The sequence below is a fragment of the Dendropsophus ebraccatus genome, chromosome 1 (genome assembly GCF_027789765.1).
Source record: "Dendropsophus ebraccatus isolate aDenEbr1 chromosome 1, aDenEbr1.pat, whole genome shotgun sequence".
In the NCBI taxonomy this organism is placed as follows: domain Eukaryota; kingdom Metazoa; phylum Chordata; class Amphibia; order Anura; family Hylidae; genus Dendropsophus; species Dendropsophus ebraccatus.
Window position 1 is genome coordinate 135,195,004 of NC_091454.1, and position 72,089 is coordinate 135,267,092.

The following is a 72,089-nucleotide window of genomic DNA, read 5'->3' on the forward strand; positions in this document are numbered from 1 at the left end:
TCATGATTGTGCAGGGAGGACATGTGAACAAATAAACATCTGTAGTCATGATGGCTCACATCAATTAAAAACGTAAAATTTAAATAAAAGTTTTTTTTAAAAAATTAGAAAATATGTTTAATATTTAAATTTGTAATATATAATAAGTATATATGAATGAATGTGAGTAACATAGATATATATATATAGAGAGAAATTTGTATGAATACAGTCAGGCGTCTGTTTTTCTCGACAATTTAAAAAAAATGAATAGAATGATGGCCACCCAAAGCACACGGTGTATTAACCGCATTTACTATTAAATTTAATTGACTTTTCAATTAAAAACAGGCCCAAAGGCCAATTAGTCCACCTAAACTTTGCACTGACGGGAGGCCAAACACTGAAATGACAGAAGTCATTTTTTCTTTTCAAACATGGAAAGGAAAAAACGTTGTGTGAACGTAGCCATTGCCTGCTTTCTTAACATTATTGGATGTAGAGTCCTAAAACTAGAACCAATTAAAAAGAATGTCCACATGATCACAACCTATACACTGAACCAAAGCAAATTATTGTTCTTGTAAGATTGACACCTGTCAAGGAGGGAGATATATTAGGCAACAAGTAAACATTTAGGGGGAGATGTATCAAACAATCAACCAATCAGAGCAACCAATCATTCCTCACAGACACTTTGGAAATGAAAGGTGGAATCTGATTGGTTGCTAGGGGCAACTGAGCCAGTTTCACTTTACACCATGTTTGATAAATCTCCCCCTTAGTTTTTAAATTTGATATATTAGAATCAGAAAGAATGGGCAAGAGTAAGGATCTGAGTATCTTTGACAAGGTTCCAACTGGTGGTTAAATAGTCAGAACATCTCCAAAACAGCACAACTTTTCAGGGTGTTTCAGGTGCCAAGTGACTAGTACCGACCAAAGGTGGCCAAAGGAAGGATGACAGGTCAACCAGGGATAGGGTCATAGGCACTCAAGACTTGTTGATGTAAATGAGTAGTGACGCATAGGCCATCTGGTCTGATCACAAAGAAGAGCTACTATAGCACAAATTGATGAAAAAAGTTATTAAAGTGATTATCCAGGATTTTAAAAAAAAGTACACACACATAATGATAAACAGGATAATCAGAATTGCTCAATAACAATCCTTATTAAATTTGTCAATTTCATATAACAATAATAGCAACAGGGAAAGGGAGCCTTAGTGTCCGGACGTCACTGTCTTCTAAGTAACTGTGTGAGAATCCAGTATATGGAAGACAGTGACCTATAGCCTGTTCACTAGACAATCAGACGTGAAGTCACATGATCCCACAGAGGGACTAAAACGGCCTCTGAACCGGGAAACAATACAGCGATCAGCTCAGGTGAGTATGTGTGCCACCTTGCTCTGGGGGCAATAAATAAAAAAAGGGGGGGGGGTGCTTCTTAAAGGGCCCTTGCAGCATACAAAATGACTGTTGTAGATAACCAAGAGGTGATTCCTCTAGGCTAGTGAAAACTAATAGTGCCAACAGTCCAAATAAACACTATTTTACTAAAGATGTAGAATATGCAGTGATATCAACAAATGCTGTATAGCTGCCACAGGACCATTGTGGTTAACACACAATATACAGTAGCACCTAAACTTGTTGATTTGCTGTACAGTCATTTTATTAAAAGAAACAGTAAAATGTATTTAAAAATATAGCTGCTTTCTTTGAAAAAAAACAACAACAAAAAACAGTGCCACACCAGTCCTCAGGCTGTTTGCAGTATTACAACTCAGCTCCATTCACTTCAATAGAACTGAGCTACAATACCTCACACAAACTTGGTGATTGGTGTTTCACTGTTTTTCAAAGAAAGCATTCATGTTTTGTATTCATCATATTCATGATAATTTATGATAGAAAGACATCAGAACACACACTGCGTCACAACCTGCTCCATATCGGGCGAGGTAATCACAGGTACAGACAGTCAGGATCTGCGGCCCAGTTTACTGGTAAAGCCCCAGTATTAGTGAAGTGAATGCAGTGGTCGACTCTCTAGTATCTCATCTATACAGTACAGTGTGATACTACATGTCCTGTACTGCTGTGTGTCTAGTATCTTCCCTATACAGTACAGTGTGATACTACATGTCTTGTACTGCTGTGTGTGTCTAGTATCTCCTCTCTATAGTACAGTGTGATAATACATGTCCTGTCCTGTACTGCTGTTCGTGTCTAGTATCTCCTCTATACAGTACAGTGTGATACTACATGTCCTGTACTGCTGTGTGTGTCTAGTATCTCCTCTATACAGTACAGAGTGATACTACATGTCCTGTACTGCTGTGTGTTTCTAGTATCTCCTCTCTACAGTACAGTGTGATAATACATGTCCTGTCCTGTACTGCTGTTCGTGTCTAGTATCTCCTCTATACAGTACAGTGTGATACTACATGTCCTGTACTGCTGTGTGTGTCTAGTATCTCCTCTATACAGTCCAGTGTGATAATACATGTCCTGTACTGCTGTGTGTGTCTAGTATCTCCTCTATACAGTACAGTGTGATACTACATGTCCTGTACTGCTGTGTGTGTCTAGTATCTCCTCTCTACAGTACAGTGTGATAATACATGTCCTGTACTGTACTGCTGTTCATGTCTAGTATCTCCTCTATACAGTACAGTGTGATACTACATGTCCTGTACTGCTGTGTGTGTCTAGTATCTCCTCTATACAGTACAGTGTGATACTACATGTCCTGTACTGCTGTGAGTGTCTAGTATCGCCTCTCTACAGTACAGTGTGATACTAAATGTCCTGTACTGCTGTGTGTCTAGTATCTCCTCTATACAGTACAGTGTGATACTACATGTCCTGTACTGCTGTGTGTCTAGTATCTCCTCTATACAGTACAGTGTGATACTACATGTCCTGTACTGCTGGGTGTGTCTAGTATCTCCTCTCTACAGTACAGTGTGATACTACATGTCCTGTACTGCTCTTTACCTTTGCCAGGATGAGCTGCTGCTTTGGGCACCAGGTGAGGGCGCCTTTCCAGCCTCCAGTAGCTCCTTCTGACTGTTATATGTAAGGACTTGCTTTACCCATGTTAGTTTTCTGCTTATTTTTTCATCTTAATTTTTTTTTTATCATTTTGGGGGCTTCACAACCAATTACCAGTTTTCCATAGTGTTATAGTCTCAACATTCAACTATTTCAACACACAATGATCTTCCCAGAACCAATTAATATCTTATGTTGAGGGACCACTGTATATATACACTTTTAGGCTACTGTATTTTCACAATAAACAACGGCCAATGTTGCAGATTGATCATGGTCATGGTGTGCCGGTATTCTTTAGGTATTATGTAGTGGTATCATTGGTAATATTTTTCTGTTTTGTTCAGAGCAGTTTGGAGGCAATATGTAATCACTGTATTGGTGGTAAGAATGTTATAAGATAGCTACCACATGTATTGGGGTCTTGATACTGTGTGGGGGCACTTTTAAGGGATTATACCGTGTGGGGAGCACTGATTCTCATAATGCCCAGCACTAAGGCCAGGGAGGTAAGTGTTTGGTGTTTTTTTCACCTACTTCTTCCCCGACAGTTTTAAAATAAATGTCTGTGCCTGGAATTCTCCTTTCACCAGTCTATTTGTTGTATACATTAATATATTATGGCATATTGATACAAGACCCATTCTGTTTAATGGCCTGACCATGGTCAACTAGTCACTATATTGGGACCATCACCTGCGTGGATATATTTACTTAGTAGGCGTCAAAAATATAGTCTTTTGCACATTTCAGTGCCACAAAGTTAACACATTCATGAGGGTAATGGCCTGAACAGTCACAAGTTGAAATGAAACTGAATGGGCTCACTACCAGTACGCCATGGTATATATCAGCATAGCTTCTTCGACAGGATACTGACACCACTGACTGATTGGGTAAACCCAGTGTAAGGGCCCTATTCCACGGGACGATTATCGTTTGGATAATCGTTAACGATTAACGATCTCAAACGACCGCTATTGCGAAAGACCTGAAAACGTTCACTCATTTCCATGGAACGATAATCGTTACTTATGATTGTAATTGCGATCGTTTCTCTTCGCTATTTATTCGCTATTGCGTTCGTATCTATTGAGAACGACCGAACGATGTCTTATTCAATGCGAACGATTTGCGAACGAGCAACGATAAAAATAGGTCCAGGTCTTATTAAAAGATCAACGATTTCTCGTTCGGTCGTTAATCGTTAACTGCATTTCAACCGAACGATTATCGTTCAGATTCGAACGATTTAACGATAATCTGAACGATAATCGTCCCGTGGAATAGGGCCCTAAGCCCAGCCTAACATGCTGACTGCTAAGCAGACAACTTGGTTAATGTGACAGATTGCCTATAATGTAAATCAAAAGGTTGTACATTTTAATATACCTGGTTTATGTAATAACTTGTGACTGTAGCAGGAGGATTACCACGATTGTCTCATTTAATGCATTGAGCTACTGCAGCATATCTTCCATGGTGCTCAGTGATGGCATATAGATTGGTATAGGCTTATTGCAATGTTACCAGATTGTTTGTGTCTCATATTTCAGAACAGGACTATTTTCATCCATTTAGAAGATTAAAATAAAAAATGCAGAATTCACAAAGGGTCAACAGACCCCAGAAGCGATTGTTGCAACATCAGATGCATATAACTTATTAATGGGCTTCTGGACTGCATTGCGTGCACTGAGGGAGGGGAGCCGAAGGCCTGTTTGATAAGGATGATGTAATGAGACACAAATAGCCCCTTTTGCATCCTATTGGTCAAAGCTAAGATGAACTGATCACGTGCCTAGGCTTATAATGACATGGCTGTACTAGGCTAATCCTTCTTCATATTATTAACTGTTTCAAAGCTTGGTTTTACTATTGTGCATTAGACCCTGTACCTCATTGAATTCTGCCTCCTAAGAGTCAATGCTATCATTTTCTTTTTTTGGTTCTGGTTTCTCTTTTACATCAAGGTCGATACAACAGAATTTAAAAGCGTGTAATGTCAGGCACAATGGTCTGCTACAAACACGCAGGCATTGCACCATGATCTAGAGACAGACAAGAAGCCTCATTTGTTGCAGTCATCTCATATACCAAGACACACCCTTTTGGCCCATACACTAGTTCCTCTATATGTGTCCATTACATTCATGTTTCAATTCCCATGCTGTTTAAATGTTGTCCTCTTATGCTTGGAAGCTAAGTAACCTTGAATCCATTACTGCTTCATAAAGCTGCTGCCATTACCCAGACACTGTCGTGCTTCACAATCTTCCATCTGTCTGGTATTTTCTCATGCTAATGACACATTCTACTATTATAAAGTCCTTGTATGCCGCTAATAGAAACTGTAGAAGTATTGCAGCATAATACACTACTGCTTTCCAGAGCTTTGCTTTTATATAGGGGCGGTTTCATACAGGAAAAATATTGTATTTGTTAGGCACCTTTTTTGGTAAAATGTTTGCCATTGGACAATAGGCAGTTTTAAAAAGCACTGATTTTTGTGGCATTACTTCAGACTTTTTTGAGTACATGACAAACACAGCATGTGTAAGAGGTTTTTTTTAGGTATTTTCCCATAGCTTTCTTTTGTATAAAATTCAAGAAGTTCTTTACAAACCAAAAAAGCCACAAAAAAACCCTGTGCTAAAGAAACCCTTAAATACATAACAATGGGTCTAACCTTTAGGCTGCATTCACACGTTCCGTGTTCTGCATGGAACACGGGCGTGGAATGCCTGTAATGGACTCTCCCCCCGCCCGTGCAGCATCTGTAATTAGATGCTGGGATCCGGGGAACTGTACAGATATGTGCCGTGCTGTAATGACTGATTCGTTACAGTGTGGCGCATATCTGTATAGTTCCCCCGCTCCCAGCATCGAATTACAGATAACAGAGGTATATACAATAACTGCTGCTCAAAACCCATCATCTTCCTCCCGTGTAGAATGAGCCCACAGAGCATGCTCACAAATGTGTCCCATAAAAAGCATAGGGTCTGGAAATGTTAATTGTATCTATGGCAATGAGGCTTGATATAAAGCATGTCACTAGATGCTGTTTAAACAGTTTAGGCAAAATGTTACAGCTTAGGCAAAATGTTACATAATGTACTACAACAATTACAATCAGAAAATAGAAACAGATTACAAAAAAGTGCATGTCCCAAAACTGGTTCTAATCAGTACAAAGCAAGCTAGATGATTGATTATCTTTAAATTCTCCTTGTCAGGATACGTGTATATGTGTATATGTGTAAATATGAACATGAAAATGATTTGTAAAACACCCAGTATGTTCTTAGAGGTGGGAGATTAGGGTTTATCAGTCATATAGGAATACTGCTGCTTTATGAATGAATGGGCGTGGAATTAATCCAGATCATGATGTAACATATGAATGCAATATTCTACTGTATATAATAAAACATTGAAGTTTGTAGTGTAGTTTTGATGCTTTTTTAAAATAATTTTATTAATAGGCTATTTATTAAAGGGGATCTCTACCCCTTATTAATACCCAAAGCTGGTTGGGGTATGCTATTACAAGATTGCTGGCAGGCTGTATTCCCTGGCTTTGTAGATAGTACTGTGCACTGTGTGAATAGAAGAGTAATTTGAAGCAAACAACCAAGGGATGACAGACAACACATACCTAATAACCAGTCTGTATAGATTTATCCAGGTATTCTGTTGAAAATGTACTAAAAAACATGTTTATTATATTATCAGGGACAGTGAATTCTTTCAGATAGGCCCCCACAGCATGGCAGTGATGTACTATAGTAGATAGGAACATACAATTCCATCAAAGTGTGCACCATATTACTATAAAACTTTAATTTACAATATTGCAATGCAAAGCTATATAAATATATAATGCTATAGACCTTAGCAGTAGCAGATTTCACCACTAAGCAAAAATAAAATTCTTGCACTGTATACAGAAAACATTTTTCTATTACATGTTGTATATATTGTTAGATATTTTGTGATCCTGCACTACGAATCCACACACAAGGAAAAAAAACTGCAGTACCTGAAGTCTTGCAAAAACGACTGAAATGTCAATGATTATTTTTCACTTTTCAAATGAATGTGATCAGTTCAAAGATCCGTTTTCATCCAGTGCTTGGCTGCTGCTCTGAAGGGAAACGTCACCAGATGAGTGTAAACCCGGCCTAGAATGTTTACAGAGGTAAGTAGCGTAAAAGTATTGCTCACTCATAGGTAACATAAGTTTCACCTCTAGTCGCATACATAGATCATACCATTTCCACTTGCACTATGCTCTTAGTAAAAAATACAGTTCTAGACTAGTTACATATAGTGTTCTGTACAGCAACTCAGTAATTCACCGTACACTATGGGCCACATGTATCATCCTGCGAATGGATGATTTTCGGCGGAAAGTGCCAATTTGCGTATTTTTTTTATACACAAATGCCCGATTTGCGAATAAAATATTCGCAAATCAGCACTTTCCGCCGAGTACGCCATGGGGGGCGGAAAGGGGGCATGTAGTGGGCGGAACGGAGGGCGCGGACTCAGAGTCCGCGCGATTTACCATCCGTTCCGCCCAAATATACGCCGAAAACCTACTCCAGTCCTCAGCTGGCGTAGGTTTTCGGCGGTGCGCACCGGCGCGCACGGGATTTATGTAGAGGCAGTCCGCCTCTACATAAATCTCCATAGCGCCGGAGCTGCGGGGGCATTTTTAATAAATGCCCCCCTATGTGTTTCGCATAGATGCTTCAGCAGGGAACGGCGAAAATTGCTGACATATAAGAATTAAAGTCATGGTTACGTGTCTAATATTGAACTCTACAAACCTTTATTTTCTACATACTCCACTTATTGCTAAATATATTTCTAACCCTCCTACTTTGGATCCGGTCGTATGCTGGTAGTCTGGGATAAGTAGGGAAAATAATGATCTGTATAGAGGAGTAAAAGATAGCATTGGATGGTTAAGACTGATGACTGTCATATGATGATAACAATCACGAGTCACTCCAGTGTCTCACTTCATCTATTAATCAATGGTTTCCATTAATTCAGCTGCAATTAATGGAGGGACAACAAAATGAATTTGCCTAAAAAAAAAATCACTGAATATTGTGGAAAAAGCAAATGGCTTAATCAAATTCTTAATGTTTTCACCTTCACATAGAGTAAATTGGCTGCAGTATAATGACATGAATATTTAACCCCTTTCCCTTTCCTCCTCATATTCTAAGAGCCATAACGCTTTCATTTTTTTCATCTTCAGAGTCACATTAGGGATTGTTTTACCATTATGTATACAGCAAAAATAAGAAAATAATAATTAAATAATTAAAAAAAAGCCTGCAAATTAGCAGTTTTATGCTTTAGACCTTCAACCATTGTTGTAGCCCAACCTTTGTTCCGTTCTATTTTATCAATATCTTTTTGTAGGTGAGGTCTCTAGAACTGGACACAGTATTCCAGAAGTGATGTCACCAGAGCTCGCAGGATCAGAATCTCCCTCTTCCTACTGGTTATACCTCTAGATATATATGATTTATGAGTAAAAAAATATTTTGGGACAGCTTTGGGATGGAAATGTCCCATGTTTGGGAATTAACCTTATAGTTTTTGTTGTAACCCAAAAAGACTGAACAATGGCAGACATTCTCAAAGTTCAAGATTTTTTTTTTTTTGCCTGTAAAATTTAGTTTTTATTGAAAATATTAGCTAATTTCCCCTAAGGTGACAAAAATTTGGCCTGCAAGGCTTGCATCAAATTTAGTATGTGCATTATAAACTTTTCAGATACTTTTTAGCCTCATGAGGAGTTGTTTGGCGTGAGGAAACTTTTGCTATATATAGCTAGAGTGCCTCCAATTCTAAGATGGGCCCATCTCTGCAGTGAAAGTCCGCTAAGCCAATGCCTGGTCATTGTGCTGTAACATCTCGGTCAGTGATTGGCTGAGCAGGCTGTCACTGCCAAGATGATTCCATCTTCAAAGTGTCAGGGCTTTAGTCAGCAGGGGTCACCAAAGTTTTTTTTTTAATGCTAGACAACAACTTTAACTTTTAAGACAACAGCGTCTTAAAGCTGGAACAGGGCAAGGAGCATGGTTTACTCACAACCAAAATTATGTTACACTAGTTTGGTGTAAATGAATCAAGCTAATAGTTGGTCTAAACTTAGACAAGGTGGTCTACAGATGCTCCTCATTGGCCTCATTGCTCCTCATTGGCCCAATTATAGACTTGTAGTCTATGTTTGCATGAACAGTACTCCATAGTGAACAACATTGTCATCAGTTGTATCCAGGCAGACACAACTATTATGTACAGACCCAGACAGTAGTGGGGCCCTGAACTCCTGGGGGGCCCATGGGCAGTCAAACAGACATACTTTCAGTGGTCTATTGTCTTATGGCTACAGTTTACGATTTCCAAAAATTGTGGCACTATCAGGGAAAAACTTCAACCAGGAGACAATTCAGTAACATTAGAGAACATACTGAGGGACCTTAACACATGACTACACAGGTCCTGTACAGTCTGCACTATAGAGGAGGAATACTAAACTACAGGTATGTGGGAAAGGGTACTGGTGTAAGGGTCTCCTTTGATACATTGCCCTCTAAAAAAATATGCATAAAAAAAAAAAGTGGTGGTGGTGGTGGGTTCTGTGCAGCCTTACTCATGAGTCTCAAAACACAGGAATAGCCAGATATTCCTCCTGGGAAGGAAACCTATTGCTAAGGGGTGACTGCCAATGGGGAATTCACCAAACAACCCTGATCCAGAGCGCCTTAAGTCCCACTCAGTTACTAGTATTAGGACACAAAAAGGGAAATACCAGGGTGGCCCCTTAGAAATCGAACTCATTTGCGAGTATTGCAACATGAAAAGAGAAATACCAAAGCCAGTCATCCATCCACAGACAGCTGTTCCGGGGTGGTTGTCTCTCGTCAGTGTGGAGCAGGGTTCTGGCTAATGGGGGCAATGAATAGTAGACCAGCAAAATACAACAATCATTGAGTTCAGGGGTATCAGCAAAAAAACTCAATGGAGTGCTCAATCAAGAATCTCGTTCAAGGTATTTAGGCACCAAATTCATAAAGGAAGGAATTTATAAAATAAAAAGTGAGCACATTGCTGCCTGATAATCGTTTTTCATAAAACTTTATAGGTACATGGTAAATATGACATTATCCTGTACTATGAACTGTACTAGTGCTGCCATAGTTACAATGGGGTGGGGGAGCCCAGGCTTGGTGAATAGCCAGGGGCCTATGGTAAAGTTAATCTGCCCCTGGACCCAGACTGTGGGGAGACTTTATCAATGCTTTCATCTGAAATACAGTGTAAAACAATTGTTCACCAAAGCCTACACGAAAACCACTGATAATTCCCTCCCGTGTCATTACATTTCAGAAACATTGGATGCCATAGCAGTAATACCAATAGGGGTAGGGGACCAAACACACCTTTTAGTTAACCTTTTAGTTGAACTTTTACTTATTCTTATGTAGAAAATGAATTATGAACTGCGATCACATAGGTAAAGACAACTAGAAATATCTTAATGTGCTCTAAAGTATAATTTAGTCCATGTTCTTTGGTTACAATGTCTCATGTGAGGCATGCCAACCTGAAACCATGCAACTTATTAATGTTGCAGTAAGGGCTGAACATGAGCTGGAGCCTCTGTTATACTATCCGTCTGTGATAATGCCAGTTCTCAGGTATATTGTTACTTGGTTGTCTCTGCAGATGGATAAAGGCTGAGTGTTAGGAGACTATACTGTTCTTACTGTAGAGACAACAATAAAAGACCCCTTATGGTGGCAAACAGGCTTAAGTTCTAGATACATTAAGTTTGTGTGTGTGATTGGATCTGGTTATTTCTAACAACGCTGAGCTGGTTGGGGATGTCACTGTCCGTGAACACCTGGGTAAGAGTGACCACAATATAGTGACTTTTAGCTTAAAGTGTAGAAAAGAAAAACATGTTGGGAGGGCAAAAACTCTTAATTTTAAAAGGGCCAATTTTCCTGGGTTAAGGGCTGAACTTCAGGGCATAGACTGGGGGCGGCTGCTGTCACATACTGATGCAGCTAATAAATGGGAAATCTTCAAATCCACATTAAATAACTGTACTGACAAATATATTCCTATGGGTAACAAATATAAACGGTTAAAATAAAATCCCACATGGCTTACAACCGAGGTTAGAAAGGCTATAAATGAGAAAAAAGCTTTAGCTTTTAAATACTACAAAGTGGTCAACAAAACCTGTAAAAATGTAATAAAAGCAGCAAAAATTCACAATGAAAGGCAGGTAGCCATAGATAGCAAAAGAAACCCCAAAAAATTCTTCAAATATATTAATGCAAAAAAACCAAGGTCAGAGCATGTAGGACCCCTAAATAATGGTGACGGGGAGTTAATAACTGGGGATCAGGAGAAAGCTGAGTTACTTAATGGCTTCTTCAGTTCTGTATATACAAAAGAAGAGGATGGAGCTGTGGTGGGTGGGGCCAGTACTGAGGTGGGTGGGGCCAGTGCTGCTAACACATGTAATGTACTGAACTGGTTTACTATAGATATGGTCCAAGATAAATTAAATAAACTCAATGTAACCAAAGCCCCAGGGCCTGATGGATTACCCCCCAGAGTTCTTAGGAAGCTCAGTTCTGTAATTTCTCTACCCTTGTACGAAATATTCAGTGATTCTTTGCTTACTGGTATTGTGCCGAGGGACTGGGGTAATCTTCAAAAAAAGCTCTTAAACTTCCCCAGGTAACTATAGACCTGTAAGCTTAACGTCCATTGTGGGGAAACTATTTGAGGGGCTTGTAAGGGACTACATCCAGGAATATGTAGTGGCTATTAGTATTATAAGTGATAACCAGCAGTGTTTTACTAAGGACAGAAGCTGTCAAACCAACCTAATATGTTTCTACGAAGAGGTGAGTAGAAGCCTGGATGGCGGCGCGGCTGTGGATATCGTGTACCTGGATTTTGCTAAAGCGTTTGACACAGTTCCTCATGGACGTCTGATGGGTAAGTTAAAGTCTATTGGTTTGGAAAGTTTAATGTGTAACTGGATTGAAAACTGGCTTAGTAATCGTACCCAGAGAGTGGTGGTCAATGATTCCTACTCCGAATGGTCCCCGGTAATAAGTGGTGTACCCCAAGGGTCAGTACTGGGTACTGAGTACTCTTCTGTTTAACTTGTTTATTAATGATATTGAGAATGGAATTAACAGCAATATTTTTATCTTTGCAGATGACACCAAGCTTTGTAATACAGTACAGTCTATGGAGGATGTGCAGATGTTACCGGATGAGTCTTTGGGCGTCCACTTGGCAAATGAGGTTCAATGTGGATAAATGTAAAGTTATGCACCTGGGTACTAATAACCCACATGCATCATATGTCCTGGGGGGAGTTACTCTGGGAGAGTCACTGATAGAGAAGGATCTGGGTGTACTTGTAGATAATAGACTACAGAACAGCACACAATGTCAGTCAGCTGCTTCTAAAGCCAGCAGGATATTGTCATACATTAAAACAGGCATGGAGTCACGGGACAGGGATATAATATTACCGCTTTATAAAGCTTTGGTGCGGCCTCATCTGGAGTATGCTGTCCAGTTTTGGAACCAGATTCATAAAAAGGACGGGGAATGGAGCATCTTAGTTATGAGGAGAGATTAAAAGAATTACATTTGTTTAGTCTGGAGAAGAGACGTTTAAGGGGAGATATGATTAATTTATTTAAATATATAAATGGCCCCTACAAGAAATATGGGGAAAAGATGTTCCAGGTAAAACCCCCTCAAAGGACAAGGGGGCATTGCCTCCGCCTGGAGAAAAAAAGGTTCAATCTCCGGAGGCGACAAGCCTTCTTTACCATGAGAACTGTGAATCTGTGGAACAGTCTACCACAGGATCTGGTCACAGCAAAAACAGTAGAGGGCTTCAAAACAGGCTTAGACAAGTTCTTAGAGCAAAATAATATAAATGCATATGTATAGAACCTATCACCCCTCCCCCTTCCCTGTATCCATCCCCTCCTTGGTTGAACTTGATGGACATGTGTCTTTTTTCAACCGTATTAACTATGTAACTATGTAACTATATTAGCGAATTTATTTGTTTGTATGTTGTATTAGTTACATTACTGTTCACTGAAAACAAGAGGGGCAATCTAAACCCCATGCCATTATCCCTCCTTTACCAATAGACACCATGTATTTTGGTAGCTGGTATTCTTTGTGCAACCTCCAAGTCCAGATTTTGGCTACCATACTACAAGATATTGAAATTAGAGTTATCGCTCCTGAGAACACTAAACTTGGCATAGCTCAAATTGATTTTAGGCTTGTGTGCATTATCCCAGCCATAATAGCCCATATTATGGGGGTAGTATAAGCTCCTAGTGAGCAGTTCTTGGGCTGATGTCACTTTCAGAAGCAGCTTGATACAACAGTATGTTGTGCTACTTATGTTCATTTCTTCCATGACTGTTAGGCCAAACTCCTTTAGGCTATGTTCACACTACGTATATTTCAGTCAGTATTGTGGAGCTCATATTGCAACCAAAACCAGGAGTGGATTAAAAACACAGAAAGGATCTGTTCACACAATGTTGAAATTGAGTGGATGGCCGCCATATAACAGTAAATATCTGCCATTATTTCACTACAACAGCTGTTGTTTTAAAATACCAGCAAATATTTGCCATTAAATGGCGGCCATTCACTCAATTTCAACATTGTGTGAACAGAGCCTTTCTGTGTTTTTAATCCACTCCTGGTTTTGGTTGCAATATGAGGACCACAATACTGACTGAAATGTACGTAGTGTGAACATAGCCTTATAATGGATTTGCGTAGATAATTTATGCAGTAATAGTACAAACTCACTGGGTGGATCCACAGCTAGTTTCCCGCTGCGAATTCGCTGCGAGACCCGCTGTGGATCCCTACCCTGTACAGTGTATGGGCAGACAAACTTGCAGCAGGATGTACATACTGACCATATGCCTTAATATATTTGATTGAACACTATCCCAAAGTACTATATGTCGGCCAAAGATAAGTCAAAGGACATCTTTTTAGCATTAATGTGGATAATAAAAGTCTCTAGGCATGTTATGAGTATGTGTAGTGTGATCTTTCCAGTGTAATCTACAATCTCTTACATGAACCTAATTTACACAACTTGTCTGTCCACAGAACATTACTGTAGATGGCTACTTTTTCAGCACTATGCTAGTGCAGTTGCTCTTGTATACATTGGATTTGTAGTGGTTCAGTTTTACTTTTTATATGGCATAACACACTGACATCTCATGAAGGTGCCCTAAAGTATTCTGCTTCACATCAGCTAGTCCTCCCCCCCCCCATTCCTCAAGGGGGTCACCATAGAAGAAGTGATTGGTCTCTCGAGGTAACGTTAAAGGATCTACTGCACAAATAGTGTGGTGTAATAACATGTAATAGAGCTACCAGTGATGGATGGAAATGCAATTATACAGGATGCTTCACCAGTTTTCTTAAGACAATTATATAGGCATTATGCTTACACATGATTGGGTATTTTACTACATTTCCTTAAAATCAGTCCAAGGTGTTGTTAAAAAATAAACATATTTGTAATGGTAGACAGCAAGGCTGCCCCTCACCCTCTTTTTATACTTGTTAGAGATGGAACATCTCTTGCAGGATGTTAGGCTTAATGAGAAGATTTGGGGAGTCAAACTTGGAGAGTTACATTTAAAATGTTTGCAGATGATCCGCTGCTATATAAATCCCGGAACATTACTGCCAGCTCTAATGGGAGTCCAAAAGGAATTCAGTAAAGTGAGCAACTTCAAAATTAACTTTTCCAAGAGTGTCGCTGTGAACGTGCCGCATAGATCTCCGCTCTACAGCAATGGTTTCCCTTTACTTGGTGATCTTTGTTATTTAACCTCTTAAGGACGGGGCCAATTTTCGTTTTTGCGTTTTCGGTTTTTCCTCCTTGTGTTTAAAAGGCCATAGCACTTGCATTTTTCCACCTAGAAACCCACATGAGCCCTTATTTTTTGAGTCACTAATTGTACTTTGTAATGACAGCCTGAATTTTTGCATAAAGTACTCTGCGAAACCAATAAAAAATTCAATGTGTGGTGAAATTGAACAAAAAAATGCATTTGTTTTATTTAAAGGGTATTTGTTTTTACGCCATTCGCCCTGGGGTACAACTGACTTGTAATATATGTTCCTCAAGTTGTTATGATTACAATGATGATCTGATGGCTTGTAAAAAATTCAAACCATTGTTAACAAATATATGTTCCTTAAAATCGCTCCATTCCCAGGCTTATAGCGCTTTTATCCTTTAGTCTATGGGGCTGTGGGAGGTGTAATTTTTTGTGCCATGATGTTTACTTTCTATCGGTACATTGATTGCGCATATACGACTTTTTGATTGCTTTTTATTACATTTTTTCTTAATTTGATGCAACCAAAAATGAGCAACTTTGCACTTTGTTTTTTTTTTGCGCTTACGCCGTTTACCTTGCGAGATCAGGAATGTGATTAATTAATAGTTCGGGCGATTACGCACGCGGCGATACCAAACATGTTTGTTTATTTATTTATTCATTTACTTTTATTTAAAACATGGGAAAAGGGGGGTGATTCAAACTTTTATTAGGGGAGGGGGCTTTTTACAACCCTTTTTTTTTTTTTTTTTTTTTTTTTTTTTTTTTTACACTTATACTAGAAGCCCCTCTGGGGGACTTCTAGTATATACACGCTGATCTCTCATTGCTAGCGATCCACCCCGCTAGACACCAGGGAAGTGCTGCATACAGTAATCGGATGCAGCTGTCAACAAATATTATATTGCAGCATTCCTAGATTGCTTCCATCAGGCCACAAAGTTGGTCAAATTTGAAAAACGAATGCCCTCCCCTACTCATTATGGATGAAACCTGAGTTGTGGTCAGGAACCCAAATAACCTCCCTGCCCTTGGTCTCCTGTACATATTTGCTAATATTTTGCGACTCTAAAACTGAACACACACTATGTGATGTTAATGGTCCTCTTACTTCGGTCATTAATAATACAGATTTCCTAACTAGTCCATCAGATTTTACTTTTCTTAAAGTCTTATTGGGCCAGTCTCTTCTCTTTAAACAAACCTGCAGTGTATTATCATTAACCCCATATGAAACTGTAATACAAGAAGCAGACAGATCACCTAGGCTCTAATGGCAATATATGCAATTGAAGCATCATCTGTTTAAAGCCTTAAAATAAATAGGTAGCTATTCCCCTTTGAGGAATTATGTGTTCAATCCCCACCCCCACCCATATAGCATCTTTAATATATAACATACTCATTGCTTAAACCTTCCAGATAAGGATGGGAAAAGGCGCCCTTTCTTTGCCACAAATCCTCCATATCCAGCATGGCAGAGGAAACATGTTATAAAATAACGTCTCAATGGCATAGAGTTCCGACTCTACTTTACACACTTTATTCTAAGGTACCTGATATCTGCTGGAGATGTGGATTGGTGAGGGGCAATATGACACATGTGTGGTGGTGATGTAAACAACAAGACTACTGGATAAAAAAAAGCTCCAAGACAGCCTTATTAAATGACCTGGCTACCTTCTTATTATCAATGCTACCTGGTTCCTTACCTAAACTTAAAGGGGTTATCCAGAGCTACAAGCCACTTTCTTCCAAAGACACACCCACTCTTGTCTCCAGCTTGGGCGGGGTTTTGCTGCTCAGTTCCATTGAAGTGAATGAAACTCAATTGCAAACCGCACCTGAACTGGAGACAAGAGTCATGTTGTCTCTGAAAGAAAGTGGCCATGTTTTTGTAGCACTGGATAACCCCTTTAAGAAGGGTCTTACTAAATTTCTACTTGTAACGGCTCACACAGTGATCCCTTGAAAGTGGAAGTCTGAATCTTCCCCTTCAATAACAGAGTGGTTTTCAGAGGTCTTATATATAACTTAATATAATCAGGCGTTCACCCCCCTTACCTGCACTGTCCTATTTATAAAGATGGCTGGACCATAGTAACAGCGAAGCACCTTTGCCCCTCGGCCTTTTGTCTCCATCCTCTCCTCATAGTCTGTACTGGGCCCTCATTCCTCGTGTTTGGTTTAATAATTACATCTGTATCTCTGTAATTGTTTATTTTTGTCTATGTATGTACCCCCAAAATAGTACTGTGCTGCGGAATCTGTTGGTGCTATTATTATGGTGTAGTCCTATGTTTCTGATGTTGATCTTTTATTATCTCAGGACTGAGCTATCACTCCACCCTCTAGGTCATGGGTCTCCAAACTGCGGCCCTCCAGCTGTTGCGAAACCACAACTCCCATCATGCCTTGCCAGCTAAAGCTTTGGATTTGGCTGTTCAGGCATGATGGGAAATGTAGTTTTACAACAGCTGGAGGGCAGCAGTTTGGAGACCCATGTTCTAGGTTATATCTCCCTGTTTTTGTATCTTGTAATGCTTCTGACAATCTCTTATAGCTAACAATTCTATTAGATGGATGTTGACATTGTCTATTCTGTGAAAGTATTGGAGTATTCTATCCCTCTCCTGTTTTTTTTCTGTTCCCATTTCCTATTGTTTAACTTTATATATTTCAATAAAATCTTTGAATAAGGACAAAATAAACATATTTGCATATAGAAAAGCTTGGCATTTGAACCAGATATGACTCATTGGTGCTATTCAGGGGCTGGCTGGCAAATTTTAGCCTGGGGGGCAGGTACACAGCAGTGGCCCATGAGTAGCCGGCTAGCGGCCCATCCTTCAAGGACCACTCTGGTCCTTACCTTTTATTACGCTCCCCACATCGGTGCGAGGAAGGTAGATGCCACCCACTCCAATACTTCCTCCAGCGGCAATGTTCTCACACTTCGGATAACACATTGAGCCCTTCCAGTCATTTGTAAACAAGGAATTCCTACTGTTCCCTGTGACGGGGTCGGAAGACACTTTCCTCTATAAGTCCATGGGACGGCTCAGCGCTGACACAGAACCATAGTCCCATAGACTTACATTGACAAAGAGACTTCTGGCCCCTTCACACAGAGCAGTAGGAATTCCCTGGTCACAAATGTCCAGAAGGGCTGGAGACATTATCCAAACTGTGCTGCTGGCAGAAGTACAGGCCCGGGTTATCATCCACCATCCCTGCACTGATGTTGGGAGGGTAATATTTGGTAAGAGCACAATTGTGCTGATATGGTTTTCAGCTGCACAGTATAGATTTACTGTGCATCTCCCCGAGGCTACCAACCACTGAGTATAAGATGCTGGGAAAGCTGGGTGACCTCCATTACACTGAGTACAATACAAGATGCTGGGAAACTGGGGTTTCTGTATTTTCAACATAGTCACTTTTCCCTTCACATGATCACTTTTGCTGTCAAAATTCCCCCGCCCCCTCATGTGCGCACCCCCTATTAGTAAAAATAATAATAAACATGGGATGCTGTGTGTGTGTGGAGGGGGGGGGGGGGGCTGCAGGGGATGCTGTGTGTGTGGGGATGGGGGGGGGGCTGCAGGGGATGCTGTGTGTGTGGGGATGGAGGGCTGCAGGGGATGCTGGGAGGGGGGGAGGGTAGGATGGGGGGCTGCAGGGGATGCTGGGAGGGGGGGAGGGTAGGATGGGGGGCTGCAGGGGATGCTGGGAGGGTAGGATGGGGGGCTGCAGGGGATGCTGGGAGGGTAGGATGGGGGGCTGCAGGGGATGCTGGGAGGGGGGGAGGGTAGGATGGGGGGCTGCAGGGGATGCTGGGAGGGTAGGATGGGGGGCTGCAGGGGATGCTGGGAGGGGGGGAGGGTAGGATGGGGGGCTGCAGGGGATGCTGTGTGTGTGTAGATGGGGGAGGGCTGCAGGTTATGCTGTGGGGGGGATGGGGGGGCTGCAGGGGATGCTGTGTGTGGGGATTGGGGGGCTGCAGGGGATGCTGTGTGTGGGGGGGTATGGGAGGCTGCAGGGGATGCTGTGTGTGTGGAGGGGGCTGCAGGAGATGCTGTGTGTAAGGATGGGAGGGGTGCAGGGGATGCTGTGTGTGTGGGGATGGGGGGGCTGCAGGGGATGCTGTGTTTGCGGATAGGGGGCTGCAGGGGATGCTGTGTGGGGGGGATGAAGGGGGCTGCAGGGGATGCTGTGGGTGTGGGGGGATGGAGGGGGCTGCAGGGGATGCTGTGTGTGTGTGGGGATAGGGGGGGCTGCAGGGGATGCTGTGTGTGTGTGGGGATAGGGGGGGCTGCAGGGGATGCTGTGTGTGTGTGGGGATAGGGGGGGCTGCAGGGGATGCTGTGTTTGGGGATAGGGGGGGCTGCAGGGGATGCTGTGTATGGGGATGGGGGGGCTGCAGGGGATGCTGTGTGTGTAGGGATGGGGGGGCTGAAGGGGATGCTGTGTGTGTAGGGATGGGGGGCTGCAGGAGATGCTGTGTGTAAGGATGGGAGGGGTGCAGGGGATGCTGTGTGTGTGGGGATGGGGGGGCTGCAGGGGATGCTGTGTTTGCGGATAGGGGGCTGCAGGGGATGCTGTGTTTGCGGATAGGGGGCTGCAGGGGATGCTGTGTGGGGGGGGTGGAGGGGGCTGCAGGGGATGCTGTGTGTGTGGGGGGATGGAGGGGGCTGCAGGGGATGCTGTGTGTGTGTGGGGATAGGGGGGCTGCAGGGGATGCTGTGTGTGTGTGGGGATAGGGGGAGCTGCAGGGGATGCTGTGTTTGGGGATAAGGGGGGCTGCAGGGGATGCTGTGTGTGGGGATGGGGGGGCTGCAGGGGATGCTGTGTGTGTGTGGGGATAGGGGGGGCTGCAGGGGATGCTGTGTTTGGGGATAAGGGGGGCTGCAGGGGATGCTGTGTGTGGGGATGGGGGGGGCTGCAGGGGATGCTGTGTGGGGGGGGGGGGAATGGGGGCTGCAGGGGATGCTGTGTGGGGATGGGGGTCTGCAGGGGATGCTGTGTGTGTGGGGATGCTGTGTGTGGGGAGGGATAGGGGGGCTGCAGGGATTGCTCTGTAGGCTCCAGTAATTACCTGGCTCCCTGCAGACCACCATCTTCTCTATTTTCCGGCTCCTCTATCCAGGCTGTATTAGTGGCAGCTGGGGGGAGAGAGCAGCCTCTAGTGGCCGGAGGGAGAAGGTGCAGCAGTTTACTTTTAACTATAAGCCTCATAGGCTTTAGTTAAAAGTATAGGAGTCTGCTGAGGGGGCGGGGTTTGACGGCGTGGAGGGGGCGGAGCTTCAGCGGCGGCCCGCAATACAGCCTGGCCTCTCAGCGCTCTTAGGTGACAGAGAAAAGAGCGCTGGGGAGGCAAGAAGCTGCAGGGCGGCCCTGACACCATCAACCAGCTGTCAGTGAGTGACAGCTGTGCGGCCCTTTAATGAAGTGGGGAAGAACGGCCCGGGGGGCAGATGCCACCCTGCCCCCCGGCCCAGCCCGCCCCTGGTGCTATTCCTGATAAAGATGCCTTTTACAGGGCATTTGGTGGTGTAATCCATGCCATTACCAGCCCTAGGCTAGGTTCAGACTATGTAACTGTGCGGCTGTATTTACGGCTGTAATTGTGCGGCGGTATTTTTGGTGGTTCATGTGTACGCTGGAAAGTATGCGATATACGGCTGCACAGTGCACACTATGTATGAATCTACGGCCTTATCGTAAACGGACCCGTAAAAAATGAACAAGACCATTGTTTGCGGCTGAAAATGCGGCCGTGGATTGACAGGCGGTCCGTACGGAGTACTTCAAAAATAGCCGGCAATGATGCCGAATGCCGATGCCTCTAATAGTTAATATATTAAATTAATAAAACACATTTTCTTTGTAATAAAGTCCCTTTCGTTGTGCAATAAATTAATTCTAACGAATCCATCATTGTGCAATTAAATATACTGTTAAAATAAATATATATATATAAATAAATGTATATTTATATATATATTAATTTTTTGACAGTATATTTAATTGCACAATAATGGATTCGTTAGAATTAAATTATTGAACAACGAAACTGATTTTATTTCAATGAAAATGTGTTTTATTAATTAAATATTAATTAGTACAGGAAGCTCCAGTAAGCCGTTAATTCATATTGCCGGCAATAGAGCATTCTGTACTAATCATCACTTTACTTTAAAACATCAAATGTTTCTTCTAATTATGTTATCACATAAGCATTATTAGAAGAAACATTTAGAATTATATGTGCGCTCAGCTGATTGGCTGATCGGCTGAGCGCACATATAATTAGCGGGTCCGCAGCACAGTGACTTCATTGTGCTGCAGACCAGCGAAGAGGACACATCGGGGTGAGTATAGAGCTCTCCCCACCCCCTCCTCAGCACTGCACCCATCCCAGCAAGGAAGCGGGGTCACTTAACCCCTTCCTTGCTGGGATGGGTGCAGTCTGACATCAGTCTGGCCCCCAAGGGGTTAAAGGGGATGCAATACATCCTCCCTTAACCCCTTGGGGGCCAGACTGTAAGCAGCGATCTGTAAAGATGCTGCATACTGTAAGGAGCACTACACCGCTCACAATGATGGGTGTTGTGCTCCTGTTTGTGTGTTTTTGTGTGTTTCTCCTTTTTTGTTTTCCAGATATTGGTATCCTGGGGATTACGTCGGATTCCGTGGACTACGTTGATGACCAGCGGTTGTTTGTTGTTTTTTTTTTAATAAAATGGTCAATGAGGGGTGTGGGGGTGTTTTTATTTGAATAAAAAAATTTTTTAACTTGTGTCTTGTCTTTATTTCTTTACTTTATAGACTTAGTAGTTGAAGCCGTCTAATAGACGGAATCCATTACTAAGTTGGGGCCTAGTGTTAGCCGGTATAAAATGGCTAACACTAACCCCCTATTATTACCCCAGTACCCAATGCCACCAGGGGTACTGGGAAGAGCCGGGTGCCAGTGGTCCCGGAGCGTCAAAATTGGCGCTCCTGGACCGGGCAGTAGCAGGCTGGTAAGATTTAGGCTGGGGAGGGCCTAAAACAATGGCTCTTCCCACCCTGGTGTTACCAGGCTGCTGTCGTTTGGTTTTTAACCCGGCTGGTTATAAAAATAGGGGGGACCCTATGTGTTTTTTTTAAATTATTTATTTATTTTAAAAAAAAACGCATAGGGTCCCCCCTATTTTTATAACCAGCCGGGTTAAAAACCAAACGACAGCAGCCTGGTAACACCAGGGTGGGAAGAGCCATTGGTTTAGGCCCTCCCCAGCCTAAATCTTACCAGCCTGCTGCCGCCCGGTCCAGGAGTGCCAATTTTGACGCTCCGGGACCACTGGCACCCGGCTCTTCCCAGTACCCCTGGTGGCATTGGGTACTGGGGTAATAATGGGGGGTTAGTGTTAGCCATTTTATACCGGCTAACACTAGGCCCCGACTTAGTAATGGATTCCGTCTATTAGACGGCTTCCACTACTAAGTCTATAAAGTAAAGAAATAAAGACAAGACACAAGTAAAAAAAAATTTTTATTCAAATAAAAACACCCCCACACCCCTCATTGACCATTTTATAAAAAAACAAACAAACAAACAACCGCTGGTCATCTACGTAGTCCACGTAATCCGACGTAATCCACAGGATACCGATATCTGAAAAACAAAAAGGGTGAAACACACAAAAAACACACAAACAGGAGCACAACACCTATCATTGTGAGCGGTGTTGTGCTCCTTACAGTATGCAGCATCTTTACAAATCGCTGCTTACAGTCTGGCCCCCAAGGGGTTAAGGGAGGATGTATTGCATCCCCCTTAACCCCTTGGGGGCCAGACTGATGTCAGACTGCACCCATCCCAGCAAGGAAGGGGTTAAGTGACCCCGCTTCCTTGCTGGGAGGTGTGCAGTGCTGGGGAGGGGGTGGGGAGAGCTCTATACTCACCCCGATGTTGTCTCTTCGCTGGTCCGCAGCACAATGAAGTCACTGTGCTGCGGACCCGCTAATTATACGTGCACTCAGCCGATCAGCCAATCAGCTGAGCGCACATATAATTCTGAATGTTTCTTCTAATAATGCTATTGTGATAACATAATTAGAAGAAACATTTGATGTTTTAATTAAAGTAAAGTGATGATTAGTACAGAATGCTCTATTGCCGGCAATATGAATTAACGGCTTATGGAGCTTCCTGTACTAATTAATATTTAATTAATAAAACACATTTTCGTTGAAATAAAATCAGTTTCGTTGTTCAATAATTTAATTTAAACGAATCCATCATTGTGCAATTAAATATACTGTCAAAAAATAAATATATATATAAATATACATTTATTTATATATATATATTTATTTTAACAGTATATTTAATTGCAAAATGATGGAATCGTTTAAATTTAATTATTGAACAATGAAAGGGACTTTATTACAACGAAAATGTGTTTTATTAATTCAATATATTAACCATGAGAGGCATCGGCATTACTGCAGAGGATCGCAAACCCCGTTATTAGCAATTCATGTAAACTGTGTTCCCTGCTTTCCCAGATGCATCCAGAGGTGTTTGCATCACTTTCTTAAGATTTTATTTGTTATTTTTAGTTGAACCAGATTTCCAAGTAAATGACCGTATGTTTTCAGCCGCATGTCTATTTTTTCCCCGTAGTTTCATCCTCACATTTACAGCCGCATAAAAAATACAGCTGCACACATACATAGTGTGAACATAGCCTAAGGCTGTAACACCTGTAATATTGAGAGGTTTGCAGCGACGTAGGCTCTACTATCCAGTCTTGCCAGAGAGCAGATGTTGCATGAGAAGCAGCCTTTGGTTTGGGATGGTCCTTTGCATACACCTCTGAATCAGCACAACACCTGAGGGAGTTCATGCCTCCTGCACACGAGTATAAACACAGTCATGGAAATGATCTTGTTCTGAATGTATGGATGGCTGAGTTTGTAAAGATTCAAATCTACCTTGGAGCACATGTTTATGGGGGAGGGGAGACACACTCACCTGTTTTAACCCCGTGTGATGTTGCAAAATTTGCACAAATGCACTATTATACAAAATGTAAGATATTTTTTTTGTCACTAAATTATTTTCAATTATTTTTTATTGTAATTAGACTGATATATTGTTTCACCACAGAGTACAGTGGTGTCTTGGATTACGAGCATAATTCGTTCCAGGACCGTGCTTGTAATCCAAATCACTCTTAAACCAAAGTAAATTTTCCCATAAGAAATCACTGAAATGCAGAAAATTGGTTCCCCACCCCAAAAATAATGTTTTTTTTAATATTCTGAATAACATGTAAAACAAACGAAACAAACATTTAGAAACAGCTGAATATGTGATATTATAAGTTACTGTACAGTATAGCAATCAGTATGTGGAGTATAATGTATAGTAAGGGCATAAACCTGAAAAAACAGCAGCAGTTTGTAGATACAGGATGGAGCTGCAGATCCCTATAATGCAGTAGTGTAGTACAACAGGCTAGAATATAGAAGCAGGGCTGCTGTCAGAGGACTGTGTGGTCACATGACAGTGGTGGGGAAGGGGTATGTGTTCAGCATGGACCAATCAGGAAGTGAGTATCACAGAGCTGTGCAGGAGGTCAGTGAAAGAAACTTTTCTATACAGCAGTGTGAATGGCTGAGTGTAAGGGCAGGCACATTATAGCAGCAGTGTGTATAGCTGAGTGTGAGTGCAGGCACATTATAGTAGCAGTTTGTATAGCTGAGTGTAAGTGGAGGCACATTATAGCAGCAGTGTGTATAGCTGTATGTAAGAGAAGGCACATTAAAAAAGCAGTGGAAAGGATGGAAAATTGGGGCATATATGGGCACATAAATACAGCACTCTCTGTCTGGGGAGAGAGGGGTTATAGCTATGGAGAGATTACCCAAACACAGCAGCTACAGCAGCACAGGTAAAAAATAGGAAAAATAAAGATGTAGTGCACGCCTCACCAAACCGGACCCAGGTTTGTATAAATCCAAAAACTACCGCAGCAGACAGCACTTCAAGTCAGTGGAGTGTTTATTCACCGGAGTGCAATGTTTCGGCTCAACAATAGCAGCCTTTCTCAAGCTTGAGAACAGCTGCTATTGTTGAGCCGAAACGTTGCACTCCGGTGAATAAACACTCCACTGACTTGAAGTGCTGCCTGCTGCGGTATTTTATGGAAAGATTAGCTCCACAGTCCTGTCCCCTGAAGCAAGCCCCAGCCTGAAGAGGATCTGCTATGATTTCTAAGGTGAGGGAGACTTCCTGGGTCAGAGTACAGTGCTGTAGACCCCGCTAAGCAGACCTTGCCCCTCCCCCCCTCCCACCCAGTACAGGGATCTCTTAAACCAAAGCAATGCTCTTAAACCAAGTTACAATTTTGAAAAACTGTGAGCTCTTCTTGCAAAACGCTCTTAAACCAAGTTACTCTTAAACCAAGGTACCACTGTATTTCAGTCGCTGTCGAGTAGTCCACACATGGTGTAATTGCCACATCAAATACAGTAGCAGCCAGGTGGTTGAAATTTAAGGTCCATTCACATGTACAGGTTCTGCAGCAGATCTGATGTTGCAGATTTTATGCTGTGTTCCATTATTTAGTAACATTGATATCTGCAGCATTAAATCTGTAGATACATTAAGGGTGTAGTAAACAAGCGCACATCGGCCTTATTTACTGAGCCTATTGCACGGCTCTAGTATCGTGCAGCAAGGGCTGCTTGGAGATTGTTAGCCATGTCAATGCAGCCCTTGCTTTAAAAGTGTCAAAAAATCTCTTAACCAATCACTGGCCACGGTACTGACCTGTCCCGGAGGGTAATGGGCTGAGCAGCTTGTTACTTCAGAGAGTGGCTGTGGAAAGAAGACAGAAAGACACTGGGGAGTGTGGAGAGGTAATGACTTTATTATTTTCTTTACAGATTCATCAGCCACTATTACACGTAGCAATGTGTACATGGCGGCCGATGATTTTAGGTCAGGACCAAAAGACACGATCAGCTGATGATTGTTGGCATCGACTGATTATTGTCTCTATACACAAAGTGATAATCAGCCCAATCAGCCTGATTTCCATGTAATAGGGCCCCAATAGTGTTCAAACAATGGCCTATGTTCTCACACTGTGTGAACATGGCCTAAGGGAGTATTCACACATTTCATAATTACACAAAAACACGGAAAAATGCAACAGCTCACAGCAATTGTAAGATACAGACCCACTACAGACATGAAAATAGTTAAAAGCAGCCCCCCCAACGGCTAAAAAAAAATTCCCACAAAATCATTTAAAAAATAATGAGGCTCTTGGTTACCATTTGCAAACAGTGTAAACCACCCCACCACATTAAGGTGGCCTCATGCTCGGGGCCGACCCTACACTGTACTATGGCCTCTCCATGGCATGTAATACCCCTATGCTCTGGGCATGCAAGATCCATCTTATACCGGCAAAAGTAATTACACCAACTGGGTGGGATGGGTGGAGTGCAAGACCAAGTAGAGGCAGCCACTCCCCCCACCCGGGACACAGAAAAAAAGACAAATAGCAAACAAATTGCAAACACACAAAAACACATAAAAATGCAACAGCTCACCGCAATGGCAACATACAGACCCACTACAGACATGAAAATAGTTAAAAGGAGCCCCCCCAACTGCTAAAAAAAACTTCCCACAAAATCATTTCATAATTACTGTTTGTGCACGGTGATGTGCTACAGACCAGATATTAGAGCTCCCAGCATCATCATTAATTTTGATGTCAGGACCTCTAATACTGTTCAAATCTTCACCCTACTGTACTGACACGGCATGTCATAGTAAATGATGATGCCAGGAGCAGAACAGCATCCATTTAACATATATTTTCATGTTTTAGGCAAACATACATTTTACCTTTGACCAGTGACGCCATACCACTCCAAACCTGCATATCCCCCCAACCACCTCACTCCACACTGCCTTTGCATAATAGCACTGTACTGTTACTGCATAAAATCTACTATATAAAGGTCGATGTTCTCCCTCAGCATTGACAATATAGAGGTAGATCCAGCTGTATTCTGCAGACTTTTTAAGTGATACATCCAGTTTATCACAGGTGGCATCTTCTATTCTTGTGAATTTTTTGCTAATTTAATAAAGTCCGGCAACAGTTTTTTATTAAACTATTGTATTGCCCCCCAAAAGTTATACAAATCACCAATATACACTTATTACCGGAAATGCTTTTCCCTGTACTTACTTCTGCATCAAGGCTTCACTTCCTGGATAACATGGTGATGTCACTTCCTGGATAACATGGTGATGTCACGACCCGACTCCCAGAGCTGTGCGGGCTGTGGCTGCTGGAGAGGATGATGGCAGTGGGATGCTCAGTGTCCCTCCAGTGCCCTGTGTCCCTCAGTGTCCCTCTGCCATCATCCTCTCCAGCAGCCACAGCCTGCACAGCTCTGGGAGTCGGGCCGTGACATCCCCATTTTATCCAGGAAGTGAAGCCTTGATACAGTAGTAAGTGCAGGGAAAAAAGCATTTTATAGGCATTTCCCACAGTAAGTGTATATTGGTGATTTTTGTAACTTTTTGGGGGCAATACAATAGTGTATTAAAATTTTTTGCCAGACTTCTCCACTCACTCTGTGGCTGGGCAACACACTGATTGGCTGGGTGGGAGAGCTGGAAGCCGGGACCCTGTGCAGCAAGGAGACAGGTAATGTATACACACAGCAGGAGCCGAGCGGGAGCCGATTAAGGGGTTAAGGGGTCGGCGGAATTACATATTCACAGTGGTCTTTCAGACTGCTGCGAGTATGTATGCACAGCGACCTGCCCGGACCTTACCTCATAGCGGATCTCGCTGCAAAACTCGCAGAGAGATTTCCACTGCGAGTCGTCCTGTGTGAAGGTGGTGTCATTGTGGATCTCACCCCTGTACACAGTAGTTAAAGGGGATATCCAGTGCTACAAAAACATGGCCACGTTCTTCCAGAGACAGCTCCACTCTTGTCTCCAGCTGGGGGGGGGGGGGTTGCTGCTCAGTTTCATTAAAGGGGTGCTCTAGGCCAGCTGTATAATCCGTATCTGGCTAGGGAGAGGACGGAAGTAGAAGGCTCCAGGGACTTACCTCCCCGGTTCCAGCGCCGGCTCCCGGATCGCGCCACCCCGTCCCCCCGTCCCGCGGCCGCTTTCTGGACTGAGCTGCGGCTTGAGACGTAACGTCTCAGGTCAGCTCAGCCATTCAGCGGCCAAGGTGGGACTCCTTTACGACCACTGAATGGCTGAGCTGCCTTGAGACGTCACGTCTCAAGCCGCAGCTCAGTCCAGGAAGAGGCCACGGCATGGGAGTACAGGGCGACGCGATAGGGAGCCGGTGCTGGAACTGGGGAGGTAAGTCACCAGAGCCTTTTATTTCCACCCCCTCCCCGGCCAGAAACATTTTTTTTTTTTTTTTTAATAAAATGGTCAATGAGGGGTGTGGGGTGTTTTTATTTGAATAAAAAAAAATTTCACTTGTGTATTGTCTTTATTTCTTTACTTTATAGACTTAGTAGTGGAAGCTGTCTAATAGATGGAATCCATTACTAAGTCAGGGCCTAGTGTTAGCCGGTATAAAATGGCTAACACTAACCTCCCCATTATTACCCCAGTACCCAATGCCACCAGGGGTACTGGGAAGAGCCGGGTGCCAGTGGTCCCGGAGCATCAAAATTGGCGCTCCTGGACTGGGGCGGCAGCAGGCTGGTAAAATTTAGGCTGGGGAGGGCCTAATCCAATGGCTCTTCCCACCCTGGTGTTACCAGGCTGCTGTTGCTTGGTTTTTAACCTGGCTGGTTATGAAAATAGGGGGGACCCTATGCAGGTTTTTTAAAATAAATAAATAATTTAAAAAAAACGCATAGGGTCCCCCCTATTTTCATAACCAGCCAGGTTAAAAACCAAGCAACAGATCACTGCTTACAGTCTGGCCCCCAAGGGGTTAAGGGAAGATGCATTGCATCCCCCTTAACCCCTTGGGGGCCAGACTGATGTCAGACTGCACCCATACCAGCAAGGAAGGGGTTAAGTGACCCCCCTTCCTTACTGGGATGGGTGCAGTGCTGGGGAGGGGGTGGGGAGAGCTTTATACTCACCATCCGATGTCCCGATGTGTCCTCTTCGCTGGTCCGCAGCACAATGAAGTGACTGTACTGCGGACCCACTCATTATATGTGCGCTGAGCCGATCAGCCAATCAGCTGAGTGCACATATAATTCAAAATGTTTCTTCTAATAATGCTATTGTGAAAACATAATTAGAAGAAACATTTGATGTTTTAATTAAAGTAAAGTATTGATTATTACAGTTTGCTCTTTTACCGGCAATATGAATTAACGGCTTAAAGAGCTTCCTGTAATAATTAATATTTAATTAATAAAACACATTTTCGTTGTAATAAAATCAGTTTCGTTGTTCAATAATTTAATTTAAACGAATCCATCGTTGTGCAATTAAATATACTGTAAAAAAATAAATATATATTTAAATATACATTTATTTATATATATATATATTTATTTTAACAGTATATTTAATTGCACAATGATGGATTCGTTTAAATTTAATTATTGAACAACCAAAGGGACTTTATTACAACGAAAATATGTTTTATTAATTTAATATATTAACCATTAGAGGCATCGGGAATGGCATTATTGCCCATTTGCTGGCTTTTTTTTTTACACTATTTTTGCACTTTGATTTTTTCCACTTTTTTTTAATTGTAATAGCAACTGCAACTACACGAAGGTTTCCACGGCCGTGAGTTTGAGCAGTTCCAGCCGCAAACAATGGTCTTGTTCATTTGTCACGGCTCAGTATACGATGGGGCCGTAGGCTCATACATAGTGTGCACTGTGCAGCCGGAAATCCTATACTTTCCATTGTTCCCACCAACCTCAAAACTACGGGCGTATATTCGCGGTTCGCACTACGGCCGTACATATACGTAGTGCAGGGGCGTAGCTAGGGGTTCAGCCTAGGGGGGGCGAGTGAGGCTGAGTGGGCCCCCAACCAACGTTACCCATAGGGAACCCCAGCAGGTGACAAGGATTTTTTTGAATAATAAAGGGAATATTCTTCTACATTTCTTATAGTGAATAAGGATACAGAGCCGTGTAAGAGGCTTCTACATCTGGAATATAGAACCACAAAAAAAGTAAAAGGGCTTAACATTAGAAAAATATAGCTGCCTTCTTCCACAGACAGCACCACTCTTGTCCTCAGTTTGATTCTCCTGGTGGCTGCAACCTGTGGGTGACAACCATCAGCCCTGAAGTTCCAGCAATACATCTGTCTACAGCGGCAGGTATCGGAGGATTGTACTACTGTACTACAACTCCCAGCATACCCTGAGGGCTGCAGACTGTCAACCTGGAGCCCCCCTTCCTCGACCAAGTGCATGCTACTGGTATATATATATGGTATTACCAATAATACCAGTATACAAGGGGGAAATATCGCCACAACCACTACCATCACCACCATATTGTTACTGACTAAATCCTCTATACTAAATCCAATAAAACACAGTACCAGATTACAAGTAACAAATAACACCACTACTTACTGACTAATACCAGCACATACCGACTAATACCAGCACATACCGACTAATACCAGCACATACCGACTAATACCAGCACATACCGACTAATACCAGCACATACCGACTAATACCAGCACATACCGACTAATACCACCACATACCGACTAATACCAGCACATACTGACTAACACCACTGCTGCAACTGAATAATCCACTGTACACAGAGCAATATCACCTCTTCAAGTCATTTAGCAGTAGCCCCAGCTCTACACAGGTTCTATACACCATATACATTACAGTGCAGATATATTTAGTGACTCACAGGGGACGTCTTCTCTGATCAGAGTTCTTCCCTTTTCATCTTCTTCTCCATCTGCCCTGGGCCGTTATGAGAACTTCTCCGAGCCACGAATCCACAGAATCTGCCAGACATACATATTAGGCTCCACACTCTGGCACCATCCTCATCTCTCTACACACTGCACATCTGTATTGGCCCCTTTACACCCTTGTTTAGTGGGTAGGCTGACTCTTATAGATGGCTCCCCCCTGTATTGCCCCCTTATAGATGCCCCCCCTGTATTACCCCCTTATAGATGGCTACCCCTGTATCCCCCCCCCCTTATAGATGGCTCCCCTCCCCTGTATCCCCCCCTTATAGATGGCTTCCCTCCCCTGTATCCCCCCTTATAGATGGCTCCTCCTGTATTCCCCCCTTATAGATGGCTCCTCCTGTATTCCCCCCTTATAAATGGCTCCCCCCCCCTGTATCCCCCCCTTATAGATGGCTTCCCTCCCCTGTATTCCCCCCTTATAGATGGCTTCCCTCCCCTGTATTCCCCCTTATAGATGGCTCCCCCCCTGTATCCCCCCCCTTATAGATGGCTCCTCCCCTGTATCCCCCCCCTTATAGATGGCTCCCCTCCCCTGTATCCCTCCCTTATAGATGGCTCCCCCCTGTATCCCCCTTATAGATGGCTTCCCTCCCCTGTATTCCCCCTTATAGATGGCTCCCCCCCTGTATCCCCCCTTATAGATGGCTTCCCTCCCCTGTATTCCCCCCTTATAGATGGCTTCCCTCCCCTGTATTCCCCCTTATATATGGCTCCCCCCCTGTATCCCCCCCCCTTATAGATGCTCCTCCCCTGTATCCCCCCCCCTTATAGATGGCTCCCCTCCCCTGTATCCCTCCCTTATAGATGGCTCCCCCCCTGTATCCCCCCTTATAGATGGCTCCCCTCCCCTGTATCCCTCCCTTATAGATGGCTCCCCCCCTGTATCCCCCCTTATAGATGGCTTCCCTCCCCTGTATTCCCCCCTTGTAGATGGCTCCCCCCCTGTATCCCCCCTTATAGTTTGCCCCCTGCACAGCAGATTAAAAAAAACAAACACACAACTCACCTAACAAGCGCTCCCCCGTCGCTGCTGTCCTCTCTTCTGCCCCCAGCTGATGCGTCCCTCCCTGGGGGATTCCCGGGCAGCGCACACATCCGGAAGCTGAGTGTGCGCCCAGGCCGGGACTTCCGGTACAGGAAGTCCCAGCGACGTGCACTAAGGTTCCTGATACGTGCGCTCCCTGGGAATCCCCCAGGGAGCGACGCATCAGACAGGGGCAAGATTGCCTCTTGCGGCCGCAAGCAAGACCGTGCTTGCGGTCGCAAGAGAGGCATAAAGGAGGGGGTGGGCTCGGCGGTTCGGGGGGCGTGTGCGGATGCGGAGCGCAGCCTCTTGTGGCTGGAGGCATAACGCTGCCTCCGGCTACAAGAATGATTGACACAGCCAGGAGCCAATGGCTCCTGATGCTGTGTCAATCACATCCTGGCCCAGTCGGAACTGTATGCGCTCATTAGGAGTGCGAGCGCATACAGTTCCGGCCACTACTGACGTGTTAATGCTGTCTGCAAAAGCAATAGCTTTTGCAGACAGCATTAACTGTCTAAGACCTCAGTGGGCCCCTGTCTGAGTGGGCCCGGGGGCGACCGCCCCCCTTGCCCCCCACCAAATTTTGCTACTGACGTAGTGTGAACATAGCCTAAGGGTGGGTTCACACTACGGAATTCTTGCGGATAAACTCAGCGGAATTCCGTTGTGTGTCCGCGCACCTTTCCGCCGGCTCCATAGACACCATTCTATGGGCCGGCGTATTCCGCTATCCGCCGAAAGAAGTGACATGTCAGTTCTTTCGGCGGATAGCGGAATACGCCGGCCCATAGAATGGTGTCTATGGAGCCGGCGGAAAGGCATGCGGACGTGCCCGCGGACATACTGCAGAATTCCGCTGAGTTTATCCGCGAGAATTCTGTAGTGTGAACCCACCCTTATCCAGTGCACAGTACCCCCAAACTATAATTGTAAACTTTTTGTAACCGCTAGTTTAACAGTTCAAATTGCAATTTATAGCCATGATTACCATGAAAAGGCAGCAAACACCATGGTTGTACCAACCTATCTGAATATACCCTCAAGAAAAACATAAAGCTTCTAGTAATATATTGATACAACTATGTCTTCTCACTTACCTACGTGTTTTGACTCATTATCAGTAAAGCACAAAGGCAGTTCATGTTTCTGTGAAGTCTATGAAAAAACATTTACAGAAGTTAAAACAAAAGGTGAGAACATGACCTCCTTTACAAGACATGTAATCTATATGTGTAAGAGGAAATAGTCAGTAGCAGATTGGTGCCCCTTGGCTGCATACTGACAGCTGTCTTGCAGGGGTACCGAATTTAATAATTTGTAAAGACAACGATAAAGGAGAAACATATTTCATGTGCTTCAGATGGCAGCTGTTTTCCTGCATTGTCCATCTGACTATAGGATGGTACTGTCCAGAGAAATAAGAGCATAACATAATTGCCATCGCTCTACTGCTATTGACTGAGGCACTGCAAGTCATCGATGACACTTTAATTGTACCTCCCAACCACCCCGCATCTGGCGGGACATTCCAAGTTTTAGGGTGATGTCCCGTTGTCTCAACTTAGCCTCCATATGCCTTGCTCATGCCACGCTGCTGTCAGCACCAGATGCAGTCACTCTGCTATAAGTGGTCCTTTAAAGCGTAACTGTCATTTAAATGTCATTTATCAGAAATTAGGGATGGTCCGGACCTGCCAAGGTTCCAGAGATTCCCGCTGTCTGCCCACTCCATGGAGAGGGTGGATACAGCGGGAGGACCGCCTGGAAAACTGGGATACAGCCATAGCCATAGGCTATATCACAGTTTTCCAGGCGGTCCTCCCACTGTATCCACCCGCTGCACGGAGCGGGCAGACAGCAGGAATCTGATGCCGAGCGTTCGGGTTCATAATATGAACCCGAACCTCGGCAGGTTCGGACTATGCTTATCAGAAATCTAAGTGATTTTAAGAAACTCTGTAATAGGTTTTGTTAAGCAAAAGAGTTTCCTTCTGTGCTCAAAAACATGTGTGTTTTTTCTCCCCTTCCCACACACACACACACACACACACACTTCAAAAGAGCACATCATCCTGCCATCTTATCTTACCACATTCCAAGATCTGCACTGACCTTTCTGACCTGTGAATCCAGCGTTTTATGTGCCCAGACAGTCTCCAAACTCTATTGCCTCTTCTTTGCTCTTCCTGCTCACTCATCCCCTCGACTCCACTCCCCTACATAGGTTATAATGGACTCTTTGCCACAGCTTTGCCTGATAATGAACATATAAGAAGTGAGGGGGAGGCTGCAAAACAGCTTTTGGAGTACAGAAAGAGGCATTTTTGTCTGATAAAACCAATTACAGAGTTTCTTAAAATCGGTTGCATTATTAATTTCTGCAAAAAAAAAAAAAATTAAATGACAATTACACTTTAACTGTCAGCGCTCCTGATGAGTGCCCCCAGTTAGATGCAGCACTGAGTGTTTCTGACAGAGCAAGGAGTCTTCAGCCTTCTTGAGCACAGAGCAGGAAGAGAAGAAGCCAGACATGTGCTGAGTAGGTGAGTATGTGATTGTTTTTTTTACAGGGAGATGCCTACATAGGAGGAGGCCTAACTAACAGGGGGATGCCTACATGAGGGGCACTAACTAAAAGTGGGAATGCCTACATAGGGAGAGAGGAGCTAAACAACTGGGAGATGCTTACATGGAGGGCATAACTATCAGAGAAGATGCCAATATAGGGGGACCAAATACCAGGGGAAACGACTACTTAGGGAGGTGCCGAGTTACAGGGGAATGCCTACATAGGGGCATGGGGGCTAAGTAAGAGGGGGATGCCTACTTGGGGGTGTTAACTAAAACTGGGAATGCCTACACAGGGAGAGAGGAGCTAAACAACTGGGGGATGCTTAAATGGAGGGCATATCTACCAGGGCATAGTTGCCAACAGTCTCAGTTTTGCCGGGACTGTCCCGATTCTGAGGAGACACGTCTCGGCATGTCCCGCTCGGCCAATTAGTGTTCTGCCCCGCCGCAGCGCAGATTGGCTGAGCGGGACATGAAGACACCGAAGCAAGCCGGAGCGAGGACCAGGTGATGTATAGGCTCTGGCAGCGGGGGGTTAACGGGGCGGGCTGGAGACAAACTCGCAGCGAGATGTGTATCCAGCTGCGAGTTTGTCTGCCCATAGAGTTTACTGTACACTGATCTGTGTGAACGTACCTTTAAGGGGGGTTTCAGGATTTGAAATTGCACAACTGCTTTATTACAAAAACAGCACCCCACCTGTCCCCAGGTAATGTGTGGTATTACAATTCAACTCCATTCACTCCAATGGAACTGAGCTACAAAACCACACCCAAAATTAGTAGTTGTGCCCTTTCTTGAAGAAAGTAGCCCTGTTTTTCTTAGCCTGGAGAACCCATTAAAGGCCAAAATTAGCCTGGTCCTTACACGGTTAAATTCAGTCACTGTAGATTTACCAACCACATCTGCTGGAAGTTTGTTCCAAACATCTACTACTTCATCAATTAAATAATATTTTCTGATAGTGCTTCTGATTACTTCCTTGCCCCCACCTCCGCCCCACAACTAACTTCAGATTCGCCAGCTGCAGGTAGCGCCTATGTTCAGACCGGGGTCCTCTAAGCACCCCCCCTCCAGCGACACCATGACATACCAGATATGTCCTGGGAAGCTAAGGGGTTAAACATGAGGAGGACAAAACAAAAGTGCAAAAATGAAAGTGGCTCAGGGGGTAAGAGGTTAAGCAAGTAAATTATTTTATATGTCACCTCCTCAAAAACATCTCATTTAGCCATTTTAGTTGCACATGAGAGAAATTTGCCAAGTAGCTAAGGCAGGACTGGGCATAACCCAGTTAGTAGGTTGCCATGGCACTGTTTGTCGTTCCCTGCCCTCCATGGAATTTGCGAACTGATGCTTCCATCAGGTGCTAAATGGATGAAGCTGCATTCAGTCACTGACTACTACTATCAGGAAAGGAAGCACACAGTGGCTGTCATACAATTGCAGGGCTGTGTGCTGCTCCTGCAGGTTATACTGTGGACCTGGCCCTACAATGTGTTGTTGCTGTCTCCAAATGTTTGCAGTTGTTTGTTTGTTTGTTTTTTTATACATTAAGGGTGCGTTCACACCTACAGGATCTGCAGCAGATCTGCAGCAGATTTGATGCTGTGTTCAGTTATTTAAATGAAATCTGCTGCAGAAAATCAGCTGCAGATCCTGTAGGTGTGAACGCACCATAAAAATGTAATCTTTTTTTTTCTTAATGGCTCTTTGACTGTAAAATAAATAAGCGAAAATGTATACAAAAGAGTCACTATATATTAGATACATAAATGAATTGTCAACTAGGCTCCACTGACAGCTAGCAAAGCCTTAACATATCTTCTGAAGAGGCAATATGAATTGTGTCTGTACATGCAAAGTTACTATTATTGTACTGAGGTGCATCAATGGTCAAGTATGTACATACTCACATATAGGTTTTATTTGTGCACCAAGTTCATTCTCCAATTATCATTTGTTTACTGTACAAACAAATGAATTTCATACGTGTAACATTTGCATCACTCTAAACCCCTGAGAAAGTAAAGGGAAATACCCATGAGAGATATTCAGTGTACTGAAATTGAGTTGCTAGGCATTAAACAGCACCTGTCATGTGAAAACAGTGGAGGCTGCCATTTTGGGAACAAAATCTGAATTTATGAAAATTAGTATTGGCCAATAGAGGTGCTTGACTGTAGTTAATATATGATTCACACACTTTGTAATTCATGAGGGTAAATTCCGTCGCTTGTACCCGCTCACGCCTGCAGGCGTCTCCGTTTGTGCCATAGACACCATTCTATGGCCGGGCGGATTCCGCTTTCCGCCGAAAGAATTGACATGCCACTTCTTCGGTGGAATGAAAAATCTTTCCATGCATAGAATGGTGTTTATGGCACAGGCGGAGATGCCTGAAGGCGTGAGCGGGTACAAGTGACAAAATCCACCGGAATTTAGCCGCTCTGAACCCACCCTGAAGATCTTGATAACAGGCAGGGTACAACCTCTGGAACTGCAATCACTTTATTGAAACTAGAAATGTAGCCCCTTGCAGTAAATAGGGTCTCTGTTCTGGCCTCAGAAAGCATAACCACAGTTGAAATCACCTAATCCGGGTCTCCCTCCACCAATGCAGAAAAACCTTAGCTGCAGACTAAGGCTATGTTCCCACTACAGGAAAGTATCAGGGAAGTTGTCTTATTTGTATAGTAGCAGCTACCAATTATACTGGTACTATACAAATAATGTTATGAATGTTTAGGCTCCGGTATGAAGTAAGTGGGTAACCTCCTGATGCGTTTTTAATTATGTGTTGTAATATTAAATAAAGAAAGTCTTTTATTATTCAAATCATGCCTGGTTGTTTTTGGTGTACAACTAACATAGTCCATGGGTGCATTCACACACAACGGAATGGATTCATATATATCATTATGATGCCTGGAAACACCGGAAGTGTTTAAATCTTTGTTGTACTGTACTGACACAGCTGCCAAACTGAATGCTGGGTGAATGTCTGGAGACTCTTTATGTAAAACTAGGGACAACTGACTGACCATGGCATCCTTGGCTACTTCATCTGGTAAGGTTACAACGGTCATGTGACTTTCCACAATGTCCGGATCATTTCTGGTTTTCCCAGTTTTCAGCGATTTCAACTAAAAGCAGATGCACTGACCAATTTTAGCTGCATAATTGAGAACCAATATTTCCAAAAAATGTCAACCCAAGATTTACAGACTGAAAGGGCTGTCACCTTCACTACTGAAATCTGACTGCTTTGTAACTCAGGATCTATGAGCGATGCTGCTTCAGCGTCACTGACCTCAAAGGTACCACCAGGGCCGATTCTGGGGTTTCTGCCGCCTGAGGCAAACCTCAGGCGGCCGCCCCGAGTGATGGCCGGCAAGCCCCCCCCTCCCCCGCATACAAACGGCTCACCTGTCCCACGCCGCAGACGGCCCGCGCTCTCCGCTGTCTCCACATCCCGTCAGGTCCTGCAACGTCACCCTGCAGCTGTCACGGACCTCCAGGCTGTGGTGAGTAAGTGGGGTGATCGGGTCGCGCGGAGCGCGTCCCCCACCGACCCCGGGCACTCACCACAGCCTGGAGGTCCGTGACAGCTGCCGGGTGACATCGCGGGACCTGACGGGATGTGGAGAGCGCGGGCGACGGGACAGGTGAGCGGCGGCTGTCATTTTTGTTAAGTGATACTTAACAAAAATGACAGCATGGGGGACATAGTGCCGCCCCCCTGCCGGACCGCAAAATCTGCCGCCTGAGGCGGAAGGCTCATTCCGCCTCATGGCAGAAGCGGGCCTGGGTACCACCTTCTAAATATCAGGTAAAACACCAAGGATGGTTTGGTATGGATTCTAAATTCATAGGATAATGTTACGATACCCCGCACAAGTGCTGCTAAATCTACACTGTGCATGTGTATAAAGTAAGCAAGAGGCGGCAGCACTCATACAAGCATAATGTAATCACTTTCATGCTGCCTGAACCACAAATCAGGGGGCCCCTGGCAGGCTCCCCATGCCACAATGGCATTGATTGATAGATGTATTCTTTTGCCAAAACAGAGAGAAATCTATCAATCAAGCCATGTGGGGTGGGGAGAAGCTGCCAGGAACCACCCAGGTGACTTATGGTTCAGCAACATAAGAGTGATGACATGTTCTCTTTAACCAGTTGAGGGTGACCCCCCCCCCCCATACAATAATGTTCCCACCAGACAATCAGGTCTTTTTTAAGCATAATCAAAGTGTTATCAGTGACAGTATTTATACAGAAGTGAGACATTCCACAAAATGGTAATTGCACACAGGTGCCCACAACCAACATAAAGTGACATATACAACTTAAAATGTAAACAAATCCTCTATTCAAAGTGTATTGCATTCAACAGGATAAAATATAGTGCTAAACAGTGTAACCAGTGAAGAGCTATTACTCAGTGTACTGTACATAGGTAACCTTCGTAGCATCAAGGTGTGTAGCATCATCTGCCCCCCCTTCCCCGGCATTGCAGAACATGTAATTTCACAGCAGACTATTGCATCAGTAAAGTTGCAGCACCTACTGTATTCACTTCCTGTTTGTGTAACATCATTCATGACGAGACAGAATACTGTAAACACACCACATGCATCTCTACATGTATCAGTAAAGATATGTATCTGTGTGTATGACAGGCAGACAGTCCAGGTGCCAACTTTCACATTAGACTGCCCTAAACTGATTGAGAGAAGTAGGACTTTCATCAATACATGCATGGCATTTCTTAAGTTGATTGAACCAGGAAGAGAAAGATAAAGAAGTCACAAAGTCATACTATGTACAGATCCAGTATCCCGTGACTAACGCTTTTCTCAGACACAGATTTTGCACAGTGTTTTTCCTGCTAGCAGTTTTTCCTATATTTGTTAATTTTTCAGGCGTTTTCTCATTTTAGTATAGACTACTATAGGTGTTTTTTCCTCTGGAATTTTACCACCTGTGTTTTTTAACAGTCCAAGTCATGTGATTTCTGACATTTTTACCCCCTATAGAAGTCTATGGGGGGAAAACACCAAAATGTGTGTGGAAAACCACTGGATGCAGGCCATGCTGCGATTTAAAAAAATTGCAAATGCACTGAAAAAAAATGCCCTGAAAAAAAAGTCATAACAAGGATTTTGCATTTTACATTTACCCATTGACTCTCACCTTTTAGTTTTAGTGGCCCTTAATGGACTTATCCCAATATTAAAAGTTATCAGCTATCCACATGATAGGGAATAACTAACATATCAGTGGTGGTCCAACTGCTATCAAAGAGTGAATGGAGCTAAGTGTTCATACGTATGGAATAATCAGGAGAGGTGGCTGTCAGTGGAATGAGCATTCAGCTGACATGTGTATAGCTACATTAAATGTGAATATCACAAAACATTGTGCTGCGAGAATGTACCTACAAACATAACCTGCAAAATAGTAACTTGCCATCCACTATAAAGACCATAGAAAGACCCCTTAATCATTGTTCTCTTTTCACCAATGCAGACTAAGGCTACACTAAGATGTTCTGTAGACCTATTGATTGATTTTTAACTATTGAGTGACAGCTGCTATCCAAGAGATGCATGCAACCTAATGGAGCACATTTACTAATACTGTCTAATACCAATATGTGTAACCTTAGACTAGGCATTCTAAGGAAGTAATCAATTTATCACAATGGTATAATACAATTATTTAGACCAAAAATATGAGGCAATGTTGCATTTTGATTTACCTAAACTGTCTGATTTTTAGAGCAAATTCGAATGCAAATTCAGATTAAAGATCCAAAGTATCTCCGCTCAAATTGGTGTTAAATCACTATCTGACTAGGCTTGGGACATTGAAATTAATAGGCCTTGCACCGATTCATGCAGAGATAGGTTGGCATGTATTTTATTCACCGATGTATTTCAGACTCACAAATCGTGGTGTGAACCCTGTCTTATGGTTTACACGCAGCAATTATCGTTTAAAAATTCGCGATAGAGATCGAAATTTAGTGGTTGTCTGCCGATGTAAGTACAGCTAACCATCAAACAAGTGATAAATCGTTAATCGTGGTCTTTAACATGTCCTAAAAACATCACTGGTCATTCGCTGATATTTTGCGGATCAAACAGTCACTCGCACATTCACCCTGGTTTGTGGTGTGGCCTTAAAGCAATGAACAATACGAAATTAATCGAAATAACACATTTTTGGAGCAATTTATCTCATTGTGTAAACGACAATCGTTTCACAAACAATGACAAAACAATCTTTAAATTATTTATTTGCCTTTGTAAAAGGATCATGAATCAACAAAAATTGATTTGGGAAAAGATATATCACTGCCATCTTAAAGGTGAAGTCCAGCGATATAAAAAAAATTTAAATGGCAGGGCACGAGGGGTAACATAATCGTGACATCATCAAAACTCGGGGGAAAATGCCTTCCGGCAGGGGTCCTGTAGCTTGTCACATGGTGTATCATGGTACGGGGAGAGGTAAGCAATGATTGATTATTATGTTTCACCCTACCTGTGACGGCAGACGATTTTTTAAAATCGCCTGACTTTTCCTTTAACTATATAGTCACTTGCTAGAATGCTAGAGAGTATTATCTATGCTCTTTTGAGTTCTATAATAACTATAATCCCATAGCAATTCATATCCCACCTAATATTTGTAATATTCCTCTTGTAATAAAAACAAAAAAAGTGCTAGCATAAGTGATGTATCCAATGTATCTTTACTTTTATTCATACATCTTATGGATCACTATCATATTGTTACAATGTTGCAGTACTTTATGCCTGTATGGCAGATCTAGTATGTCTTCCACATAGGCTATCTTCTGAAGGTATATGTGTGGATAAGAAATAAATACTATGCTTTGCTGGCTCCATTGGTAACCTGTTACTTCCTCTTGTGTCATAACAAGGGTTAAGAACAATACTGCAGTGTCCATGTTTCCCTGACCTCTTTTCCCAGCTTGTAGGATTATCCATGTCAGCTGGGCTGTGATCTAGAAACCTAAAACAGGAGCAGCCTTGCAGAGGGACTCTAGGATAGTGATTGCACTATGAGGGGGTTGGGAAGACTTGGTCGTAATCCCAGGTTGCTGGCTTTTAGCAATATGATCCTAGCGCTGGCAGACCTTGCAAAAACTGGTCAAACTGGTTTTATTATCCCACATCCCAAATTCCCTTCTGGACACATTTTGTCTGCAAGGCTCTGGATGAAAGAATCAGAAATGAGATTTCTTGTGTTTGATTCTGCCTAGAAGGTGAATATGATTCTATGATTGCCAGTCGTTTCTATGGTTCTATATTTTGGTAGAACAATGTATCTTATGCTTGTGGAATTATTGTCTTATTAATATGTTGGGCAGTGAATAAACTTGCATATAATAAGGAAAATGCAGTACATGGAAGTGGAAGCAATGTCTTGTGCAATGGATGCTTCTGATGTGTCGTGTTAATGATATCCTCCGGTTGCTATAAGCTCAGCTGTTCCAAACATGCTTGTGTCACACCCTAGGGATGTATCTTGTGAAACATCACCAGAAGATTATATCAACTATACAGGTGCAGGATCTGTTTCCGCCATAGTGTCATCTACAACCTGGATACGTATTGCTAGGGGATGGCTATGGAATCCTTGTCAAATACAAAAGGAGCAGCTTTATTTCTTCAGTTATCTATCAGACCCTACATTTAAAAAATAAAATGATCATACAGTATATCAGAATGTTAATCTTTTTTGTTGTTGTTGTTGTCCTTTAGCACAGCTGTCACTTTCAGGCCAAATCACGCCCGTTATTTTATAATGATGGTCACAATTGTATATTACAAAATAACGGCTGTTACTTGCCCTCAAATGCCAAATGTCCTAAGAGATGGCCATAAAAAGGCCAAAAAAAGGACAGTGTGTGAACATAGAGTTATTTTTTATGTATTGCCAAGCTGCCAAATATGTACATAATTATACCTTTCATTTTAAAGAAATTATTGAATTGAAGTAATAATTGATTTTTTAAAGTATAATTTGAGCAAAAATGTTACAACATTCATTCGGCTTCTTCTTTTTTTTTTTTGTAAGATATGTCTATAAGTAAAACATGGAGAAATGGAAAACTACTACCACCTCTGATTCTCTGATGGAAGCAGAAAAAGTGTACAATGGGAAAAATCTTAGTGACTTTGACAAAAGTGGGGTGTTCCCATTTTGTAGTTTTTAGTACCTACCAAAAGTAGTCCAACTGGTCCCTCTAATGAATCAGTCATGGGTTGCAAAGGCTTGCCTGTCTAGTGCAATCTGCAGAAATAGTCCAGAAATGGTTTGAGAGACATAATGAAGAGTTCATAGTGTTAGCCTTTCCCAGACCTCGATCCGATTAATCATCTATGGGATGTTTTGGACTAACAAGTTTGATCCATGGAAGCATTACCATACAACAACTCTAGCATCTGTCACCTGGCATCTCCTTCAAATGCACTATACAATTAGTGACAAAAGTTATTGCTATTTTTCCTAGGTTAAAGTGTACCAGTCATTATAAAAAAAAATTGGACATATCATAGAGTTGTATCAAAAGTTTTGATCGATGCAGGTCTGAGTGTTCAAACCACTAAGCATGGTCCTCTCCCGGCTTTGTGTCATGTGAATTAGGCTTATAGTGTAAGTCAATGGTCTGATTCTTTTTTTCTGACACAAAGTAAAGAGCAGATATTCCATGGTTATATTTGACCATTTCTAATTAAATGTTGCATATAAATAGACATGCAACTGACTATAAAGTTGCAAACATCCATCAGTGAGAGAAGTGTGCGGTTTACACACAGTGGCTGCTACACTGTGAGGCTATGCTGTGCTGGGAGGTTGCCTGTAGTCTCAGGGCAGTCTCGCAACACAGCACATCCTTACAGTTTGGAAGCTGTTCCTACTCTGGAAAATCTGCTGCTGTATTTTTATGCACACCTATAGACATTTATGGGGGGGTCACCCATTTTTTTTATTATTTTATTTCAAAAGGATTTTTATTAACTTGAGTTTATCTGAACCCAAATGCTCTGCATTTGCCTACTATGGGTGCGTGCACACTACCACATCCGCGCGTATGACCCGCAGCGGATTCCGTCACTCTTACCCGCACGCATCGGCGCTTATCTCCGCCCGTGCACTATTCTATGCACGGGCGGATTCCGCATTCCACCAGAAGAACTGACGTGAATTCTTTCGGCGGAATGTGGAATCTGCCCATGTACAGAATAGTGTCTATGGCATGGGCAGAGATGCGCGCCACCGCGTGCGGGTACGAGCAACGGAATCACGGGTCATATGTGCGGATTCCGTAGTGTGCACGCACCCTAATAGAGTATCCATATTTTTCAGGATTTCCTAGGGCTGGATCCAACATCTCCAGCCACCAGGAGTCAAATTCCAAACATTTGGCAAGTTTGCTCATCACTAATAAACATAAGTGAAATATAGTATAAAAGCCAGGTGGAGAAGTTCCAGGAAGTATTTTGGTGTTGGTGGTCTCAAATTTGTCAAGGTATTAATAGAGAGGAGGATAAGAAGACTTTCAAAATGAAGGTTGACTTGTAGACATTTCAACCAAAAATTTACAGTAGATACTAACTTAGGAAAAAAGGAAAGGGATTGGGTGTGTTAGTGAGAAGCATGGATCCAAGCACCAGTAGGAAAGGAGGTGGGAGAGCCAAAGATAAAGTAATTTTAAGTTAGACTATCATTTCCTAGGCCAGCACAAGGCAGGATGGGCTTACTGGGGCAGGCAACCTCCAGGTTGCTACTGCTATCTGAACTTGCTTGCAGAGGAGGCCAAGGTGTCATGTCTCACTCAGAGAAGTTCCGGACCAGATCATCCAAAGCTGGGAAATTGGAGGATGTAGACAAAGGCCTTGAGGAGAACAAGAATGCTGTCCATAGACAAAATAGAATGGGAATGCGCCAGTGGATCCCGAGCCCAGATAGTTGTAGAATTCTGCCCAGGGTAGTAGACTAGACCTGTTGTCTTGACATGCTGGGACGAAGTGGCAGAGGTAATTTCCCAAGACCTGGTTGACCCTCTTGACTTGACCATTGGTCTGGGGATGGTGGGCCAAAATTTCTAAATGAATTGTCCAAGACAATATGAAGTAGAAGTCCATAGAAGCAAAAGATGTGCTGAAAGAAAACACTGGCAAGGTATAGGGCAGAAGGCACACCAGGTAACAGTATAAAATGTGGCATCTTGGACAACCGATCAGTTACAACCCAAATAACAAACAGTATTACCCCCAGAAGAAGGAAGATTTGTGATGAAGTCCATAGCAATATGACCCCATGGACTGTCTGGAATGGGCAAGAGTTGGAGCAAGCTAGCATGTTTGAGACGGGAGGACTTGTTATAGGCACAGGTGCTACAGGAGTTGACATAGTCTTTCACGTCTTTGACAGGACTTGTTCACCAATAGTGTTTAATTGACCGTTTTTGCGTACCCCAGGATCAGGGCCGGCGTCAGCACCCGGCATACTCGGGCAAGTGCCGGGGCCCACGGCCGCTCAAGGGGCCCCCGACACTTGCCCGAGCAGTGAGCCAGACGCCCGCCGCATTACCGACCCCCCAGACACCCGGGGGGGCGGGTGCTGCCGACCCCAAGTCCGGGGGAGGGCTGGAGGGGCTGGGGAAGGACCTGCCATGTTTGCTACACTGGGGAAGGACCTGTGGTGACGTCATAAGGGGGCGGGGCTGATAACGGGAGAGGATGCAGGTGGATGAAGGACCTGTGATCATTGTCATGTGACATGAGGGGGCGGGGCTCACTTATTCCTTCCTTCTGTGCTGTGAGTTTTAGTACTCTTCTTATATCTCCCTCTGTAATGGCCTCTGATCTCCCATAATAACAGGCTGTCCATGCTGTGAGTTGTAGTACTCCTCTTATATCTCCTCCTGTAATGGTCTCTAATCTCCCATAATAACAGGCTGTCCATGCTGGGAGTTGTAGTACTCCTCTTATATCTCCTCCTGTGATGTCCTCTGATCTCCCATAATAACAGGCTGTCCATGCTGGGAGTTGTAGTACTCCTCTTATATCTCCTCCTGTAATGGTCTCTAATCTCCCATAATAACAGGCTGTCCATGCTGGGAGTTGTAGTACTCCTCTTATATCTCCTCCTGTAATGGTCTCTGATCTCCCATAATAACAGGCTGTCCATGCTGGGAGTTGTAGTCCTCCTCTTATATCTCCTCCTGTGATGTCCTCTGATCTCCCATAATAACAGGCTGGACATGCTGGGAGTTGTAGTCCTATTATATCTCCTCCTGTAATGTCCTCTGATCTCCCATAATAACAGGCTGGACACGCTGGGAGTTGTAGTCCTATTATATCTCCTCCTGTAATGTCCTCTGATCTCCCATAATAACAGGCTGGACACGCTGGGAGTTGTAGTTCCCCCCCCCCCGGTATACCTCATGTAATGCCTCCTGATTGTAACTCCATTCTGGCCTGCTCTATGGTGAACAGACTAGAATACAGACTCCAGGGGGACGACCTCCTTCTAGCACCTCCATTCTAGTCTCATCCCTTCGTGGATCCGATCTCACCAACAGGCGTAGAGCGATGACGTCATCACGCCTGCTGGTGGATCCACAAGGGGCACACAAGGGAGAAGAGGACCCGTCCCCCGGATTAGTGAGTATGATTTCATTTTTTTATTTTCTTGTGTTGAGGGAGATCAGGGGGCATTTCTATGGGGCAGAGCAGGGGGCATTTCTATGGGGCAGAGCAGGGGGCATTACTATGGGGGCAGGGGGCATTACTATGGGGCAGAGCAGGGGGCATCTACTATGGGGGCAGGGGACATTACTATGGGGCAGAGCAGGGGGCATCTACTATGGGGGCATGGCAGGGGGCATTACTATGGGGACAGAGGGCATTATTACTATATGGAGGGCACAGCATGGGGACATTATTACTATATGGAGGGCACAGCATTGGGACATTACTACTATATGGAGGGCACAGCATGGGGACAATATTACTATATGGGGGGCACAGCACGGGACCTACAAACCTCCTTACTTTACTGCACATGACACCAAACAGCGGAGTTACTACTGTATAGGAGCCTATGGGTGGGAAAAAGGGAAGGAAGTTGCTGGAAATGTGCGGAGTCTAAGATGTTTGTCTGACAGGTCCTGAAGAGATGAATTGTAGCTGGAAGAAATCATCATGGTGGTCTGGGCCAGATGGAGAGGAAACGGAGAGCGATCGCCTCAGATCAAAGGAGACGTCACCTGTGAGTTACTGAATTACGGGTTTTTTTCGGTATTTTGTCAAACTTTTTTTTGGTAGGTGTGCCCCGAGGTGTGCTATACAAAGGGGGCCGTTGAGGCTCTCTCGCCCAAGGGCCCACAAAAACCTGAACCTTATACCAGATCCATGTATAAGGCTAGTTTCTCACACAGCAATTTTTTGGAAAATTGCCACTGACATTTTTGTCTGGAAGCCAGAAGTAGCAGTTTTCAAAAGAAAAAAACTGCTAGTGTGAAATTAACTTTAGGGTTAAAGGTTGAAAACCTTGGACTCCCTTAGGCCCATTACCGTTACATCCCAGAAGATCCACATCTGTTCAGTTAGCCTTCTGGTTGGTCAGGTCCGTATTTGTAGCTGGTGCTTCCCTAGGCACTCGGAATGATTGTACCCCATTATTGTGATTCCATGTGTCAGAATTTTTTTCTTGCAGACCTTGCAAAAAAAAAAAAAATAGCAGTTCTGATCAGGCAAATGGAAATTATGATGATGATGATGATGATGATGATGATGATTATTTATCTAAGACACAACATTGCAGCTACATCAAAGGTATGTAATTTTTTTGTCTTTTTGTCTTTTAAAATTCTTTATTTAATTCATTCAAGAAAACAGGATCAGGAAAGAAAATGTAAAGCACTAATCCAGGGGTTATGGCTCTGATTTTGACCAAGAGCAGCAGCAGCAGCAGCAACATACAGGGCTTTTATGTTTTCCCTGTGATTGCATGATTGAATGATAGGTAGGCAATCTCTGTACAGCACTGCATGGTCAGAATATGTATATACATTGACATTCCCCTTTTTGTTAGTATTTTCCAAAATAGGGCATTATAAGTGTGCCCACACACTTATTATTATTATTATTATTATTATTATTATTATTATTATTATTATTATTATTATTATTTTATTTATTTATTTATTTTTTGTGGCGATTTTCTGGCCTCCAAAAAAAAAACATAAAAAATGTTTATGCTGCACAAGGTGTTTTTTCCCCTATGTGTGCATTTTTTCTGGCATTTTTGACTTTATATGTGAATAATCTTTTTTTTATGGTTAAGACGGCTTTGTGTGCACCAAGATGGCTGAACTTCCTTTTTCTCTGCCATCACATGACATAGTTGTTGGAACAAAAGGGTCCAAAAATGCCAGAAACTGAAGGTTCCAATTGAAGTCTATGGGAGAAAAACACCACAACCTCAGCATCCTGCATTTTGGAAAAACTAACAAACCCCCCCAAAAAACGCCACCCCAAAAAAACACCATGGGTGGTATTTATGAAGACCGGGGTACAAGTACGCCGGTCTTATACAAGGCCCCGTCCCCTTTTCCCCGGCAGGATACACTAAGAGACGCATGCCTCTTAGTGAATCCGGCGGTCTGGGCGCCCGAATCTGCGGCCGGCGTACCAAATCTTCACCTGCTCCCAGCAGGTATAGATTTGGATCATGATTTACACCATCGAGTAAGCGTAAATCATGATAAATGAGATGGTGGAGGAGGCCCCACCTCCTCCCCGCATCGTCATTCCCCCCCTAGCTCCACCAGCCCGCCAATCAGGCGAGTGGGGCATACAGGAGGCGTACAACAGGGAGAAGGGGCAAATCTGCACCTTCTCCCTGGTGTATGCCTCTGGCATATGCTTCGTAAATGTCCCCCCATGTGTGTAAGGCATATCATAAACTTCCATTGACTTCTAGCTAACATCTGGCCGCTGATGTTTTTGCAAAAAAAAAAAAAAACAGCATCATTTTTATTGGCTTTTTTCCCCCCAGAAATTTTAAGGCAGTGTGAAGCCAGCCTCATGAGGTAATTCTGATATATAGGTAAAATAAGAAATGCCTTAATGTTCACCCACTTAAGTCTTGTTGAACATTGGGGCTGACAGTCACAATTATGTTATTAACATAGATTCATTAAATCGCTAGATTTCACTCGCAATCGATCTTTATAGTGAATCTTTACATTATAATCGCTACGTGTAATAGGGCCTTAACTAAGCTTCTCGTTCCATTTTAGTACAATGCCTTGTATCTACACTGCTCAAAAAAATAAACTTAAACAACACACTAGAAATTAAACAACACAATAGAACTCCAAGTAAATCAAACTTCTGTGAAATCAAACTGTCCACTTAGGAAGCAACACTGATTGACAATCAATTTCACATGCAATTAGCAAGAGCAAGACACACTCAATAAAGGAATGTGACGATGATTAAGCGCTATGGCGCAAAACACATTGGTTTTATGATATATTTATGAATTAAAAGTTATCTTTTAATTTTTATCATCACATGAGAGTGCTGACCAATCACAATTTTCCAAACCACCCTTTGCGAATTCAGCATCTAGAAAACGCCAGGACTCGTGCACCCCACCCTTCCTCTTGCATAGTCTGGAACTGGACAACATAAGTGCTGATTCATCCCTTCCTTGCCTATGTTCGAGTCTGTGGCAAGAAGTTTTCCTGTGTATGACAGTGTAGTGTCCAGAGTCTGTAGGCGCTACCAGGAGACAGGCCAGTACACCAGGAGATGTGAAGGAGGCTGTAGGAGGGCAACAACGCAGCAGCAGGACCGCTACCTCCGCCTGCAAGCAAGGAGGAACAGGAGGAACACTGCCAGAGCTCTGCAAAATGACCTCCAGCAGGCCACAAATGTACATGTGTCTGCACAAACCGTTATAAACTGACTCCATGACGATGGTATTAGGGCCCACTTCTGCTTTCAGCTAATCCTTATATTCTTTTTCTAGATAGGTCTTTTGGAAAACAATGAAAATAACGAGACAGTAGAAGGTTAATGTAGGATATTTATGTGATACAGTATTACTAACTATTTATTCACATATGTTTGTATATTATGTCTGTAGATTGTCTCGCTGTTTTTAGCTTATATGTTTAAGTTATAGTTCACATGTTTTATCACTATTTATACTATCACTATTTATATGATGTAATTACATTGGTCTACCATTCATTTATTATATTGTGGACCGACCGCTGAGCGACGCCTCCTGTTCAGCTTACGCCTCCCGTTCAGCTCACGTAGCAGTAACTCCCACAAGATGACAGAGCAATCAGCTGACTTCGCTGTTTACAACCTTGGGACACGTGGTTTCTCAGCTGACTCATCGGTCCGGACTTACTCTGATGACGTTTGGAGCAACTTTATTGATTTCAGCTGTTATGACGCCATATTTGAGCGTCCATCATATGTATAAATTTGTGATATGTATAGCTTTAGATAGGCTTGTTGAGAAAGGCTCTACGCCGAAACGCGTCCATATCCGCCTGTCTGTACATGCACTAGTAAATAAATCACTTTGCAGAGATTTGGCGAGTGCCGGGACCTTCCTTTTTGATGTTTTACACTTTGCCCAGGCACCGCCTGAGACCGGAGTGCCGACCTGTTTCCAGTCTATACTGATGGTATTAGGGCCCGACATCCACAAATGGGGGTTGTGCTTACAGCCCAACACCATGCAGGATGCTTGACATTTGCCAGAGAACACTAGGATTGGCAAATTCACCTCTGGCGCCCTGTGCTCCTCACAAATGATAGCAGGTTCACACTGAGCACATGTGACAGACGTGACAGAGTCTGGAGACACTGTGGAGAGTGATCTGATCACCCTTCAGCATGACCAGTTTGGCAGTGGGTCAGTAATGGTGTGGGGTGGCATTTCTTTGGAGGGCCGCACAGCCCTCCATGTGCTCACCAGAGGTAGCCTTACTGCCATTAGGTACCGAGATGGGATCCTCAGACCCCTTGTGAGACCATACGCTGGTGCGGTTGGCCCTGGGTTCCTCCTAATGCAGGACAATGCTAGACCTCATGTGGCTGGAGTGTGTCAGCAGTTCCTGCAAGATGAAGGCATTGAAGCTATGGAATGGCCCAGACCATTCCCCAGACCTGATCTGAGCACATCTGGGATTTCATGTCTTGCTCCATCCACCACCGTCACATTGAACCACAGACTGTCCATGAGTTGGCAGATGCTTTAGTCCAGGTCTGGGAGGAGATCCCTCAGGAGACCATCCGCAACCTCATCAGGAGCATGGCCAGGCGTTGTAGGGAGGTCATACAGGGACGTGGCCACACACAATACTCAGCCTCATTCTGCCTTATTTTTAGGACATTACAGCAAAGTTGGATCAGGCTGGAGAGTGTTTTTCCACTTTAATTTTGTGTGTGACTCCAATTCCAGGCCTCAATTGGTTAATAAATGTGATTTCCATTGATGATTTTTGTGATTTTGTTGTCAGCACATTCAACTTTGTACAGAACATATGTATTCAATGAGAATAATTCATTCAGATCTAGGAGGTGTCATTTGAGTGTTCCCTTTATTTTCGAGCAGTGTACAATTATCAGCTGTTGTTAATGGGTTCTACTTTTGAGATACCTACCACAGAGCATCCTGCAAAGTCCAGATCCATGTATAAGGCTAGTTTCTCACACAGCAATTTTTTGGAAAATTGCCACTGACATTTTTGTCTGGAAGCCAGAAGTAGCAGTTTTCAAAAGAAAAAAACTGCTAGTGTGAAATTAACTTTAGGGTTAAAGGTTGAAAACCTTGGACTCCCTTAGGCCCATTACCGTTACATCCCAGAAGATCCACATCTGTTCAGTTAGCCTTCTGGTTGGTCAGGTCCGTATTTGTAGCTGGTGCTTCCCTAGGCACTCGGAATGATTGTACCCCATTATTGTGATTCCATGTGTCAGAATTTTTTTCTTGCAGACCTTGCAAAAAAAAAAAAAAAATAGCAGTTCTGATCAGGCAAATGGAAATTATGATGATGATGATGATGATGATGATTATTATTTATCTAAGGCTGGGTTTACATATATAAGTTGGCATCAGTTGCGTTTTTTGCCTAAAAACTGACCACAACTGATGTCACAACTGATGCCAAAAATGCATCAGTTGTCATCAGTTTTTCTATCCGTCTTTTCATTAAAAACCATCAGTTGCCATCAGTTTCCATCAGTTGTCATCAGTTGTCACAAGTTGCGCTCATCAGTTGAAATTTTTTTCCCCAGTATGTTTTCCTGTCATTTTCAATGGGATTTGCGGGGGAGCGCACGGGGGCTATATACTAAATTGGGGGAGCTCACAGGGGGGCTATATACTACAAGGGGAGAGCGCACAGGGGGGCTATATGGGAGGGGGAGAGTGCACAGGGGGGCTATATGGGAGGGGGAGAGCGCACATGGGGGGCTATATGGGAGGGGGAGAGCGCACATGGGGGGCTATATACTATTGGGGGAGAGCGCACATGGGGGGCTATATACTATTGGGGGAGAGCGCACAGCAATGCTGTATACTAATTGGGGGAGAGCACACAGGGAAGCTAAATATTACTAGGGGGGCAACAGGGGGGCTATATACTACTGGAGGAGAAACAGGGGGGGTGATATACTACTGGGGGACCAAGGGGGGACTATAGGGGAGGGGGAGAGCACACAGGGGGAGATATATGTTTATTTTGTGTACTATTTGACTGACCGCCGGATGCCAGAGCCGAACGACATGCGTCCTGCCCGGCGAGGCATCCGGCGCTCTATTCCATTGTATTGGTGCGGCGCCGCATCACCGGAGCGGCGGTCCGCCAGGACGCTGCAAGATGCGTCCTAACGCACCGACGGTCCGGCGATGCGGCGGCCACTATTTCCCGCCGCACATTTTGAACGATCCCATTGAAAACAATGGGATCAGTTCAAAGATGCGTTTCCCTCCGGCGCTTTTCTCCTGCGCCGGAGGGAAACGCCGCCGCACCGCCGGACATATGTAAACCCGGCCTAAGACACAACATTGCAGCTACATCAAAGGTATGTAATTTTTTTGTCTTTTTGTCTTTTAAAATTCTTTATTTAATTCATTCAAGAAAACAGGATCAGGAAAGAAAATGTAAAGCACTAATCCAGGGGTTATGGCTCTGATTTTGACCAAGAGCAGCAGCAGCAACATACAGGGCTTTTATGTTTTCCCTGTGATTGCATGATTGAATGATAGGTAGGCAATCTCTGTACAGCACTGCATGGTCAGAATATGTATATACATTGACATTCCCCTTTTTGTTAGTATTTTCCAAAATAGGGCATTATAAGTGTGCCCACACACTTATTATTATTATTATTATTATTATTATTATTATTATTATTATTATTTTATTTATTTATTTATTTATTTTGTGGCGATTTTCTGGCCTCCAAAAAAAAACATAAAAAATGTTTATGCTGCACAAGGTGTTTTTTCCCCTATGTGTGCATTTTTTCTGGCATTTTTGACTTTATATGTGAATAATCTTTTTTTTTATGGTTAAGACGGCTTTGTGTGCACCAAGATGGCTGAACTTCCTTTTTCTCTGCCATCACATGACATAGTTGTTGGAACAAAAGGGTCCAAAAATGCCAGAAACTGAAGGTTCCAATTGAAGCCTATGGGAGAAAAACACCACAACCTCAGCATCCTGCATTTTGGAAAAACTAACAAACCCCCCCAAAAAACGCCACCCCAAAAAAACACCATGGGTGGTATTTATGAAGACCGGGGTACAAGTACGCCGGTCTTATACAAGGCCCCGTCCCCTTTTCCCCGGCAGGATACACTAAGAGACGCATGCCTCTTAGTGAATCCGGCGGTCTGGGCGCCCGAATCTGCGGTCGGCGTACCAAATCTTCACCTGCTCCCAGCAGGTATAGATTTAGATCATGATTTACACCATCGAGTAAGCGTAAATCATGATAAATGAGATGGTGGAGGAGGCCCCACCTCCTCCCCGCATCGTCATTCCCCCCCTAGCTCCACCAGCCCGCCAATCAGGCGAGTGGGGCATACAGGAGGCGTACAACAGGGAGAAGGGGCAAATCTGCACCTTCTCCCTGGTGTATGCCTCTGGCATATGCTTCGTAAATGTCCTTCCATGTGTGTAAGGCATATCATAAACTTCCATTGACTTCTAGCTAACATCTGGCCGCTGATGTTTTTGCAAAAAAAAAAAAAAACAGCATCATTTTTATTGGCTTTTTTCCCCCCAGAAATTTTAAGGCAGTGTGAAGCCAGCCTCATGAGGTAATTCTGATATATAGGTAAAATAAGAAATGCCTTTGTTCACCCACTTAAGTCTTGTTGAACATTGGGGCTGACAGTCACAATTATGTTATTAACATAGATTCATGGTGCGTTTACACAGAGAGATTTATCTGACAGATTTTTTTAAGCCAAAGCCAGGAACAGACTGTAAACAGAGAACAGGGCAAAAGGAAAGACTAAAGTGTGGCTTCTTCTACTGGCAAATTAACTACTATTTTTTCCTGCTACTAGAAGTTAATTTTATATTAGAAATTTATGTTAGCTCTGAGCTGCCACCATAGATCTCTAATGGCACACGGGCAGGGCTCGTTCACAGAGCAAAAGCAGCTGAACTTCTGCGCTGAATCAGCGCTGAAATTTCAGCCGTTAAAATAGGTGCAGAGCTAATTTCCATTGTGTGGTGAATGGAAATTCAGCTCTGCAGTTCACACAGTGGAATTTCCGCACTGAACTAATCCGCTTTCCGCCAGAAGAATGAACATTTTCATTCTTCCGCTAGCGGAAGCCTATACAAACCAATAGGGCTCTGATTTTCTGTTTCAGCGCGGAATACGCGCATATTCAGCGCGGAATACAAGCGTAATACAAGCGGAAATTACGCGCTGAATCAGCGCAGAAATGGGGAAAAAAGGGGGGAGGAGGATTCTAGTATATATTCTGGTATAGTCTAGTTTACTCGCCAAATACTCGCTGAATTTCAGCGCTGAATGCATGCGGATTCAGCGCAGATTCCTCGAGTATTCCGCGCTGAATTTGTCAAGAGCTGATTACGAGCTGAACACTTTCCTAGCAGAATACGCAGGGATTCTGCTTACATTCTGCTTATATTCTGCTCGGAATTCAGCATCAGTTGATTTCAGGCGGAAATATTTCCTCGCATAATCCGCCCCTTTTGCTCTGTGTGAACGTAGCCGATGTGATTGTACACTGTCAGGGATTTACTTAAGACCAACAAATGAAACGCCAAGCTAAGTAAATACACCCCATTGTGGTGCAGAATGCAAATGTTTTAGGAGGGCTTCGTACAGCCCTTTCTAACTAGTGCCTAACCTATGTATAGTTCATAGAAGCATAATGTGGGCAATCATAAAAAATAATGACCTAAAAAAACCAAAGTATTATTTTTAAAAATGCTTTCATTTTGAATTATTTGTAAATATGAACATGCAAGTCAAGCACAAGGTGCAAAAATACTGTACAATCCCCTGATCCTTTTGCTACAATATGACAAATATTCTCCTATTCTCCACTGCACAAATAAAAACAAGTTTGTTTGTTTTTTGCAGATAATTTGCAGATAATTTTGACATATATGGAACAAAACTTTTGGTGATTATTTTTTAACATAATCAAATATTAAAAATGTCAAATATTTTTACATTTTACACAAAACATATAGACACATAATATTCAATGTATCAGCAGTAATAAAGTCTATCCCTCTAAGAAAACCTTGGTCATTTTTATGGGGTATTAGAGAGGAAAAAAAATGTTTTTTATCTTATGCTAGAAGGTTATACATTTGTAAATTACTTCTACTAAAACTCAAGCCTTCCATTACTTACCAACTGGTGTACAGAAACATAGAAAAAAAAGATGACAGACAAAACAATGACCAATATTTGTGTAATATGGATGGTATTTGGGCGCAAAATGACGGCCGTCCAAAAAAAAAACGGTCGTTGAATGGCCACGCACCTAAGATAGCTATTAGCTGAATTCACTTGGCTAAAGCTATTCTGTCACCCCTCCCCTTATATATACATGCATAGATCATCCAATAGGAGGGGGGAAACATTATCAGACACCTATGATTGTGGCATCTGCTGTTGGAGAGAATAGGAATACTTTATACACAGTAGATGGTTTTCCACCAGAATTAGCTTACATCCATCTAGTGGTTATGGCCAGTGCCACCTTTGGGTTTTATTATCTTTTCCTGTTTAATTTAATGAAAACAAAAGTAGAAATCTCTCAAGATGTAACCCATATTGATTGACCTTTATAGACAATTAAATGTGGGACCAAACTGCTTACTAGAACAACAGACCCCTTCCTGCATTCTCCCTAATGTCTCTACAATTATGGCTGGGTTCACACTACGTATATTTCAGTCAGTATTGTGGTCCTCATATTGCAACCAAAACCAGGAGTGGATTAAAAACACAGAAAGGATCTGTTCACACAATGTTGAAAAAATTGAGTGGATGGCCGCCATTTAGTGGCAAATATTTGCTGTTATTTTAGAACAACGGCTGTTGTATTGAAATAATGGCCATTATTTACTGTTATATGGCGGCCATCCACTCAATTTCAACATTGTGTGAACAGATCCTTTCTGTGTTTTTAATCCACTCCTGGTTTTGGTTGCAATATGAGGACCACAATACTGACTGAAATATACGTAGTGTGAACCCAGCCTTATAATGTAAAATAGATGGTTTTGTGCACTGGGAATGGGACAACCACCCTCAGCTCAGCCCACTGTCTGCCCGCTCATGAATATTGAGGTACACACCACAGTGACATCACTGCACACCCAAGATGAATATTCATTAGGAGGGGCAGGCAGATGGGGCAGATCGGTGCACTGAAGACAGTAGTCCTGCCCCCAGAGCACCAAACTGACTCAAATATTAATAAAACTAAAGATTTAATGCAAGCAGCACTGAGGATGAAGGTATGAAAATTATTGGTCCCTGCTAAGAGAAAATAACAGCAGGTTAGAGCCTTCGAACTTGCTGTTAGTTTCCCTTTAAGATTTCACTTCACTGGAACCCAACCACTAGAAAACAAGCCAATAGCATTATCCCTCCACCACCAAACTTTACGGTTGGAACAATGCAGTCAGGTAGGTAACATTCTCCTGGCATTCACTCGCCCATTAGACTGCCAGATCATTCCATAGAATGAATTTCAGTATACATACACCACTCCACTCATTGTGCTTGGTGATATAAGGCTTGCATGTAACTGCTTGTCCAGTGAAACCCATGCCATACAGTTTCCAGTGCACAGTTTTTGGGCTGATTTTAATGGGAGATGAGTTTTGGTACTCTGCAGTTATTAGATCTGCAGAACATTGGTGGCCCTACTCTGTAATGTAAGGTTTAAGAACTTAGCTCCTATGGACTTATTCCCACATTGATATGGAATGTGGATAGGCAATTTTTCCGCACTGGGTGAATATGGACATTTTTTTTAGTAAGTTTGGAGTGCTTCAGAATTTTAGAGAGAGATTCTGCACTTTTATCTTTATGTACCCATCCTCTGCAAGTTTGTCTCTATGACTTGCTGCCAAAATTGAATAGATAGATAGATAGATAGATAGATAGATGGATGGATGGATGGATGGATGGATGGATGGATGGATAGATAGATAGATAGATAGATAGATAGATAGATAGATAGATAGATAGATAGATAGATAGATAGGAGATAGATAGATAGATAGATAGATAGGAGATAGATAGATAGATAGATAGATAGATAGATAGATAGATAGGAGATAGATAGATAGATAGATAGATAGATAGATAGATAGATAGATAGGAGATAGATAGATAGATAGATAGATAGATAGATAGATAGGAGATAGATAGATAGATAGATAGATAGATAGATAGATAGATAGATAGATAGATAGGAGATAGATGGATGGATAGATAGATAGATAGATAGATAGATAGATAGATAGAAGATAGATAGATAGATAGATAGATAGATAGATAGGAGATAGATAGATAGATAGATAGATAGGAGATAGATAGATAGGAGATAGATAGATAGATAGATAGATAGATAGATAGATAGATAGATAGGAGATAGATAGATAGGAGATAGATAGATAGATAGATAGATAGATAGATAGATAGATAGGAGATAGATAGATAGATAGGAGATAGATAGATAGGAGATAGATAGATAGATAGATAGATAGATAGGAGATAGATAGATAGGAGATAGATAGATAGATAGATAGATAGGAGATAGATAGAAGATAGATAGATAGGAGATAGACAGACAGATAGATAGATAGATAGATAGATAGATAGATAGATAGGAGATAGAATAAATTGCAGCGTGAAAGGTAACTTTGCAATTTAATGAATAAACCACCACTTTAACCATTCTTACTATTTTGTATTGCTGAGATTTCAGCTTTTTGGAGAATTTGGACCTGGGGCCTACCTTTAGCCATGATGTTTATTTAACCTGTGAAGTGCTGTTTGATTGCTTTACTATCTATCTCACACTATCAAACCCCTAATAACATCTATTTGTATTAGAGTGGAGAAGGGCCTTAGTTTTTGATCAGTGCAAAATTCTGTCATGTCTGTCCCATTCAATAGCCTCCCTTCTACAGGTATCACACAACAGAAGCAACAAAGGAGACCTGATGCCACTGGTGTGCTAGTGTTACATGCCCCCACCTAGGCTGACAGACAGGCAGCACAATGGCAGACGTCATGTGGAACAAGCCAAGCTAGGCACACAAGCATGGAGCACATGAAATATTCACAAGGGGCTTTGCTGCTCTCCTGTTCTTTCATTGAGATCTGAAACTCAGATGAAGTTTCAGCTTCTCCAGAAGTTAATCAGCTATAAACAAGGGATGTGGCAAAAGATGGCAGTGATGACTGGGGGTGTGAGGGTGAGGGGCTACTTATCTGATTGTTCCTGATCAAATGTTAACCTGCCTAATGAAGGCAATAAGATCCCCTTACAGGCTTTCTTTTCACTTGCTAGTAACTGGATCCCTTCAGGCTCCTGCCACAGCTGGATCAGGTAGGAGGAGGTGGGCAGCCTGGATTATTCTTCTGAATGATTAACAGCAGGTACACGGGGCAGTGGGCAGGGAGGAGTCTGGGGGCTGCCACACTTGTATAAATTCCTCCAGTAGGATCCCTCAATATAGCATTGCCCATTCTCCTCTGGATGTCTCTCCCTTCTTCTCAATGGACCTCAGTGGGACTGGATGCCCTCGAAATAGTGACTACAGGTATGGGCACTGGGGAAACTTTCACATGCCCTGAATGTATGTGTCTTATCCCAATCCAATATGTTACTAGCTCACCTATAGAAAGATTTATATACAGATAGAGTGAGATAAATAGCTACCTGTCTGTATGTATGTATATAGTAGAGGCTACATTGGAAATGAATGAGTGTGTAATAGCTGGGGGTGGTCTCAGAGCTGCCTGGGTCTATGTACCCGATGGATGAGAATGTCCTGATGCAGTTCAGACCATCTGGATACAGACACTTGATCCTCCTAAATTGCTGAACGCAGGAAGCTTCTCTTAAAGGAACAGAGCCCTGTATGACATGTACATATGCTGCTGAGGGAGGGGCGTACTACCAGATACCACAGGCAGAACAACTACTACTGCACAGCCCTGAGAGTGAGACAGCAAGATTCTACATCATATCATCTATAGATAATAGACCATGTCACCTAAAAGCAAAATAAGAATATTCTGTTTGGATGTGGCAGACATATCTGAGTAATGGAATGTATATATATATATATATATATATATATATATATATATATATATATATATATATATATATACATATACACATATATTGTACTCAGGATACAGTATGCTATGGAATTATCGCGTTATTCTTAACACAGATATTAACCCCTTTAATTTTTCGTTAGGAACAATTTCTGAATTTTTGATTAATCCAAACCCTTTTGTAGAAATAACAGTATACATCTATATGTGCATGTTCGATGGCAGATCATTGCCGTATGCTTCATTTATTAATGTATCAGTGAGCATCTTTTCTATGGGTAAAACTTCATTTTTTTCCATTTGACACTGGAGTCCTCATTACAGAACGTTGTATGCCCATTTCTAGGACATAGGTCGTTTGTAATAATAATAATAATAATAATAATAATAATAATAATAATAAATTACCATTAAATATTGTCCCCATGTATATAGTGGCCACATATAATCCCCAGCAATGACGTATTACAAGCGCATAACACGAGGCACGGTATAACAATAGGACTAATAATGTCATCAGTGATGGTAACAATAGGGATTGCATGTAATAAAGAATCACTGGGAGGATCACTCAGATTTAGATTTATTACAAGCACGATCTATTATTTCATCTACCTAAGTATAGTCTCGTGAATTTTTTTCACACTCCTAAATGATAGAAAATATTTTATATATATATATATATATATATATATATATATATATATATATATATATATATATATATACATATATATATATATTCTTTTTCTCCGTTGCTTGTTGGTTTCTGTGTTCGGTAACCATAGTGCTTTCCTATTTCTTTCTCGTAGAATAGCTATTGTCATTGTTTCCCAGCTTTCTTCTAGGGTTTTAGGAGACGTTAGCTGCCAGGGCAGAGCCGTGTATGGTCCATGGACCCCCGATCCCCCTATAGCAGGAGCAGCAGGAGGCTCCTCAGCGCCGGCCGCACACTGCAGCGAGCAGCTCAGCCCTGGGGCAGACATTTCTGAATGAAGTTGGAGTTGTTTTGCTGCTACTGATATTTCGGTGGGAAGAGGAAGGGAAGGAGGGAGGGGGAGATGACAGATGTGCAGAGCCATCCATCCCAGTACAATACACTACAGTGTGCAGCTCTCCCCTGCCGCTTACCGCCATGTACCTGCGCTCTACACCACCAGCTCCCACTAGGATTCTAGTCTACAGCATGGACTACTATGTGCTGCTATACCTGCTGTACCCCTATATCTATACGTGCTGTGTGCGCCCTGTACGGAGCAGATCTCAGGACCTGGACACACAATCCCCCATTGTCCTCGGCACAGGGCTGCCCCTTATTTACCAGAGCACAACAGGTAGAGGTGGATTGTACAGGGAGAGAGGATGCAGGGCTGCTGGGAAACATGGTCCCTATATTATCTATAGCTGGACAATACACAGGAGCTATCTACCTACTGCACCTATCTATCTATCTACCTATCTATCTATCTATCTATCTATCTATCTAACTATCTATCTCCTATCTATCTATCTATCTATCTATCTATCTATCTATCTATCTCCTATCTATCTATCTCCTATCTATCTATCTCCTATCTATCTATCTATCTATCTCCTATCTATCTATCTATCTATCTATCTCCTATCTATCTATCTATCTATCTATCTATCTCCTATCTATCTATCTATCTATCTATCTATCTATCTATCTATCTATCTATCTATCTCCTATCTATCTATCTCCTATCTATCTATCTCCTATCTATCTATCTATCTATCTAACTATCTATCTCCTATCTATCTATCTATCTCCTATCTATCTATCTATCTCCTATCTATCTATCTATCTATCTATCTATCTATCTATCTATCTCCTATCTATCTCTCATCTATCTATCTATCTATCTATCTCCTATCTATCTATCTATCTATCTCCTATCTATCTATCTATCTATCTATCTATCTTCTATCTATCTATCTATCTATCTCCTATCTATCTATCTATCTCCTATCTATCTATCTATCTATCTATCTATCTATCTATCTATCTATCTCCTATCTATCTATTATATATCTCCTATCTATCTATCTCCAATCTATCTATCTATCTATCTATCTATCTCCTGTCTATCTGTCTATTTATTTATTTATCTATCTATCTAACTCCTATCTATCTATCTATCTATCTCCTGTCTATCTGTCTATTTATTTATTTATCTATCTATCTAACTCCTATCTATCTATCTACCTATCTGTCTGTCTATTTATTTATTTATCTATCTGTCTATTTATTTATTCATCTATCTGCTATATATATATATATATATATATATATATATATATATATATATATATATAGCTATCCTTTCATCCACCGTATGATTTGGCTAGTTCATATTCTATCTGTATCGATACACTGATACTGATCTATATATCTATGTGGATCTAGTTGGATAACATATATTCTCATAGTACATACCATGTATACGTTACATAACACACAAGGAAGAATAGTTAAGAATCGTTTATGGCTTCCTAAATAAAGGGAAATGTAAGGGAATATATGACAATCTATTTTACAGCCACAGATAAATAATAAATAAACCGACAGGCTTGACCATGATATTTTCATCATCGCCAGTACTAATAGTAATAGTAAAAGTAATACTAATAGTAATAGTAGTAATAGCAGTAGTAGTAGTAGTAGTAATAATAATAATAATAATAATAATAATAATAATAATAATAGTGGCGGTAGTAGTAGAAATAGTAGTAGTCGTAGTATTATTCGGAACTGACGGGATTTCTGTAGAGATGCTAGGTGGCCAGTACTAGGCCTAGGTGAGGAGCTGTCCCAGAAAGGGTGACATGCTTTAAGGTATCCGACTGATGCTGGATGGACAAACAGATCTCCATCAAAAGGCTTTGAAAATTACATCAGACAGGGGGCAGGGGGTTGTAGTCAGCCCCGCCCCCCGCAGCCAATCCACTGGCAGCTTCCTGGCCATTAGCATGTGACTCTCAAGGTGATCCGGCCTCCTTCACTTCCACCTTAAAAGGCACCTGGGCCGGTGACATTGGAAAATGAGATGCTCCTCCAGGCACAGGCTGTGTGGATGGATTATGTCCCGGCTGGAGAGGTAAGGGGATTATAGGGGTATTATCTGTCCCTGGGGCTGGGAAGCAGTCAAGTAGGCACAATCAGGGCACAGGCTGGCACAAGGGTGAGGAGGAGGAAGATGGCTCCACGGTCTGATCATTCTGTGGGAAGATTACAGAGCAGGGATCTGTGGGAGGCAGGTAATGGAGAGTTCCCATCAGCAGCTCCAAGCAACAGGTACTAGTAACAATGGTGCCCCTCCTCACATGGAGCAGACATGCCCGGGGCTGACATCTGATAGCAGGGTGGATGGAAAGTGGCCTCTTTCTTGTGTCTCTCTGATCTTCCTACAGATCTGCCTCTTAGAAGTGCTCCCATCTCCACAGACTGGAGGGAGGGGGGAGTCTGGAGGCTATACAGGAGGAAGACTACTCAGTGATCTAGGATGGGCACAGCTGACACACTGCAGCCAGTCTGCTGCACATCTGCATCTTACTAGCTGCATTCTTCCTAGCTGCATTCTTACTAGCTGCATTCTTACTAGCTGCATTCTTCCTAGCTGCATTCTTACTAGTTGTTATAGGGCATTGGTTTCCACTTGGGGTTGCCTAAAACCTGGATGACGTCTCATGATTCTGCAGCCAGTGCTGGGGATGGGGACAGATCAGGTGAACGCTATATTCCTATTATTCTAGCTTGCAGTCATTGCGTTTAGTACATTCATTCGTTAGGAAACTTGACAAATAACATCACATAATATTTTCGTAAGTCTGCATTAGGTTATACCGTGCAAACGGATTATGTTTTAGTGTACCGCATGCAATATATATATATATATATATATATATATATATATATATATATATATATATATATATATATATATATATATATTGTAGATCCATTATGGTATGGGAGAGTGTCAGATTTAATCTTCTCTGGTGACATATAGAATAGCATCCTCATCCTCACTGATCAGCATTTCGCAGCCCCCTCCACATAACAGCTTCATCTTACAATATTCTTCCATTATGTTCCATCAATTAAAACACACAGCTTTTTGTGGCAGATAATCATTTCGCTTTTTATTTTTCTTCTTGCTGTTTTTTAGCCAAAAACGGAGAAGTAGTCCTTTCTGTACATTGCTCAATTCTCTTTAAATCGTTTTATTTGGTTTAAAAAATAAACAATGAAATAATGAAATAATGCCACATAGATTGTAATCCTGCAATTCTATGTTAATAGATGAAAATGCCTTCATATACGTAGTGCTCTCTGTAAAGGCAGCTACTGTGTATATATAATTGTATGTCCTTATAGATATATGCTTCCAGTATTTACCTCTATGGATATGCCACGAATAGCAGTGCATATTCGGATCATACTGAAAAGCTAAAGGGATATGTTATTGCAAGTTCCTGTGCCATAGACATGGTAGGAATTAGGAGCCTGATAATAGAAAAGCGACTGCTTCCCCATGTCTGTCCATTGCATTGTGCAGACTTTTGCATACCCATTTAAAGAAATCTCTCATTTGTTTTACACATTCTCCTGTATGGGCAACAGAATGGGGATTCAAATCAGCAGATGCCAAAGAGCTGGAAGATACTGACAGAGCTGTGCAGGTGTAGCACCTGGAGCTGCAGGGGTTAATTCAAAGTAGATGACACAGAGCTGGCTGCTTGGTTTATAGTTTGGATTATTGAAGCATTTAACGAAACTAATAACAAACTATAAAGAGAATACAATGGGAAACACCTGTCACTACATTTAGGTCACCTCTGCCTGAACCCCTTCCCCCTTATTATAGGGTGGGTCTGCTTCATTCAGGATCTAATGAGACTTTCCTGTAGTTTCTGCAGTGAACCTGTGTATGACGTGGTGAGTACAGTATATGAATGTTTTGGAGATTAGGCTGCAAGGTCATCTATCAGTACAGGCCTATGGAGTAGTCTGTACAGGTAAGGAGCAGACTTGTAGCTCAATGGAATATAGAAAGTGAGTTCTGTGGTATACTGCTTATAGGAGCCCACCTGTCAGGATTTTATATATATATATATATATATATATATATATATATATATATATATATATATATATATATATATATGCTCTGAGGTATACTGCTTATAGGAGCCTACCAGTCAGAATTTTTTATATATATATATATATATATATATATATATATATATATATATATACATACGAGCTCTGTGGTATACTGCTTATAGGAGCCCACCAGTCAGCATTATATATATGCTCTGTGGTATACTGCTTATAGGAGCCCACCAGTCAGCATTATATATATATGCTCTGTGTTATACTGCTTATAGGAGCCCACCAGTCAGGATTATATATATGCTCTGTGGTATACTGCTTATAGGAGCCCACCAGTCAGCATTATATATATGCTCTGTGTTATACTGCTTATAGGAGCCCACCTGTCAGGATTATATATATGCTCTGTGGTATACTGCTTATAGGAGCCCACCTGTCAGAATTATATATATATATACGAGCTCTGTGGTATACTGCTTATAGGAGCCCACCAGTCAGGATTATATATATGCTCTGTGGTATACTGCTTATAGGAGCCCACCTGTAAGGATTATCTATCTATCTATCTATCTATCTATCTATCTATCTATCTATCTATCTATCTATCTATCTATCTATCTATCTATCGTGAGCCCTGTGGTATACTGCTTATAGGAGCCCACCTGTCAGGATTACTGGTAGGAGACCTATGTATATGCAGAGATGCCCACATGTCACTACCTGGTGGATAGAGCTGGTGCAGCTGGATGCCTCTTTGTGAGCAGGTAACAATGAGAGCAGCTCCTGTGCCTGTGAGTGGCAGGAGAGCGGCTACTGAGGAGGCATCATTAATCCTATGCCCACAGGGGGTGACATGTAATCCGTGTAGCACAGGGAGAAGGTTTTGTGGCGGCTGATGAAACGATCTGTTGCAATTCTGTGTGAAAGCTGCGTTCAACCATGTCCTCCTACCCAGCCATGTCCCCCTCACCAGCCATGTCCTCCTCACCAGCCATGTCCTCCTCACCAGCCATGTCCTCCTCACCAGCCATGTCCTCCAACCCAGCCATGTCCCCCTCACCAGCCATGTCCTCCTCACCAGCCATGTCCTCCTCACCAGCCATGTCCTCCTACCCAGCCATGTCCTTCTCACCAGCCATGTCCTCCTATCCAGCCATGTCCCCCTCACCAGCCATGTCCTCCTCACCAGCCATGTCCTTCTCACCAGCCATGTCCTCCTCACCAGCCATGTCCTTCTCACCAGCCATGTCCTTCTCACCAGCCATGTCCTCCTATCCAGCCATGTCCCCCTCACCAGCCATGTCCTCCTCACCAGCCATGTCCTTCTCACCAGCCATGTCCTCCTCACCAGCCATGTCCTTCTCACCAGCCATGTCCTCCTCACCAGCCATGTCCTCCTATCCAGCCATGTCCCCCTCACCAGCCATGTCCTCCTCACCAGCCATGTCCTTCTCACCAGCCATGTCCTTCTACCCAGTCATGTCCTTCTCACCAGCCATGTCCTCCTTACCAGCCTAGCCTATATCTTATATAAAGATGAAGAGCCCGCACCCTACTAGATGACACTAGCACAGGTACAGGTAGGCTGGCACAGGTACAGCAACTGCACATATAAATAGGCTAGCATCTGGTGTTATCCAGTGGCTATGGGACTGTGATACATGAAGGATGTATTGTATAGGTAATTACTAGTTATTTCCTTGTATACAGTGATGGTCTATAGACATTACATTGCTAAGTATCCTAATAGCCCGTAGATGGAAGGAAGAATGGGAAGTCGATCCATTTGTCTACCTGTGCTCCAGCTGGTTGGCTATAGTTATTCTCATGGCGATGGATTGGGACTGCAGAATGGAGGGAGATTGATTTATCATGAGATATTAATGACTGCTGCCATTTTCCTGTATTCTAGCCCTGCATTCCCGTCTTCTGCAGTCATTGCCTGTTAACCCTTTCAGTCTCACTGCAATGCCGCCCATCACACATCGGATGGCATCTGTGCAAAGATTTGTTGTTTCTTTGTTTTAATCAAACCTAAAACCAATGATTCTGATGATTTAATTATATTTGTAATAAGTTTTAGTGGAGTCTTGGGCATATTTTATACTATATCATATAGAATGGCTCCACCCAAACCCTGAATGACCATTACATACTGACAAGGAGCCTTCTGCTTTCAGTGTTATACCAAATGGTCTTTGTTGTTTGTTTATAGGAATGTGTCAGATCACTATTGCAGATTAACTATTTGTTTATTCAGCCCTCATGGATGATGATGATGATGATAACTGATGGGTGATAGATGATACAGCAGATATTTCCTATGAGTGAAGTGGTTAAAAGTATAGATACCATATAAAATGGATGGATAATGATAGGGCCCCTTTGTTATAGTGCCATTAGAATAGTATCTACTGTATGGATTTAGTGGGGCAGCTGAGTATAATATCCGAATTCTGATGGAAGATAACGATTTCCTCTGGCTGCATGGGCACATAAGGCTGGAGAGGAGGGGGCAGGATAAGTAGCATCGTGCTGCTCCCACATCTTTAAATATTAATCATGTCTGATCTTCCTAAGTGATCCTAATTGCTGCCATGAGCGAGCCCGGGGCTGGGGCAGAAGATGGGGGTCTCTATGGGGGAGGGGGGCTTCTTTAAATCCTTATGACCCTGACTACTTTTAGGGAATATTGATCTTTGCAGGAAATGTGCACAAGGAGATGTCCTGCTCTGGGGGCCATTTACCTGCCTAGCATCACTCATAGATCACTATGGGGAGGAAGATGAGTAGTACTTGGGTGTCTTCAGTGATAAGAGGCAGGCTGGGATGGGATCGCTGTGTAATGGATACAGTACTGCCAGTAAATAAAGAGGAGATGGCCTATGTCATTTTTCCTGCTTCTAATGACCTTGGGATGACATGCTACAGATGTGGCAGAGCTCAATCTACTATAGGATAGGATAATGCAATAGGTTTATATACAGTCTTATGGAACAATCTGGAAAATCTGACAGAACGAAATCTAAACATTGGGCACCCTTTTATACACGCTGTTCAGCCACCAGGCTTCACCCTTTTGTTCATGACCCCTGTATGTGAATATTATAGAGATTTGATATCTGCCAGTGTCAATCAGCATTGCGCCATTACCGGCAGGCAGGTCCACAGCTCTGCGCCAAGCCTTGTTCTACAGGCAGCCTGATCCCTGCTAGTGCTGAAGCTTATGCCAGTCTTCTTCTAATGGCCTGGTAATAATTCAACGGGAATAATATGTGGAGATGCTAGATTATTTCCAAAGTGTTATTTATATAATATATAATGTCGCAGAGCTGGATTGGTGTGGTATGTTATTAATTGGGATATATATATATATATATATATATATATATATATATATATGGCAATTACAAGAACAAGTGCAATATAGTGATATATTTATCCAATGAGCATGAGAGCATGTGCAATTCTTGATGCTGCGGATTATACATGATGGAGACTGTTTGGAACTTGCATCTAAATTGTGATGAGTGTGATGTCATCCTTGCCAAGGTCAGTCGAAGGACACTACTGATCGTCTGCTGTTTTACTGTATCTTTATAGATGGGGAAAACATATAATATAGTATAATTTAATGTAATATAATATAATATAACATATTAAATTAAATAGGATATTAAAAAATTGCCAATTCCCCAGCACATTTCAGTTGGTTTCCAAAACGTTATGAAGAATGTGCAATAAATGTATTTACTTATTTACTCATTCAGCATTTCAATGTAAAATATGTAAACTCTACAATATCACATACATGTAGACTAAATCCTGACAGATGATTTACTCCTTTTTGTAGTAGTTGGTTTACTTGTATCTTCATACATCACTAAGCGCTATATTATTAGATAGTAAGGATTACCTCTGATTATATTTCCACTCATTCACAGCCTTGCATTTAACCAAGCAGTAACCAATACAGAAGCATAGCAACAGTCTATTCGTTTTGACAGGTAACTACTCTTGCCAATATTCCCTTTTGCATATGCTTTTGTTTAGAATATGTTAAATATATTCTTCTATTCTGTGGGCGTCTTATTGTAGGTCTAGATAGGTAGTCGCATCGGAGGTGTCATTTATTATTGCCCTATATTATAAATGGTTGTGTAATATCGGTAGTGTGGAGACAGCCTCCAACTAAAATTGAATTGAAAGCAGCGACACCTAGTGGCCATATAGCGTAATTACAGAGGGTAAAAGCGTCGGGATAAATGTATAGATATAGAAATACGTGGCTGTGATGCAATTCGATCTGGAATTCAGACACTGGTGTTACCTTACTGGATCGTAATAGCTGCAGCTACTTTAAATATACATTCTTGGAAAATTTCGAAGCATTTCGATCATGCCAGTATTGCATCTCCACTGTTCCTTAATTCTGTTAGGGTTACTGTGTATAGAGACCCCTCGATAAGTGTCCGGCAGATGTCTGGGCATGGTCATAAATAGAGTACTAATATCATCGGATTAGTTCCTATATCCCCATATTTACCATGAATTCCATCCATTAGTCTGCATGTAAAATCTGAAGACCTGAGAAGGAAATTCAAATATCATAAAGAAACTGAAATTCTGCTCCGTATTTCCCTCCGGATAGAAATGCTCCCGTATCTCTTTCTGTGTATTTCTATTTGATGTAGTTTTTTCCCCACCAGACTGGTGACTGTGTAGGATCACTCCATTATTTTGGGCAATAGATAAACCTGGCACTTCATCCCTGTATGATCTGGTACCTACACATCCATCACTGTACAATCTGATGGTCAGCCTTATAGAGCAGGCATACTGTAACTGCAGCAGCAATGAAAGCTGTCCATAGATCCATTATAAATAATTATTAGCAGAGCTACAAAGCCTATTATAAAGCGTCGCCCTTAGCCAATAATGCTGCATCCCTTTCATCCTTTATACAGTAACTAGTGGGTTACACCCATTGATGTACTGTCTAAGCACTCCTTATGCATGCCTCCCAATGACAGATCCCTGAATTCTACCTTGGACTTCTGTCATTGAGGTCAGTGTGTAGGACAGTACTAGGCATCACTACTGCTCCCTGCATAGATCACAGCGATTGCTTTCTTAGATGCTTAGTTGTAATGTCCGGAATATAGATACCCTGCCTTAAATCCTGGGGATTTAACCCTCTATGCTTGTAACACTGAGGTCTGCACAGTGCTAGTTACTCAGACACACACCTGCTGATGGCTAGACATTATAATCTGTAATATGTCAATGGGCATAGGTATGGAATAGAAGATCAGAAAATCCGATGAACAGTTTGGACCTTATATTATCATTACTACCTCCATTTTTGTTTCCCCTGATAGTGGTATTTTAAAGTAAGGGAGTGGCTAAGCAAGGCTTCTATAACTATATATTTGTATGTGCATATATACAGATAAGGTAACATCTGAGCACATAGATACCTCATACACATATAGATACCTCATACATATATAGATACCTCATACACATATAATTACATATATAGATACCTCATACACATATAGATACCTCATACATATATAGACACCTCATACACATATAGATACCTCATACACATATAATTACATATATAGATACCTCATACACATATAGATACCTCATACACATATATAGACACCTCATACATATATAGACACCTCATATCCTCTTCCTTACAGTCTGCCAGATATTTTATGTAACCTATAAATAATAAAGCTTCGGATGTCTCCATACATAGGATGCACATAGCACAGAAGAAATGATGTCAGGAAAGCTTATTTGTTACAGTAACATACATTTATTTTGCATTCGAGATTGGAAGATCCATTGATAACAGATAATATACATATTTCGTTTCTAAAGATAACCGGGGGATTAGTGAGCAATATGTAATACCAAAAAGTCTCCACCCCAGCTCCTATATACAATATTGTCTATATATTAGAGAGCACCCCCAGTATATTATAGATTTGTAAACAGGTCATTTTTCTTTAGGGATCTGCAGAAATCTTGTTTTTGTATTTTATCCTGTGTCCTACAAGGGTTTGTATTACTAATCTGTACTGTCTAGTAACCGGTTTTCTTCACAGGCTGCAGTGGCTGGCTGAGCATCCCTCCTGTTCTGTGTATGGCACTGGTAGAATTCACTGTGAAACACACAATCAGTGAATTACCATAGGGCCATAAACAGAGCAGAGAAATAACCACACCAGGCTTCAGTGACAGAACCTAGGAGAAACCATAGCATGTGGTGCTGAGCTATCTCATATATGCCCCCTCCCCTTTCCAACAATATTGAGGACTTATATATATATATATATATATATATATATATATATATATATATATATTATATGTATATATCTATATCTATATCTATCTATATATATATATATATATATATATATATATATATATATATATCATTGCTAAACAGATACACTGCTATTACAATCACTTACTTAAAATGTCTCCAGTAAACATGTCATTGGGTTGTTCTTTTTTGCTTGTTTTAAACCATTCTATTCAGTCCTTTATACCTGGCACTGTATGTTGGTTAACATCCAGTTCTCATCTCTAACAAGGGATACCATAAACCTTTCCCAATACCATGCAGGTAATGTGAGCTATATTTATTTTGATGTTCAGCTTTTACCCAAACTGTACATTTTTTACAGTAATGTTCTTATTACTTGCATAGACCCAGCCATCCTCACAGCAGCCCTCCTATGGCATTTCCTTCATCATGACTACATGAAGCTGGTTGGTATTATGTCTTTCTCAGTTGGTATAGAGGTTTTGTTTCTGTTACTCTAGTTTAGGTGCCACCAGTAGAAGATCGCTCTGTCTGGCCTGCTTTGGCACTAGCACATTTTTGCTTTTGTACATCTACTTTGAGCAATTATGTGTAGTGCCAATATAGGACAATGCAGAATAGACTACAATCAGTTATGACAGGTTAATAGTTGTAATGCTACAATCCTTTCTGAAATTAGTGACCAGTAGATGGGCACTGCACTTTCCATAAACTTTCCTTAAGTAGTAGTAGATAAAAGTAACTTTGTAATGTATTTTGTTAGAGAAAAATGTTTTTTTTTCCTCTTATCAGCCACTTCTTTTCATCACCTGCTTTTGTACTAATCAATCACTCTTAAAGGGGGACTCCAGAGACTGAAGGGAAAAACTTATTTATTTATTTTTTTGCCAATATATTACTTTGTACATTTGTACTTCCATGTAGTGGCAGCAGTAAGGGGTGACACAACCTTTCTGTTGTCACTAATGTTTGTGTCTATGTCAGGTTCTGATCCCCT